The following is a 54,503-nucleotide window of genomic DNA, read 5'->3' as shown; positions in this document are numbered from 1 at the left end:
AGGCCGGACGGGTCACAGAGGTGACTCCGGTAGAGTGATAATGATAGATTTTGAGCTCTAGGTTCAACCGTATAGGGCTATTAGAGGGCCTACGGTTGATTACTTTCTTGCACCTGATATGATTATGTTGATGCATTCATACCTTATTACTGTTGAGATGATGTGGCATGGCATAATTAATATGAGAAATGTTGAGATGACATGGCATGGCATGATTGATAAAGAGATAATGTTGAGATAGTAAAAATGAAGTTTTGAGAATATATATGTATATTTATATTTTACATTTCTGGGAAAGTATACAGGTTTTACGGAGAGGGGTTACAACGTTTTGAGAAATGTTTGGATTTGGAAAAGAATTGTTTTACTGACCCACTCAATTTTGGTTTTGCGCCCCTCCAGGTTCAGGAATCACAAAGGTGTGGTGACTACGAGGAATTCGACGGTGTTCTGACAGATTGGACAAAATTAGGACTCACCTTCGGGTGTATCAATTTAAATTGTATCTTAAAGCTTCCGTACTGTGCAAATGGTTACGTCACTCTCACGTGACGGCCAGCATGCCCTCCTTCGGGACGGGGTGTGTCATTATCCATCTCCTGGGCATTTCATTTTCTTTTTTTTTTCTTTTCTATTATCCCTATATTTATGCATTTATTATCCATCTCTATGCATTTTTTATTGTTTGTTTTAATATTTACTTTTTTTTTTGTGAATATTGTAGAATATTTATAAAAAAAATTGTCAAATTTTATTATTTAGAAGACCCAACACATAGTAAAGATTTGTTTGATTATATAGCTACGTCTAGTTACCTACAACATGGACACATTTAGTTTTATAGTCGATTTGATTTTTTGTATTTCTTGGTACATTTGGAATGTAAATGTACCAAAATGGTTATCTGATAGAGACATTTGGTTTTGTGGTACATTTGAGATTTTTTGTTCATTTGGTCTTTTGGTACAATAGGAATCTAAACGTACCAACAGGATTACCTGACAATGGGCACATTTGGTTTTATGGTACATTTGGTTTCTCTGTATATTTGAAATCTAAACGTACCAAAAAGGTTACATAACAATGGGTACATTTGGATTTTTGGTACATTTGGTTTCTCGGTACATTTGAAATCTAAACGTACCAAAAGTCGATACTTTTGTTCTCAAATGTACCATAAGTTTTAAGTATAGTTTTTATATATCTATACATGAAAAAAAAATATGTATTGAAGACTTTTTATTGATACAATTTTAATAGAAAGAGTATTTTTTTTAAATACTGATAATAAGGAAATGAGGAATTATTTAAATAATTTTTTATTTTATTTTATTAAAAAAATGTCATTTAATGTGCAGAAGGGGATTGAGGAAATTAAATTCCTATATTATAGGCAATTAGTTGCTAAGCTACCTTATGTCTCTATATAAATGCATTTAAATTAATGACATGGAAATTAAATGAATAGAAAATTATTGAGGTGGCAATTGATTGAAGCACCTTAATCAAATCTTTAAAAGGGATGAATGTTTAATCTAACAACTATAGAAAATATGTAGGGCATTAATATTAACATAAGGAAAGTTGGCAGAAAGATGTCTAAAGACTCAGACTCTTTAGACAAAGTGTCTCCCATCTCTGCCTTCGCCAAAGTCTCAAACTCTTTCTGTCTATCCTCTCAAATTCGAAGACCCACCCATCCTCTCACAATCAAACTCCGACCAACTTTCTCCACTCCGGCCACCACCACGCCTCACTGCTTCGTCCCCACCTCTGATTCTCTAGCGATTCTCTATATGTGTGGGTTTCCAAATCAAGGTTAAGGTTTCAAATTGGGGCTTAGGGTTTCGAATTGGGGGCTCGGGTCAGAAGGAAGACGAAGGTCTGACTATCTCTGCACTTTGTCTCTCTCTCTCTCTCTCAACCTTCAATTTTCATCGATTCACCGCAGTCTCTAATTTTAAATTGGGGTTTTAAATTTTATATTTTTAATGCAGGTTCGATTTCGGGAAATCCCGAAATACCGAAAATATTTCGAAAATCCCGAACTTCGGGAATACCGAAATTTTAGTTTGAGATCGGTTGTCAAATTTCCATCCCGAAAATAGTCAGTTTGGGACTTGATATGCTGTTTTTGGTTCGGTATCCCATACCGAACCAACCCTAGGTAGGATTATTGGCCATAGAATTTTTACTTGCAACAAAATGCCCATGTCACTGGTCGCTTGTGTTACCAAAGCCCGCTGAAAGTGTCACGGGCTAAAAGCCTAAAATACATTTTGGTACTCGTCCCACTTGTTTATTCTTGTGTTTGCAATGATCATTCTTTATTTTATTTAAGAAATTTTAACGAAATGTTTCCGGTATTGTTTACTTTAACGAAAAATCAATTTTTACACTAAAAAGTCAATCATGATACTATTCACTTCACTCTTTATTTTGTCATTTTCATTAAAATTCAAAAATTTCAAGAATTTTTCATTAGTTTTTCTTTTATTTAATGGTTTTTCATTTCACCAGAAAAAGTGCATAGTTTGATAAATTTTTGGATTTGAAAGGGAAATCCGGAACCTTGAAGGGGAATTTTTTTAGCAGTAAGCATGGGGCCGCTGAAAATCTTTACTCAGGTGATGTTGAAAAGCTCTTACGTGAATTGAACATGTAGTGAAGAACATGGTCACATGATTAACTAAAATTTCAATGAAGAATTATGTGAAAAAATGAGTAGAAACCCAGAGAACAAAAGAAAGGAACGATTTAAAGTATTTAAATACGTCATGAACATCTGCCTATGATTTGTAAAAGAAAAATTATCAAACTAAATTAGATAATTAAGAGGTAGAAAGTGAACTAAGCGAAGGTAGGTGCTATGGCATGTATAGCAAGGGAAGAACGAAAACCAAATAAAGTATAGTAATGGAGACACAATACGGTACATTAAATGTTTTTTTTTTTTTTAATACATCAATATTTTTATACTAGAACATATGAGAATTCGATTAAACCACGTAATAAACAACTTAATTTAATAACAAATGTTATAATAACTTGAACTTTTAACTTGGGATTTTCTTTTAAGTTTCAAAAGATACTGAGGCTGATTTTTTTCGGTCACCGATGCAAGTGGAATTTGAAAACTAAACGAGGTTACTTTTGGTATTTCACGAACGTTACTATTCTATCAAGAAAAAACTCTTCCAAAAACCCTAATTTCCTCTCTCAGACGCAATTTCATCCCTCGTCGCTACCTCACCCGGAAAACCCTGATGCAAGCGATGAGACAGCAATGGCGTTTGCTGCTCCTCCGAGCTCGCCGCCGCCCTCCGCCGCACGAATTCATAAAACCGTCGTGCTCTCAGGTAAACTCCCAATTCAATCTCCATTCACTTAGCTCTTTCACTTCTCTGTTCCACAATGACACTCTCGACCCAAAGCTTTCACCTTTGCTGCCCATTTTCAATTCCCAATTAGCAAAATCGATAAACTCTAGAAACCCCTTGTCCCGCAGCCTCTCATCTGAGCCGGCACTCGAGCTCAAGGACTCCGATCATGGAGTTGTAGCTGATATTTTCGCTAGTCCTAAGGGTGCGGATGAGATTAGGAAAGAATTGGAGTCGAACAATGTTGTGATTAGCCATGAGTTGGTGTTGAAGGTTTTGAAGAGCCTCGAATCGAGCCCCGATGTGGCGAGGAGGTTTTTCGATTGGGTTTTGTCATGTGAAGGTGAGAGATTGAGCTCCAAGTCGTATAATTCGATGCTGAGTGTTTTCGGGGTTAATGGGTTTGTGAATGAATTTTGGGATTTGGTTGCTGTTATGAAGAAGAAAGGGTATGGTGTGTCGAAATGGGTGCAGGATAAAGCTTTAGAAAAGTTTGAGAAGGATGGGTTGGATGGTGATGTTGAGAAGTTGAGAGCGGTTTTTGCAGCGGGGTCTACTGACAATTCCCCGGATAAGATTTGTTCGAGGGTGTGTAAGATTGTTAGAAATGAGGTGTGGAGTGAGGATGTTGAGAGGCAAATACGGGATTTGAGTGTTGCATTTTCTAGTGACATGGTTAAAATGGCGTTGGAAAGTCTTAGTACAGAGCCAGCAAAAGCACTGATATTTTTTCGGTGGATGGAGGAGAGTGGTCTGTTGAAGCATGATCAACAGACTTATAATGCTATTGCTAGGGTATTGGGCAGGGAAGATTGCATAGATAGGTTTTGGAAAGTTGTTGATGAAATGAGGAGCAATGGGTATGAACTGGAGATGGAGACGTATGTTAAGGCTTTAGGGCGATTTTGTAAGAGGAAAATGATGAAGGATGCTGTGGACTTGTATGAGTTTGCAATGGCTGGCGCAAATAAGCCTTCGGTGCATTGTTGTACCTTTCTGTTGAGGAAAATAGCGGGTGGTAAGCAGCTGGATATGAGTCTATTTTCTAGAGTTGTGAGGATTTTTGCAGATAATGGGAATGTGCTGACAGATTCAATGCTCAATGCAGTCCTTAAGTCTCTGAATGGTGTTGGTAGATATGGACAGTGCAATACGGTTTTCAAAGCAATGGAGGAAGGTGGACTTGTAGCTAGTGGTGGTTTACAGAGTAGGATTGCATTCCGGCTTAGTAGTGCTGGCAAAAAGGGGGCAACAAGTGAATTCATTAGTGATATGGAAGCTTCTGGGCGCAGTTCGGATTACAAGATATGGTCGTCCTTAATTGAGGGTCACTGTGTAGCTGGTGCTCTCGATAAGGCTTCCGATTGTTTTCAAAAGATGCTTGAAAAAGAGGGGGCTGCCTCTGCTGGTTATGCTTTTGATATATTAGTAGATGCATATTGCAGAAAAAACAGGGCGATAGATGCATACAAGTTACTCAATGATTCGGTCAATGAAGGGCAACTCGAGCCATGGCATACCACATACAAGTTGTTGATAAGTAAGTTGTTGGTTCAGGGTGGATTCAAAGATGCTCTGAATATTCTGGGTATGATGAAAAATCATGGATTCCCTCCTTTTATTGATCCATTCGTTGAGTATGTATCAAAGTCTGGAACAGGTGAAGATGCTTTAGCTTTCCTTAAGGCGATGACTTCAAAGAGGTTTCCATCTACCACCGTCTTCCTCAATGTATTTGAAGCTTATTTCAAGGCTGGACGGCACAGTGAAGCACAGAATTTCCTTTCCAAATGTCCAGGCTACATCCGCAACCATGCTGATGTGTTGGATCTATTTTATTCTGCAAAATCTGGAGAACGTGCTGCTCCCACGGCGGTGGCTGCTTAGGCTTTGTTAGACTGTATCTTGTAATGTCTTTCACGAGGATAATGTAGCAAAGCGTTTGTTCGAAAAATTTTGGTTTTGAATATTTCCTTTGCTCCTCTAGTATTGATGATTGTGGTAGTATTTTCAACTTTTTTGGTGCTGGAAAATGAAATCAATTGTATTCAAGTTCCCAAAGGTTCTTTCTTTTTCATTTCTTATCAAATGACCAAGTTGTCGATGTGATCACATCGATCCAATGTGCCTCGCTCGATTAGGCTTCCAAAGACATTACATCTCTGTTGAATGCTACCTCTTGCAAATATCCCTTTTTATTTTCAGCAATGTTTTTGAAATGAAGTTACATTGACAACAGCAACTTCTTGTTCCTTTTCAAGCGGTTGCGGGAGAAGCATCGGTTCACAGTGGCAAATTTTTATCTAGGGTTCTGGGGCAAGATGCCGAACTCGTAAACTTTTGATTCTTCTTTAACGGTACTTGTTTCCTGGAGCTGATGAAAGTTGTTTCCTGGAGCTGGTTATACCTATCATCGGAAATGAAGTAACACATCGAACGTCTTTTCTGTTCTGCTATGAATTGTACTGGTCTTAGCAATAGATTTTGCCAAAACACCTAGCACCAAAGATTGTTGTTAGTACCTTAGTATGTGTTTTCATCAAAGTTTGAACAGATTTACGAAGATTTCCGGAAAAATGTGATCTTGAATTGAAGTTGGGAACTGCATCTTTAGTCTCAGTTGCAGTTCACAGGCATGCATCTTGACATCTTTCTTGTGTTCTTAATCTTTATGTTGTTTTCAAAACACCATGCTAAATTTGCCCTATTTTATCTTCTTTTCTGTTTCGAATTTTGTTTTCGAGCTTGTTAAATCTGCTCCTTTTTTTCCTTTATTCTGCATCCCAAAAGAGATTGATGAGGTGAAGACAGGCATGCCAATCTGGAAACCAAAATGGATGGAATGAGACTTTTCAATGAGCAAAACGCGATGAGTGCGACTGAACATGCCATTACGTACAACATTGCGAGTTTTTTTCCCAATTCACACCAGACATATCAAATTACTACATTTGAGTTTTCCGGGAGGTGCAGGAAAGAAACAAGACAAGTGATACTCTTACAGACAATGTGACAAAAATGTCATCCTCTTTTGATGATAAGTAGCTATTGCTTCCCTGCACAGTTTCCATCTCTGTTTTGACAACAAGTTTTCTGCAGTGGGGGACCAAAATTTGGACCCTTGAAGCAAATGCAATGCATTGAGAGTTTTACACACACACACACATCTCTCAGGTTTTAGGCCTATCAACTCTGCAAGCTACGCATATGCGAGTGAGTTAGGACAGTGTGCTCGTCTCCTTACATCCAAGTTTGATAATTTTCTCCTCATAAACTGTTGTGGTTTATAATACCTATGATCTCGTCAAAGAAAAAAAAAAAAAACCCTAGTGGCTGCAAATTAATGTGATATCCCAACACCTTAAAGGCTTAAACCAATTGTAACCCCATGACGACTTTTTACTTTCTCAGCTACATGTGAGGGAATCAAACCCTGTGCTTGTCCTAATCCTAATCCGTTTACCTAACCTTCCCTCACCGTTCGAGCTAACCCCACGCACTTGCAACAAAGTATACTTTAGCACTGCGTCGGTAGTGCGCAAAAATCATATCCCACGGCTTAAATTAAAGTGACGAGTAACTGTTTAGGAGGCAAATTTTCCCACCCAAAAAGGAAAAAGAAGCCAAAGGTGAGGATGAAACATTATTGTGTAACAGTTTTAAAGAGATAAAAAGTTAAAAGAGAGAGGCGTGAGCAAATCGACAGAATAATTTTGGTAAAAAGAAGAAAAGATGGGGCATCGTGTTCCCTTAACCTTAAGCTTTATCCAAGCAACGTATCTCTGGTACTATGAATGTCTTTCGTCTTGTGAACATGTTAATCAGTTTAGATTTCTTGTGAATGAGCCCTCACGTCACATAACTTCAGGGAATAATGGTCACCTTCTAGAGCCTTAGAGTCGGATTAGAAGAACGTCGTCGTCCTCATGTACGTCCTTGTATATTTATGGTATTAGAAGAACGTCGTCGTCCTCATGTAGGTCCTCATGTACGTCGTCGTCCTCATGTACGTCCTTGTATATTTATGTTACATTTCTATTTATTTTATACTAGAAATGATACAAAAAGTGTTCATACATGATCCTAAGAATAATGTTTTCTTTGTCATAGTGCGGTATCTTATGTTGTCAGACTTTGAATCTAAGATCGTGCATTGGAAAATTTGAATGGCATAATATCATTGATCTCTTTCTTCAATATTAATTAGGAAATTTGAGAAATGTTTTGGCTATCTTGTACACTAAACCATTCCTCACAAGGATTGAAGAGAAAAAAAGAGAGCTTATCACCAAATGAAACCAAATGATGTTCATTCTAATGGGAATCATTATTGCAATGGGGAGGGCCAGAAGCTCACTCTCAGGGCCACAAAAAAGATGCCCATGTCCCTTAAAAAGGCACTTTTGATACCTTCACAACATAATTACTACTAATCTTAATTTTACAGAATAAACACTATTAAGATGTTAATTTGTAACACTTCTCTGATATACATCAACCATTAATTACAAATTTAGAGCTCATCAATATAATACTGCCAATGAACATTGTCATGATTAGTTTTCCCTTTGGATTCCATGCCTTGGAGAATAAAATGGAATTATGGATCCACTTATTTTGTGACCAATGGTAGTGGGCATCAGATTTTTACTGTCATAAGTATAATTTTTGTGACATATGGGGTCAATAATTTCTCAACATTTTAGCTTTGTTTTTGTTGTGTAATGTCACATACTCAATGGCTTAGCCAAAGTAAGAAGCATGTGGGTTTGTACTTGGTTTGATCAAATGGAGGGAGAACTGCAGGAGTGGAGAGGCCTAAGGGGTTCTTTTCTTCCATTGAATATATTCAACTAAGTGGAAACAACAATTATTTCCTACTCATTTGGATGATGCCCTTGTTTCACTCTCCCTTGTTATAATCTACCAAAGCACATAAAAACAAGAAGTAAGTTATTTAAACATTACCATCCAAGTGGTTAGAAATGAAAATTATGAGTAATTTGTTTTTAAAGAAACATTACAGTTTAACGTGTTTAGAAAACATAATAGCAGTGGTCAAATGTGGAACACTATAAATGTGATAAGTGTAACATTTTTAATATCGTTGTTTTAATGAGTTACTTTTGCATGCGTGTCAAATTATGATTTACAGGTAAGTAGAATGACTCCTTAAATATAACGAGCCAAGTAGATTAGCAAGCCGACTAACTTGTTCAAGTTCTTTCAACCTACTCTTGATATAAGATCGTTCACCTTATCGTAAGCAAGCATTAAGAAAGTAAGCTACCTTGCTCAATTAAAAATCTTCAGTAAAAATTGAAAACCTGTTGTAACTCTCTTTTCCCATGGAAATAGCAGATACAATAAACAATGAAAGATGTATTTAGTATTTGGTTAGAAAACAATGATTCATGTTAACTTTCATAATTCATAGTGCTTTAAATTGATGGTTTTGAGAAAAATGGGGTTTGCTGCTGATGATTGTTCTTTGCGAAATCCAAGTATAATTTATAAACAAACCCTTTGCGGAGAGCATAAGCAAACAACTCCTAAGTTTGTCAAATAAGACAACTTGCCCACTATTTAAAAGGGACCCGACAGATCATGTGATATTTTCTTAATCAAGAGAACCTTACTAAATTGATCATTTTGTTAATCTTGTAGATGATAAGAACTATAACAAAGAAAGAAGAGAAAGCTATGACAGAGAAAGAAGAGAGAGAAGTAAAAACTGTATCAACTGTATTTCTTGATCATTAAGCAACACTGTTCAAGAGTATTTATATAACAAACACATCAGACTAAGAACTAACAACTATTCTTAATCCTTTGACACTTGTCATCATCTAACATATTGACTTATCTCTAACATCCTCCCGCAATCTCATGCTTAGATAAACTGAGCATGAGATTGTTACAATGGATACGAAACAAAGTGGAACTTAAACCCTTTGTCAGAATGTCTGCAAACTGCTCCTGAGATGAAACAAACTGCACAGAAAGTTGACGCTTGGCAACGCGCTCTCTGACAAAGTGGACATCAATCTCAATATGTTTGGTACGCTGATGCTGAATAGGATTGAAGGACAGCGCTATAGCAGAGAGATTATCACAAAATAAAGTAGGAGGAGACACCAATGGAATATGCAGAAAAACCAGAAGCTGTTGAATCCAATCGAGCTCAGCAGCAGTGGAGGACAGAGCCCTATACTCAGCTTCAGTAGAAGATCTAGAAACGGTCTGTTGTTTCTTGGAAGACCAAGAAATAGGATTATTACCTAAAAAGACCACCAAACCAGTGGTGGAGCGGCGGTCATTAGGGTCACCAGCCCAATCCGCATCGCTAAAGGCTTTCAAGCTGAGATCACCAGGAGAATAAGTAATGCCAAAGTGCATGGTACCCTTCAAATACCGCAGGATTCGCTTGACAACAGTGAAATGAGCATTCATTGGTGTCTGCATAAACTGACACACTTGATGAACCGAGAAGGCTATGTCAGGCCGAGTGAAAGTAAGGTACTGTAAAGCACCAACAACACTTCTATATAACATGGGATTATTGTAAGGATCACCATCATCCTTGAGCAACCGAGTGTAAGGAAGACAGGGAGTATCACAGGCCTTAGAATCAAGCATCTCAGTCTTGGTCAATAAGTCTTGAACATACTTCTGTTGAGAAAGAAATAAACCAGTAGCAGTTTTGGTAATCTGGATTCCAAGAAAATAATGCAGAGGACCTAAGTCCTTGATATCAAACTCAGTAGTTAAGGCGGAAATCACTTGTGAGATGCCAAGTGAAGTATTGCCAGTTACTATGATGTCATCGACATAAAGTAAAAGAACCACAATATCAGAACCAAGAACTTGCACAAATAGAGATGAATCGGAATATGTATTCTGGAACCCCAATTTGGGAAGAAAGGCAGTGAACTTCTCATTCCAAGCCCTGGGGGCTTGTTTCAAACCATAAAGGGATTTGTGAAGCCGACAGACCAAATGAGGATGTAACGGATCCTCAAAGCCAGGTGGCTGAGCCATATAAACCTCTTCCTGCAAAATGCCATGTAAAAAGGCGTTTTTCACATCCAGTTGCCGTAAAGGCCAATTAAAATGAGCAGCCAATGCCAAAACCAACCGTACTGTTGTAGGCTTAACAACCGGACTAAATGTCTCAGTATAATCAACTCCAGGTTCCTGACTAAAGCCCTTTGCCACCAATCTGGCTTTATGCCGTGCAACAGAACCATCAGCATGTCGTTTTATCTTAAACACCCACTTACAACCCACCAAGTTCCTGTGAACAGGGAGATCCACCAAACTCCAAGTACCCTGTGTATGCAATGCTGCAATTTCATCCTTCATAGCATTGAACCAAATAGGACACTTAAGAGCAGATTTATATGTAGCTGGTTCTGTGAGTGATAAATCAACTGAGGAGGAAGCAGATAATGCAGACAAAAATACTTTCTTCTTATTAATGCCACTCTTACTCCTGGTTTGCATGGGATGAAGATTAAGGGGTGGAATGTCAAGCACCACAGGAAGAACCTCAGGACGATGATCAAGTACCACAGGAGGTTGTGAAGGAGCAGGGACTGAAACAGTAATGGACTGAGAGGAAGTAGGTGTGGTAGGGACTGAAGAAGGTGTAGGGTGGGTTGGAGAATGTGGAGGTTGAATTTGAGATGAGGCAGGGGAATTGGATGAACTCTCGGCAAGCACAGGACCTGTGGAATGTGTATGAGATAAGGAAGAGGACACTATTATATTATTGGGAGTCACAAAAGGAACAGGACAAGTGACAGGATCAAGAGGAGGTAGAAGGAAAGAACCTGGTGATTTTGAAAGAACTAATAAATCTGTATAGGGAAACTCTTGTTCAAAGAAAACTACATGCCGAGAAACATATACTTTCTTGTGAGACACATCATAACAAATATACCCTTTGTAATTTGAGGCATATCCTAGAAACACACATTTAATGGTTTTAGGTTGTAACTTAGAGGTAGTATATGGCTTAAGGAGAGGATAACATGTACAACCAAATATTTTGAGATGAGATATAACAGGCTCTGCACCAAATAAACGCTGAAATGGAGAGGTCTTGGATAGAACATGTGATGGCATTCGATTAATAAGGTAAATGGCTGTTTGACATGCAAAAGACCAAAACTGAGAAGGCAACCGTGCTGTTTGAAGTAAAGTGATGGTGGTTTCAATAATGTGCCTATGTTTCCGTTCGGCTAAACCATTCTGCTCAGGGGTATAAGGACAAGAAATATGATGTGAGATCCCTTTGTGTAAGAGAAACGTTTGAAGTTTGTGAGAAATATACTCACCCCCCCCATCACTTTGTAGAACTTTAATAGTGGTTGAAAACTGATTGAGAACAAAAGAATAAAAGGTAATAAAAGTGGCACAAAGATCAGATTTATTCACAAGGGGAAACAGCCAACAAAATCTGGTACATTCATCAACGAATGTAACATAATATTTGAAGCCATCAACTGACAAACAAGGTGCAGGACCCCAAAGATCACTATGCACCACCTCAAAGGGTTGTACAGACTTATTAACATGAACAGGAAAAGGAAGTTTACAAAACTTTCCTTCTAAACAACTTTGACACAAAACAGGGGAAGAATCCTTAGTACAGGATAGGTTGGCTTTATTCAACATTAAGGTAACAATGGAATTAGACGGGTGACCTAATCTGTGATGCCAAATGGAAGAATTAACCAGCTGTCCAAGAAGTGCCGTAGGTTGGTGAAGAGGTTTGGAAACGCCAAGAGTGGAAGTAGCAAGAGAGGAAATGGGGTAGAGGCCATTACTGCACAGCCCTTTGAACAAGATCCTCCCTGTGGCCTTGTCCTGAATCCAGAAAGCAAATGCATCAAAAATGAGCCAACAATTATTGTCAAGGCAAATTTTGTGCACAGAGAGCAAATTCTGAGTTAATTGTGGAACATATAACACAGAGTTTAATTTAAGAGGCTGAACAGAATTCATCTTAAGGGTAGTGTTGCCAATATGAGATACACGCAAACCTTCACCATTGGCTGTTTGAATGACTTCATTAGAGGGATATGGAGATGCAAGAGCAAGGTTACTCAAATCTGCAGTCATATGATTTGTTGCGCCAGAATCAGTAAGCCATATCTGAGGAGAAGACTGTGTAGAGGATTGAGGCTGCTGAGCCAGAGCAGTATGCATAGCATGCATAGGTTGCTGAGTAAATGGAGGAGAGGCCACTGAAGGCTGAGAACCTTGTACTCCACTGAAAGGAGAAAAAGAAGAAGACCGCGGCTGATAAGCAATTCCAGACCGAGAACCCATATAGTTAGGGCCTTTATCATTATGAAAACAAAACCATGTGGTATGATTCGTTTTACCACAGATTTGACACTGAGTCCTTGTGGATGGTGTAGACACACAAAAAGCTGCAGAATGACCCTCAGTGTTACATAACTGACATATAACCATTTGAGGAGGAGAAGACCTTGAAGAATAACTGCCTGGTGGTTGACCAAGAACACCAGGAGCTGATGTAGGAAAAACATGCATTTGAGGTAAATAAGACTGCCTAGACTGAAAGTGGCGAGGACCTTGAGGGAACTTGCCCTTATTTCGATTCTTATTACCATTAAAGCTTCGGAAATTACCAGGCACAGGCGGAGATTGGCCATTGCCACTAGAAAATACCCCTTGGGAAACTGGAGGAGAAGTATTAGCAACCATAGCAGACAGAAATGGAACCTGAGTATGAGACTCAAGGATAGTCTCTTCAGCAAGCAACTGAGACCGGAACTCCTTCATTGAAATCACATTTTCACGACCCCGAATAACACATCGAAAGGTGTTATACTCAGCAGGTAAACCATTCAGTGCAAGGATAACAATATCTTCATCGGCAAACTGAACACCAGCAGCTGAGAGATAATCTCGGGCCTCCTTAATCTTTTGTAAGTACTGAGCAATTGAGTCAGAACCCTTTTTGATAGTCTGAAGGTTGGACTTCATTTGGAATATGCTTGTCCGAGAAACAGTTGAAAATTGCTCCTTTAAGCGAGTCCACAAATCCTGAGAACAAGTACTACCAATAGCACACGACATGGCTATCGGAGATAAAGTCGCAGTAATCAACTGCATTAGAGCTCTGTCATGCATCATCCATATACGATACTCATCAGATTCACCAGATGTGGAGGAAGTAGAAACGACGCCAGAGTCTCCAGATTGAGGACTAAAACGAGCAGGACATGAAGTCGTACCATCAACAAATCCCATAATCCCATTGCTTTCAAGCAGCAATTGCATTTGAAAATGCCAATTGAGATAATTCGAGTCATCAAGTTTAACACTCACAGATGTAGAAATAGAAGCAATAAGCGCAGTAATGGGAGACTGAAGAAGTTGTAATTGCGAAGCAGTGACCATGATCGCAAATTAAGAAAGAAATTGTGAACAGGAATTATAACAAACACCTGGTAGGCAGACGACAGAGGCTCGAAGAAACGACGAAGAACACAACGGCGAATCGGCCGAACAAACGAACACAGGGCAGAAAGTTGATGAAACCCTAGAATCGCACAGAGAGAACTCAAGATCGAAGCTGCCAAACAACGAAGAGCAGCAACACCGAGCACAGAGACGAAGAAGAAGAACGTGAGACAGTAGCGGAAGCAAAAGAAGGATCGGAGATCAAGCGCGAGCGATGACGGCGATTGATACCATGTTAATCTTGTAGATGATAAGAACTATAACAAAGAAAGAAGAGAAAGCTATGACAGAGAAAGAAGAGAGAGAAGTAAAAACTGTATCAACTGTATTTCTTGATCATTAAGCAACACTGTTCAAGAGTATTTATATAACAAACACATCAGACTAAGAACTAACAACTATTCTTAATCCTTTGACACTTGTCATCATCTAACATATTGACTTATCTCTAACACATTTTACCTAACACAAATTCGTAAATTATAAATTTATGAAAAAGTTCAATCAAATTAGCTTATACACGAACAATTAGATTATGAAGGAAAATATTGCTTAATCTCGATTTTATTGGAGAAATTCATGACTTCAAATTTCATGATATAATCTAAATACGACACGCAATATTCGATTGCTAAAACCCTAATTAAATCACAGACTAAAAGATGTACCAGCTAATTTTCTTTATCATGCAAATGGTAGTGCATGTCTTGTTCGATCAGCATCCCACCTAAATGCTCACGGCATGCCCACATTTTCATTCAAACTACGTCTCTGATCCTTATGAATGTATGCTTTCCTCCTTTATAGAAGTGCCTGCAGCTGCTGATCAATCCCCGTTTCATGCAGGCCAATTAGAAAATGGCACGTGTAAAACCTAAAATCCAAATCACCTTCTCTGTGCACTTGTCTTCTTCCCGCAGGCTGTTCTTTCTTCAGAATCATGCAGCACCCACATTGTATCTTTGCCTCACTGTCAATCTTCTTCGGCCATAAAGGAGAAAGGGGCATGCAATGGGGGACAAAGGGTGGGTTAAAACTTTTTCTTTGGGGTTTATTGGATTCAAAATCTAAGTTCATGGTTCTGAGAATCTGCTAGTGGGAATGCCCTTTTTTGGAGGATTGAGGTGATGTGAATAAAGGACAATAATGCCTTAGCCCCCCACCCCCCCCATATTATTTATTTTCTCTGTTCTCTTCTTCTGTTTGGTCAATTTTCATTTTCTTGTTAGTCATCGTGTATTTGGCCATTTGGTGCATTGGGTCCGAACACATCAAAAACCAATATTAGAAAATGAAACTACAACTAAAAGCTCAAGAATAGAGAAAAGTTGAAGTGTAATCGGTTGTATACAATTAGAGAAATTTTTTGTTCCAATCCTAAGGAGTTGCTTGGCTTAATTAGCTTATCCGATTTAAATTTTGTGTGTATAATTTCTCTTGTCTAGAAAATTATTTTCATTTTGGTGTTATGGATAATCCATGGGTACAAGAACAACAATTATTGTCTGCAGCTTAAAGCATGAGAACGAAATAGTATGATTTGGTCTCAAAATAATTTAGAGGGAGAGGGAGGGAGAGAAAGAAGTGTCGTGGAGAAAAGCGATTTTGGATGGCAGCTTTTGCTTTTCACAGTTTCTGCTTTTGAACAAGTCCTGGGGAATGACTGTCCGCTGAAGGTGAGAAGAGGAGAGCATGTGTGAGATTGTTAGCAGATAGTGCTTTGTGGAATCTTAAAAAGCTTCCAACATTTCCAGCACAAAAGCTACCAAAATTATGATTAACAAAATTATTATTAGTATTTCAAAAATATAGTTGTGCATTTTAAAAATTTTATATTAAAAAATACTCATATAAAGATTGCACAATTAAAATTTTGAAATGTCAATAATAGTTTTCTTAAAGTACCTACATATAGTAATATATTTAAGTATATACATATTGATCGTATTACCAAATGATTTTATGGTGGAATATCAACTTTCTTCATAGTATTAAATCAGTCTGTCATGCATGAAGCGCAATGGCTACACGTGCTCTATATCATCTTTGTGTTGTCCGCATATTCGGTATACTTAAGAGGGCGTGTTGAGATCAGCCTTACATCGGAAAACAAATGACCTTGCATGTGCTTGAAAATAAATAAATTGTTAATTAATTTTTTACATGATGGAAACAAAAAATTCAAAACAAAATTGTAACAAAGATCCTCTCATGGTGGTCATGGTGGTTGGTGACCAAATCCACCATTACTTTCATGTCCTCCTCGAGATTCTCACATTCTCATATTTCTTGAAAAAAGAAGACGACGTTTTTGTAATTTTACTGAATGGCCAAACGCAGGGAATGTTGGATTCCTTATGGTCTCATGCAAAGGCATTTCCCAGTTCCACATACATACTGACCATTTTGTGTCCAATATTTGAGAAAAATTCAATAAATATCACCGGATAAAATTAAAAAAAATTGAAATAACACCCATCTCTAGGTAAATGATATGTATGACTCATAGAAATTTGGTTCTATTTGTCGGAAAGTTTATAATATTATTCAGCATTTTGTTTTTTTGTTTTCTTGATTACCCAATTAACTCTCTTAATCACTGAAGATACAAATTCTTTGTCTTATTTATAATTTTTTAATAATATTTGTCATTCAATGGGGATTATGAGATTATCTTTATAATAGAGAGGTTATGTCATGTATCAATTTCAATCTCATTCTTTGTCTATCTTTTTTATCCCGTAATTAAAGAAGTAAAATAATTACGATAAAGATTTACCCTTACAGTTGCTTGTCTTCCTGCTTTGTGGAAAAAATACGTACATTTTATGAGAGAGAAAGGAGAGAATGATAGTGAAACTGTTACATTCAAGATCTTGCACGCTTACAACAGATTAAACTCTTTAAATACTACTTGAGGTATAAGCTGATTGTTCGTTTTTTATTTTGCGGGTACAAAGCATAGTTCACTAGCTTAACATATTTATGTGTTTTTTTCTTTATTAAAAATGGGACAACTGATGGTAAGCAAGGTCTAAAATATCAATGATATCGGAACTATCGGTAGTCCAAAAACACGAAAATTTCGATGGAAATATCGGGATATTATCGATATCGATAAAAATTGAATAAAAACCACGGAAATTGTAAGAAAAACTTGGAAATTTTTATTGAAACTTTGTAGGATGTTTATTTAGTCAATTATCTATTAGTTTATCACAAAAAATTGGAAGGAAATGCATTGCATGATGGATTTAACTGATTTAAGTTGATTATAAAGCGAGCTGGTAAACATTGTGAGTGTAGAAAATATGTAGTAATTAATGAAATAAGTTTAAACACATCATAATCATTTATATATAATGAATTAGTACAATATTTTACACTTTATACATTGCATGGTAAGATACATGAGTGACTTAGTAGTTAGTACCACATAGAGTTCCTATCAAGGTCTAAAATATCGATGATATCGGAAATATCGGTAGTCCAAAAACACGGAAATTTCGATAGAAATATCGGGATAATATCGATATTTTAGACCTTGATGGTACGTCACAGTTATCCACTATTTTCGGATCAAAAAGGACAAATTGTTCTCACTTTAGGATTAGAATTAGAGCCATTTATATATATATAATTTCCCTCACAGCCTCATGACTCAATGACAGGCATGCTAGTGTCTTTTTTATACCCCCAAAAGAAGTGACTTTTTCTTGGCTCCTCCTGACACACAGTTTCGGTGAATGGGATTCCCGCATGGACAGAGAGAGAGAAGAGAGCAACGAGAAAAGTGGTTGCAATTTGAAGATCATACAACTTAAACAAAACAAACCCAATTGAGATTTTGTCATCCCAAAAGCACTCTCAGTCACCATAAGCAGCTTTCAGCTTCTGGGTTATGCTTGTGCCATTTGAAGCAATGGGAATGGGGATGGGAATGGGAATGGGAGGAACAAAAGCTGCTCTCTGTTTTCTGGCATTTCTGTGGTCTTTCACATGTGGGAATGGATTGCTTTCTCCCAAAGGTGTAAACTTTGAAGGTAAGTTGCAAAATTTTCTGCAAAAAATGGATTTCTTTCTTCGAAAGCTGTAACTTTGGAGGTAACTTGCAGAATCCTCAACTGGGTTTTTTTCATCTCAGTGCAAGCTTTAATGGGCATCAAAGGCTCTCTGGTGGATCCTCATGGAGTTTTAGATAACTGGGATGATGATTCTGTTGATCCATGTAGCTGGACTATGGTCACTTGCTCCCCTGAAAGCCTAGTTATTGGCCTGTGAGTATTTTTTTAGGAAAATTTAAATTTTATGATAGCTACATGTTTAATTAGTAGAACATCATAAATTTAATGAGTGGATTACGAAGTAATTGGAATTTGAAATGGTGTTTTTGCAGAGGGACTCCAAGCCAAAGTTTATCAGGCACTCTTTCTCCGAGCATAGGCAACTTAACAAATCTTCAGATTGTGTAAGTTCTTAAAAAAAAATGCCAAATCTCAATGCTTTTTTTGTTCTCATGGAATTAATTAAGTTATGGTGTTTTATTTTTCTGAATTTCTGCTACTTTACAGGCTATTACAGAACAACAACATAACGGGAGCGATCCCTTCGGAGATTGAGAAGCTCTCAAAGCTTCATACACTTGATATTTCCAATAACATGTTTACTGGGGCAATTCCTTCCTCTTTAGGTCACCTGAGAAGCCTCCAATACTTGTAAGCATTTTGTCATCCATGCACATGAATTCAAGTATATTTTCTACTTGTTTTATAAGGCTAATGTAGATTATTTCAACTGGGTTTAGGAGGCTCAACAATAACAGTCTCAGTGGAGCATTTCCGGTTTCGTTGGCTAACATGAGCCAGCTTGCCTTTCTGTAAATCTCTCCCCCCTATCTATCTTATTCTTTTATACGTATATATGTATATATGTATCTATACACCCACATATATAGTTTTAAAATTGTGTTTCTGAAGTGAGATTTTGTTATTCTGTGGTTTGTGCAACCCAGAGATCTGTCCTACAATAACCTGAGTGGCCCTGTACCTAGATTTGCTGCTAAAACATTCAAGTAATCTCTCTCTCTCTCTCTCTCTCTCTCTCTCTCTCTCATAACAGAGAATTGATTGCTAAACTCTCTCCACCCCCTCTCTTTGCTGGTGTTGCAGCATAATTGGAAATCCTCTGATCTGCGCAACGGGGTCTGAAGCAGAATGCAATGGGACGACACTGTTGCCAATGTCGATGAACTTGAATACTACACAAAGTATGGAGTTTGCATTAATTCATTATGCAGAGACTATGCATAAACTACTTCCGGCTTCCACAAAGTTCACAATTTCAATTTTTTGTGCGATACTTGTTCTGATGCTAACTTCATTTTGATTTTTTCTTTTCAAGCTGCTTTTCCCAGGGGACCTAAAAGTCACAAAAGAGCACTTGCATTTGGTTTGAGCCTAGGGTGCCTCTGCCTGATTGTTCTTGGATTTGGAGCAGTTATATGGTGGAGGCAAAGGCGCAACCAGCAGGCATTCTTCGGTGTTAAAGGTACTTTTTGGATGAAAAAATCTGTGTTCTGAGAAAGTAATTGGATAACCAACCCTCTACCTAATGACGTGTATTATGAAATTTCAGACCGGCATCACGAGGAAATTTCCCTTGGGAACCTGAAGAGATTCCACTTCAGAGAACTTCAGATTGCAACACACAACTTCAGCAGCAAGAACATACTAGGAAAAGGTGGATTTGGACATGTGTACAAAGGAACTCTCCAAGATGGGACTTTTGTAGCGGTCAAGCGGCTTAAAGATGGCAGTGCACTTGGTGGAGAGATTCAATTCCAGACTGAAGTTGAAATGATCAGCCTAGCAGTTCACCGCAACCTTCTCAGGCTATACGGCTTTTGCATCACACCAACCGAAAGACTTCTAGTTTATCCATACATGTCCAATGGCAGCGTTGCTTCCCGTCTCAAAGGTAAGATATCAACAGCTCAAACTAACTGTAATCGGTCCATTTAGAATCCCTATGATGTGTAGCTAATTGCAAATCTTATCGATCTTTTTTCAGGGAAACCGGTCTTGGATTGGGGCACTAGGAAGCGCATTGCCTTGGGAGCTGGAAGAGGATTGTTGTACCTTCATGAGCAGTGTGATCCGAAAATAATCCATAGGGATGTGAAGGCTGCAAATATACTTCTTGATGACTACTGTGAAGCTGTGGTGGGAGATTTCGGGTTGGCAAAGCTTCTGGATCACCAAGACTCACATGTCACCACAGCTGTTAGGGGTACTGTGGGGCATATAGCCCCTGAGTACCTCTCCACCGGCCAGTCCTCTGAGAAAACTGATGTTTTTGGATTTGGTATCCTTCTACTTGAACTAATCACAGGCCAGAGAGCACTGGAATTTGGCAAGGCAGCTAACCAGAAAGGAGCAATACTTGATTGGGTGAGCACACAAATCTCATTTGCTTCTTACTATTGCATAAAGCTCGTTTGGTGGCTGGGACTGGAAATAATTGGTATCAAGTCCATGCTAGTACTGTAGAGTCCCACCGCTCTAGATCGAACTTGAAAGACGTAATATGTTGGACTGTTGTCTAATTTAATAAGTCCAGACCTGAGATTTTACTTCATTTATCTGACGTTTATCGTTTATTTGATCACAGGTTAAAAGGATTCATCACGAAAAGAAGCTTGAGATGCTTGTGGACAAGGATCTGAAAACCAACTATGACAGGATTGAGCTTGAGGAAATGGTTCAAGTGGCACTCTTGTGCACACAGTACCTTCCCAGCCACAGACCGAAAATGTCTGAAGTGGTAAGGATGCTTGAAGGTGACGGACTTGTGGAAAGATGGGAAGCCTCTCAGAAAGCAGAATCAGCAAAGTCCAAAGCCCCCGAGTTCTCGTCCTCAGACAGATACTCCGATCTCACTGACGACTCCTCGCTACTCGTACAAGCAATGGAACTCTCCGGTCCACGGTGATTTCCAACTTGAGAATTTTCTGCTTCAAAAGAAAGCATATCATAGCAAGAAGTTATAGTTGAAGGCTTGAAGCTATTAGGTTACATGAAGATTATAAGTTTATGTTGTATATTAGCAGTTCACCAGAGCTCTGAAAATTTTGATGTTTTCTTTCAAATTGTACAGATTCGTCTTCAATAAATTGACATTCTTAGATTCATAGTTCTTCGAAATCTTGATTCCTGAGGCGCAAAAAGAAAGTAATTTCCGGGAGACCGTTTCAGCGGTTGCTCCTCTCCAACCGTTTCAGCCGGTAGCTGCTCTTCAAAAGTGTTTAATAATGTAATCAAACCAATAAATAAGGGATTAAAGAGCTCGTTATATGCTAAAGAAAGGTACCAAATTGAAGTCAAACCACAAAAACACAGGAATGTCTCGATGAGATGAGATTTATACGCATAAGTTGAAGATTTCAACATCCTTTGAAGCCGGCACAGATTGCTCCAGCGCTTCTGTTGGAAGAAATCTGCTTCCATAATGTACAATGGTCATTCTTTTCAGCAGGGGCGAATGAGCGAGTAAGAGCTGGATGAATATCGTCTCATTTTGAACATTTTGTACCGCTCTTATCTTCGCTACTTTAAGTTTTTCGAAGTAATGGTTTGACAACTTAGTGATGAGGAAGTCAGCAGCAGGTCTGGAATACTCAGTTGTATCAGCAACCTGTAAGTCCAAAAACGAAAAACAAATCAAAAACCAAAGTCATCTTGTAATTCAAAGTCCTAGAGCAGATGAAAAATGCTTGAACTAAATTGCTAGTTGTTCAGAGAAACTTACTGAAAGGTGTAGTTCCTCTAAATTTGGAGCACTTCGAAAAATGCAGACACAAACCAACACTTCTATCAAAGAATCCAACCGTACGTCCTTGAGTTCGAGAACTGACAGATGCCGAAGCAGAGTAGGAAGTTTGTCTGGTATGTCATTATTGCCCAGAAACTAGAAAGTAAAAACAAATGAAAGCAACGATCATATCAGACATAAACAAACGTTATGCCAACCAAATAGCGAAAGAGGCTAAACAAAACCGTGAAAAAAAGAAGAGAAACATTACCGCTAGCATGGCACTGGATAGGGTCAGTTTCTTGATAGCATGTAGACAGCCTATAACCCTGTTTAGATTCCCTTCTTCGGACCCAAAATATAGCGGTATGACCCTCACCCTCAAGCCAATGTCAACGCTAGCCAGAGATGGACTATTTTCAAGATATATGTCACCAAAGTTGGAATCTACTTTCAGATACTTGAGATTCGCGTTGCCAATTCTAAGAACAATTTGATGATCAATGTTTAACAGTGTCAATCTTTCAAGAACCGGGGAGTTTAGAACCAAACATTCTAGCATGCCACCAGTTACACAAACTTCATTAAGATGGAGGTTCGCAAGGCTCTTGAATCCGATAGCTTCAGAAGATGGCTTGATTCTACAACCGAAAAGCTCCAAGCGATTCAAAAGTGGACATGAGAATAGACAAAAAGGCAAGTTAAAACGTTTTATAGTATCAAACTCCTGCAGGATGAACTCCTTGAGACCTTTGTCAGTTAAATAATGAATCCACTGGTCTAAATCAGAATGGTCTGGCCGGCAATAAGCAGCAAGCTTAAACTTTTCTATAGGACCGGTGTGATGCAATTGAACTTGATGAAGAATTTCCATGATCGATTCCCATCTTGCGACTTTGTCTGATATCCGGCGTGGTATGCATTTGTCATCAATAACAAACTGTGAAATGCCAGTCCATTTATGTCTCCACCTGCTAGATAAGATGCTAGTCCTCACAACTTCTTTCAAAGGCAAGCGAACGAGGATCCCGTCCAATACATCCCAAGGCAGATTGCTAATTCTATCTTTTTTTGTAACGCTTTCCATCTCAGTAATCTCATTACCAGAAGACTGATCAATTCTTTTTGTATTCCTCTTCAATACTTTCCCAAGCAGCTCTCTCAGACCATAACTGCAGTTGGAAGCTGGCATTTATCTGAGTACAAGACCAAAATTTGAAACTACCCGTTATCCATTTAAAACCGAAGATTTTCACCAAGGTATCATGATCTGCTGCCATGACGAATAAGCAAAATAAGGAGTATAAAACAAAACTGCATACAATTTAGTGCTTGAAGACATCCCCAAGCAAAAAGGGAAGTGTGTTCAATGATACCACAAAGCAGACAACTTTTTTTGCTGAAAAACAATCAAATACATTTTGTAAAATGTACATAAATCTAGCACATATAGAAAAAATACAACAACAAAACCTTATCCCACTAAGTGGAGTTGGCTGCATGAATCCATTGCGCTCGGTTTTGCAACATATAGAAACAATAAATTTGAAAAATTTACTTAGGTAATCCAATTATAGGCACATCCCAGATGCCATAATTCTGAAAAAAATTAAAGAAAATCAAAGAAAATTTGAAAATTAAACACACGGGTCTCACTTCTCAAACATTTCAAGTCCTAAAAATGGGGAAAAAAGATTCCATTTCTTTGTTATCAATTCTGATCTGATAAAAAAGATAGAAAATTTAAGGTATGATTTTTCAGTAGATCATCCAAATTTGATTCATCGTTATGTCGTTGATATTTAATTTTGATCAGTTCAGCAATTGAAACTTATGATAATTTTAGCCAAATTCCCAAACTTTTACTAACCAACTAAGCATATGAAGAAGATCAAATCCAAAATCATACTGAGAAAAACCCAGCAGTAAAAAATTCTCAAACTTCCACATCAATCTTGGTATTTTATACAAAGAAACCACCACAAGTATTTATTGTTTATTCAAACAAACATACATAGAGGACGGAGGAAGGAGGAAGAAGGTTACCGGAGAAACAGAGTGCGTGATCGGCGGTGGCGGCAGCAACAAAGTTGAGACTTATGTGAATTTGAACGCCTATGAAACAGAAGATTCTGATCACTGCACTGGCATGGCATCAGGTCTTTTGCTCCTCAATCCAATAAAGTCCATTTTACAGTCCATTACTTTTAACAATTAATGCTCGTTTAGATGTGTTTTTAAAATGATTGAAAACATTTAAGTGATTTTTTTAAATTTACTTGAATTTTTACTAAGAATTGGTTCTAAAAATATTTTCGTAAAAAACGCTTTATTTTAAAAAGGGGTGTGATATCCACACACCCTATTTTACTTCTCACACACCTTTTTAATTTTCGGCCGTCAGATCGAATGAATTGAAGAAGATCAATCGACAAAAATTATCAAGAGATGTGTGAGAAGTAAAATGAGGTGTGTAGATAGCACACCCCTTTAAAAATACATCCAAACGAGATTTAACACTCGTAATAACTAAGAAATGTTTTTCCGCGCTACACTTTTTATCTTTTTATTTTTATTTAAAGGGACGACAACTGATGATAAGTTACGGTTATTCATTCTTTTCGGATTCGGAGAGAGTATTGGAAACAAGACGACTAGGCAAAAAATGAAAATCATCAAGAAAGGGAGACGGACATTTGGGCCGAGATGCCCAAAAATTCGTATGCAGAAAAGGGAGAGGGTCCGAGAGTGGAGCTGCATGTCAACAAGGCAAGGCAAGACGAGCAATCCTGAATTGGCTAACTTGACAGCGACCTCATTTTTTTTATTGAAAAAACGACTCAAGGGATAGCACACAAAGATGTATATCAAGACTGACTATTGTTTTTCTTTTGTCTTTTTAGCGAGATTGGAGTTCATCAGGTATTCTTATACTCGACCTTCGAGTTAACATCTCTTGTATTTTATGTTACAACAAATTATAGTGTGACACGTAACGTAACGCATTTAACTTTACAATTGAGATTATACTACTATGGGTGTCAATTTCACCTCATGTGTAGAATTAGTTTGGAAATATGCACCAATGGAACCTTTCACAAATCTTCAATAAACACTAGACTCTTTTCACTTAAGGACACTAAATGAATAACAAATGTGTATTGAGACGTGCTTTATTGTTTGTTTAGTGCTCCTTTTAACTCATGGAAACACAACTTACCTAATATGCTAGAAATGAAGTTTTATAAACTGAAATAAGAAACTACATACTATTATCAAGGCCCATGGTCGGTACTCAAGGTCCAAATGGTGAACAATCTCTAGCCATTTTCCGGTTTTCCAAGGTCCTTGGGCCTAACCTCACAAAAAGAAAAGCGCCCCCCCTCCCCCCCCCCCCCCCGGGTTTCACGATAATGGATATTTAAAGATTTAATTAGGTCGATGATGGGAATAGCACAGCGAGTTATGTTAGTTGATTAAGATAATATGTTGAATTCGTCGAGCATGAGTTCAAAGCTCTACTCACATAAAGTAGAGTAGTTCAGATAGTCGCCTTGTAAAAAACAAGATTTGATACAAAAATAATGAGTTTGTAGCTTAGTTAGTTCAGAATTTTATCTTGTTCTTGTGTTCGGTTCCGTATTTTTCCAATACCACTAGTTTGTAAATATTAAGAAAAATTTGGATACAAAAGTATTGATTTTGAGCTTTGATAACAGGTTGTTGATCAAGACAAGAAGGTGCAGATGAGCAATTGAATGCAAACACTACTGAACCAACACTGCATGGAATGGTTAGGGAAAAAGAACCTGAGCTGGGCAAAGCAGTAAATATGTCCAGCTGAAAGTGATAGAGACATGTATACATACAACTTGTGGTAGAGGTGCATCCTAATCTAGTCTCTTAAGTGGCAGTATCCTATTGACTGCAGGAATTTGGCCCATATGGATTGTCTGACTCAGCATCTGTGCTGCTATAGATGTATCGTACTGGAGGAGTTGAGATCCCTGTCTAGATCTCACTGATCGGAGTTCACATATTAAGAAATTCGGACCATTCAAATTGAATTATGCAGTTTTCATTAACCTATTCCAATAGTTCTCATCACACAAAACAAAGGCGTGCACCTCTCTCTTTCTCTTAAAAAGGTCTGGTTGGCTCCGGATAGTAAGATCAAGAGAGAATCCTAATTCGTACTGAAGTACTCAATTGGTTCCATGTCACCACTGAATACTAACAGGGGAGTGAGAGTGTTGCTGACGAAGTTATACAACTCAACATCCAACTCAGTATTACACATGTTCGATCCAGAACTGCCAATTCTCTCTCTTGAGAGAGAGATACTTACTATTTCCGCGATTAATTGTAATATCACAAATCAATAACGCACTTGTGCCTGTAGCAAAATCCCATGCATACATTCTCAATTTAGCAACACATTTGATATGTTGGTCTATGCTTCTGGGTTTTTTTTTTTTTTTGCAAGGTGGAGTGTAAGACTTTTATTGGGCTTACATCTATTTAGGAGTCCTAATTGATTAAGATACAAGATAGGAAGTAATATTTATCTTGATTACTTGACGGTGAAATAAAACAATAATCAATGGGAATATCTATCCTATTAGATCATGGATTCTGGATATGCTAAAAATATGTATTAAGGTTTTCTTTATGGGCAAGAAATCTAATACTCTCACCTATAATTAAATATAAGGCTTAGGTTCCCATTTCCATACACATTATTCTAGCACAAAAACCTACCCCATATAGGAGTGCATAAGGCGTGGAGAGATAGGAAGATCTTTGCTTGTTCATTGGTGCTCGTGGTTCAATCTTGTTCAAATCAATCATTTCTCAGAGTTAGTACTTTTAATGTCATATTATAGATGGATTTACATGGAGTAATCATATGTGGTTTCCAGTCTATAATTTCACCAATACAAGGTGATCAAGCACTACCTTTCATTAGTTATGAACTTCTTTAATTCTACAAACTCATTTTCGTTATTTATAAGATCAAGGCAATATATAAATTATAACGTCGTTTAGTTGTAAGGTGAAATTAGGATTTAATTAATCTAAAATTTATGTTTGACCTAAGTTCAAATTATTCCATTCCGTTAACAAAAAAACATATATCCAAATGATATTATTAAAGTTGATGAACATAAAAAATTAGTGAGTTTTATATCAAATAAAATCTTTCTTTTAACATAACTTCGAATTGATTAATCCTTAAAGTAGTATTAAAAGGAGACACCATGCAATTTGAAGCTTGTCAAATGCCACATCGTAGGGGAAAACACACCATATTTATTCACCTTTCTTGTGGTCGGCAAATTATAGTGAACTTTTTTCTTTAGTAATGTGACAACAACACGAAATTTGCTTTATAGTTTGTTGGGACACTTCGGATGCAGTCTCTAACTACCAATGTTCTTTGATTTAAATCCTTGTGTTTTTTAGTTTTTGATCGAAGTCCCTGACATTAATGTAATAATGTATTTCTATGTAGGTTATTATATTTTTAAATTAAAAATGAAATTTGTAGTTATTTATAATGATGAAATTTTAAATAAAACTTATAATTTATGGGATTAAAAATATTAAAGATGAATTATAATTTCCAATATATTGGGTGTGTGTGTGTACATTCATAAAAACTAACGAAAAAATGATTGTACCAAAACATAGGTACGTTATTCAAAGACAAAAACATAAGATATTAGACTTAATAACATTATTAAATTTCTTCTATTGAACTAGACATGGATACATTCTCAATTCAACGAAATAGAATGTACCTATATAAGTTTAAAAATGGATTAGAGAAAAGATTGAATGAATTTTATATAAAAAACAGGTACATTTTATATTAAAAATGGTACATTTTTCATATAACAAATTGGTATATTTAAGAATGGGTACACATAAGATTAAAATTTTGAATTTTTGTTTATAAAAATTTAGTGGCTACAAACTTATTCTAATTTTATTTTTTATTTTTTGGAAATATTTGAATTGAAAATTAATTAGGAGTTTAATAAGGGTGTAAGTATTAAAACTCTAAATCAGTTACTAATTTTTATTATAAAATTATGTAACTTACATGTAATTCATTAATATATTAATGCTAGGGACTTTGATCAAAATTTAAAAGCTAATAAGATTTTAATCAATGAACATTAGAAAATAAGGACCGGATACTAATTTTTCCTAGTTTGTTTTAGGGAATTGGTGTAGCTTTCATGGGGATTCATCTCTACCCTGTGATTGATCTTGATATGTGATAAATTATGTGGTTCTATGTGACAGGCTTGACAACTCCCCACCAGCCAAGCAAATTGGCATTGTAGATGCATGTCTATATCATTCTTACTTTACTAACCATATGTCAAACTAATTACCACATCAATATTATACTAGAGTACTCAGTATCGATACATGCCATATCGACGAGAGAAACTTATATGAATTGGGGACGTAAGGATGGAAAGTGTTCCAAACTTATTATGCGTCAGCACATGTTTAATTTTTTCATATAGCAATGCATAATTGATTACAAATATCACAGTCTTAGCGCCCACAATATATCCAAATGATCACAGTATATAGTTGAACTATTTGCTACAAGAATCCGAGTTTTTCCTTTTCTCCATTTTGCCCTGTTGTAGTCTGATGAATCCCATCCATACATCTCGTGTCATTTCTTCGTTACATTATCCAAGCAAGCAGAAAACACGAGTCTTTTCTTTTTCTTGGTAGTGAGATTGAACTACTGTTCCATCCAACTGGCGGCAAAACCACCCAAGCCTTCTCCACCACATCTTCTACTGCATTTGCCACATGTACTCCCCGAATCTAAGCTGCTCAGGGTGGGCCAGCGCAAAAGCTCTAGTATCCCTAGTAGCCAGCCATGGACCCCACAAGAACCTCCGACTTGACAGGGGAACCCACACCCCACGAAGCATAGCCAACCGAATGAGGATTTGTGAGGATCTCGAAAATCTTCCAATCACGTTCGTTCATCGTATATTGTATGATCATAAATTATTATAAAATTTTTATTTAAAAGTGAATATATGAAAACTAATCGTACAATTTACAATAAATAAATATAATTAAAAGATTTCTCGAATTCTCACAAAACAAAAAGAATCCGGAGAGAATTCTCATTCACAGCCAACCACAAGATAACGTAACTTTTCTAGACCACTTATTATTTTCCACGTGTCGCTTCCTGATTCCTTCCCGCCCCATTGTTCCTTTGGCACTCTGCCTACTGTTAGACCCCCAGGCTGCCTCTCCCTCCGCACTCACAAGTCACAGGACTCACAACTCAATTATTACGCAAAATTTTAGAGTCTGAGAAGTCGAGAGAGAGATGTTGAAGGAAGATCAGAGCAATGGGACTGCTGCCAACAACAACTGCGCACGTGTTTGCGACACGTGCCGGGCAGCAGCTTGCACGGTGTTCTGTCGTGCAGACTCGGCGTACCTGTGCTCGGGCTGCGACGCCACCATTCATGCGGTCAATTGTGTGGCGTCGCACCATGAGCGTGTGAGGGTATGCGAGGCGTGCGAGCGTGCCCCAGCCGCTTTTCTGTGCAAAGCGGATTCGGCCTCGCTCTGCACGGCCTGCGACGCGGACATCCACTCTGCCAATCCTCTGGCGAGGCGCCACCAGCGCGTGCCCATCCTGCCTATTTCTGGTTGCCTGTACGGCCCTCAGGCAATTGAACATGGCAGGATGAAGTTGGGGAGGTCCGCCACGGCGGAGATGGAGGATGGGTTTATGAACCAGGAAGGAGATGAAACCATTGATGAGGAAGATGAGGATGAGGCAGCATCATGGTTGTTGCTCAACCCAGTGAAAAACAATAACAACAACAACACAAAGAACAATGGGCTTTTCTTTGGAGTGGACGTTGATGAGTATTTGGATCTTGTGGAGTACAACTCATGTGCTGATCAGAATAATCAGTTCACTGATCATCATCAGCAAGAACAGCAGCAGGAACAACATTATGGGGTCGCACACAAGAATTATGGAGGAGATAGTGTTGTGCCAGTTCATCAGTATGGAGAAGTAGCGAAAGCCCACCAGATGCAGCAGCTGCAGAAGCAAAGTTTTCATCAGTTGGGTTTGGAGTATGAGTCCTCAAAAGCTGCATACAGTTACAATGGTTCTCTAAGTCACAGTGTAAGCTTCTTAGTTCTCTTTACTCTACTGTCTAATCATGGTTACTGTTAATTAATTAACTACTCCAGTTAATGTTGATAATTTGTTAAACTGTGATTATCAGAAGTCAAAACCCTAGATAATTTGAAAAACATGTTTTAATCAGCGTATCCGGTGGTTTATCTTGGAAACCCTAATTGTGCTCCTCCTAATAATCTAATCAAGTCTAATTTCTGTGCTCCACTACACTATCACACTTTTTTCATTTTTCTTTTTAATTTGTACACCTTCTGAGCTTTGATAGATTGCCATGTAATTCTATCCACATAAACTTTTCTTTCTACAATGGTACACAAATATTAAGTTTTTGCACATAAATACAATTTATAGAGTGTGACTTCAATGCTATGTAATACTAAGTGCTAAGGGTGTTTTAGCTGGTAGATTTGATTTTCACAACTATTACCTCTTCTATTTTCAACTTCAACCATTTATTTTTCGTATCAGTCAATGCTACTCACTAATGAATAAAAATTGCAATTTGTCAGCACTTTTGTAAGCTCTTCTTCTTTGCTTTTGTTGTTCAAAGGGTGGAATCGAACAGCACGAATGTTTGCATTCCCTTTCTTTTGCCTTCCCCTTTTTAACTCCAAGTCGGAGAAAATAGAATCAGGTCCAAATGAGCTGCACCAAATTGTCATGATTTGCTTAGAAAATTTGCCTTTTCAAGTTTATCCATAGATAATTGTTACTTAACAGGATTTATGCTCTCATTTTGCTTTGAGTAACTCAGTTAGCTCATCGCACATGATGTCATTGTGGATTATCCAAAAAAATTTCGCTATAAAGAGGTTTTACTGTACCTTATATTTCCACATATTTTCATTTTCAAAGCCATTTGAGCTAGCAATTAAATATGCTGCTGTTTTCCTTTGGTCATGTAATAGGTTTCTGTTTCATCCATGGATGTTGGAGTTGTACCGAATTCAACAATGAGCGATATCTCAATTTCACACCCGAGAACTCCCACAGGAACTATTGACCTTTTCAGTGGATCTTCCATTCAAATGCCAACCCAACTAAGTCCAATGGACAGGGAGGCCAGGGTTCTCAGGTACAGAGAGAAGAAAAAGACGAGGAAGTTTGAGAAAACAATCCGGTATGCCTCAAGGAAGGCCTACGCCGAGACCAGACCCCGAATCAAGGGCCGATTTGCAAAGCGAACTGAAATGGAAGTTGAAGTCGACCAAATGTTCTCCACAACGCTGATGGCGGAAAATGGATATGGCATTGTTCCATCATTCTAGTTACGACATTCAAAAGATGAAAGATGACCCTATCTCTTCAAATAACACTTGTGCTGGTTTTTAGTCATATTACTTAAGTCTGCTACTGATATTTAGTGTATCTTTTTCCAGTTTAGTTGGTCTAAATTATTGAGATGTGTGAAGTGTGATTGGTAATTCTGTATATTGTTCTCAATCTCCTTGCAAATTCTGTGTTGTAAATGCATTTACATGTTTTTAACTAAAAATTTAACATTCTCAGAAATTTCAACTTCAATGTTTAGAAGTAATTATCCATGAATTTACAATTCTGCAACAGTTGCTTGTTTTCTTGAAGCACATGGAGCTTTCTTTGCTTTTGTTTTGGAGCTTGATTCTTCTAGAGTCTTGCTCTTTCCACACGGGATATACATTTCAGTAGTGCCAACTTACTGGACTCACTTGTCTACCCTCAAGAACTTTGCTAGAGGCATATTTTTACTGAACCCAACTTATACCGCAAAAAGGTCCACCAGCTCGATTACGGTCTATGATCTACTAATTGCAGCTTTTAACGAAATGAAAAAATGGCATCCAAGAAGCAGTTTTCCATGTATATCCGATTCGGAGGTTGATCTAAATTTCTTAACCGCTGAACGATGGTGAAAGAAGTGAAAGGTGATTGAATGCCATTGTTAACTCTAACCATGACATTCCGTCGATAGGATATTCGAGTTCCTTATAGGGAATATGATGGAGGTCCTGTCTGCTTTATTTGCTAGTGGCATTGTGATTGTGCTGTCTACAAGTTAAAATGCTACTTAATTTATGCAAGCAATCACAGCTCATATTTCATCAGAAAAACCTATGACCTCCAATCTTTACACGGCCTTATTTTCATCAACGTTCGTCCTCAATTTTCTCAAAAATTAAAACATTGCTAGCTACACTTCATTCTGTTTTGTGCGAAAGGATTATGTATTGAATATTGGACTACTGTATTGACTACTTATTTTCGAAGTTTAGCTGCGACTCATATTAATAGCTACTAGAGGCTCAAGGATATCTGAAAGTGAAACTTAAGACAAATAGACACATTGGCTCAATGATATGTGAAAGTGAAACCAATTAAAGTTCAGCCGCTGAAAGTAGCTTGACGCATATGGAGCTTATAGAAAATTTAAAGCTGGATGTGTGTTGGTTGCTCCGAATTTTGTCCAATCAAACTCAAGAAGATACCAGAATCTGTGATGTACTGGGTTGAGCATCTGCATCTCTGATTTCCCTTCACTCCTTTAGACAGATTCTAACTTCATCATCACCTGCAAACACTCATAGCAACTCAAACGAATGTCCAGATGCATGCATTAATATGTGCACCCTTTTTAACCAAGGATGAAGATTACTTTCTGTGCAAGAATGGCCTTGCAAGGGTGAAGTAGCTCCGGCGGTGTACGGTGTGGATTGACTTAGGACATGGTCCTTAAGTGCATCCACACAAGACATTCATGGGATGTAATCTGTCACGAATATCTTATCTCAGTATTCGAAAGGAACGCCTCTGATTTGAACATGCAGCAGAATCTGCAAATTAATCATACGATTTGGTGGTTTTTACTTTTTTCATTCCAAATTGCCATCCATTAACCATGAGTGCATAGAACAAAATGAATAGTGAGTTTCCATGGGTAGGATCTACATCAACAAGGACATACTGCATTTTCTTCACCCTTTTCAAAAGATATGTGCACATGATCAGCACATGGGAGAACAAAGTTGCACCAAAATCATAGATATATGTAGATTTTATCGTATTAAGGATTCTTGACTTCATTGTGGTGTGTTGATAATTGCACCAAATCGGTAATTAGTTGACAAAGAAAAATCCTCAATATGATGAACGCCTAAGTTTTGTATGTACATCGATTTTGTTGAAAATACATCGGTAACATGCTATATTTGTTAGCAACAATAATACTGACATATTACCAGTTGCATATAGACAATCTGTAAAATCTTTTACATAGCGAGACTATGCTAAAACACTCCAAGTTTATGTTAACTTGTGCGTGCTTGGATATTTGATCACGAAGAAGCAAAAAGTGCACAGCAAATTGTATGCAGTTGTGTGAGAAAAGTTCACTCCACTTTTCACTTTGCAGTATGCACAAAGGCAAAAAAATTAAGGGAATGAAATAATATGCAAAATGCCAAGTTGCCGACTTTTATTATAAAAGCTAGATAGTGTTGGATGATGATTTTGGATAGCCCAGAAGGTCTTATTCTCTTGTCTCATCAATAAAACAATTTAAGCATGGCCAAGTGCCCGCGCATATTTACCTTTATCTCTTCTTCTTTCTTCTGGCTGGTTGGGCAAAGATGACTAGTCGTTGTGCCTCACTTTTCTACATGATCATGCATCATGAACCATGTACTAATCATATAGTCATTGCGAGGAAATTCTTCTGTCCAGACGTTAGTATCATGTCATCGTCCAGACAAAAATATAAAACACCTCATACACAATACATCATCATTGATCATCAAACATTAAACATAATTAAGATAATACTGAACTCTTCTCATATGTAAAGGGTTATTCTTTTTTCAACGAAGACATAACATTATTTGATCATACAATGTTATAATACATCACTATATTGTTATTTGTAAAAACTTCATTCAATTTAGAGTCCACTTAGTCACACGTATGTGCATGAACAAATTGAGGATTTTGTTTGTAACATCCCACATCACCAAGGGGACCTTGCCTAGCATGAGGCATTTTGGGAGCTCACTATCTTCGGGTTCCATCGAAACTCCGAAGTTAAGCGAGTAGCACGCAAGAGCAATCTCATGATGGGTGACCCACTGGAAAGTTGCTCGTGAGTTCCCAAAAACAAAATCGTGAGGGAATGGTAAGCCCAAAGCGGACAATATCGTGCCACGGTGGTGGAACGGGCTCGGGATGTAGTGTGATCCTTAAATGTATATTCCCATCTTTACCTAGCACAAGGCCTTTTGGGAGCTCACTGGCTTCGGGTTCCATCGGAACTCCGAAGTTAAGTGAGTAGCGCGCAAGAGCAATCCCATGATGGGTGACCCATTGGGAAGTTCTCGTGTGAGTTCCCAGAAATAAAACCGTGAGGGCGTAGTCGGGACCCAAAGCGGACAATATCGTGCTACAGTGGTGGAGAGGGCCCGGGATGTGGTGGACTCCAGGCCGGGATGTGACAAAATGGTATCAGAGCCAATCCCGGGCCGGAAGTGTACCGACGAAGACGTCGGACCCTTAAGGGGGGTGGATTGTAACATCCCACATCACCAGGAGAGTGATCCTTAAATGTATATTCCCATCATTACCTAGCACGAGGCCTTTTGGGAGCTCACTGGCTTCGGGTTCCATCGGAACTCCGAAGCTAAGCGAGTAGCGCGCAAGAGCAATCCTATGATGGGTGACCCACTGGGAAGTTCTCGTGTAAGTTCCTAGAAACAAAATCGTGAGGGCGTAGTCGGGGCCCAAAGCGGACAATATCGTGCTATGGTGGTGGAGCGGGCCCGGGATGTGGTGTACCCCGGGCCGGGATGTGACTGAATGGTATCAGAGCCAATCCCTGGCCGGAAGTGTGCCGACGAGGACATCGGGCACCTAAAGGGGGTGGATTGTAACATCCCACATCACCCAGGGGAGTGATCCTTAAATGTATATTCCCATTCTTACCTAGCACGAGGTATTTTGGGAGCTCACTAGCTTCGGGTTCCATCGGAACTTCGAAGTTAAGCGAGTAGCGCGCAAGAGCAATCCCATGATGGGTGACCTACTGGGAAGTTCTCGTGTGAGTTCCCAGAAACAAAATCGTGATGGCATAGTCGAGGCCCAAAGTGGACAATATCGTGCTATGGTGGTGGAGTGGGCCCGAGATGTGGTGGACCCTGGACCAGGATGTGACAATGTTTAGAAGTAAAATCATGATAAAAAACCGTTAATTTATTTAATTCATACAAAGAAAATGGTCTATAAATTAGATGAGTTTTTCTAGGGTTGATCTTTAAATGATAATAAACAAAATTACTTAATGATTTTGATTATAATGCTTTTACAATAAATGAAGTCACATTTCAGTTGAATCAACTGGGAAATGCAGTTAGTAATCAGTGTGCGCTAGCTTCTGGGAATCTTAGGCTTCCACATTTCAGTTATGAAGATTGAAAGTCGAGAGAGAGAGAGAGAGAGAGAGAGAGAGTGGGATTTTCAGCGGAAAATATTTGGGTCAGGTAATTAAGGTCGAAATGTTGTTCTTCTTCCTCCAGAATCCAGAAAAAGGAAAAAGCATAATGATGAATGATTCAGTTGTCTCATTTTTGTCAGCATAAAAAGAAGAGAAAAAACAAGGAAGGAGGAATCGGGGGTATAAATATAACGGGCTGCTCAAGAATGTTCAGGACCTACAGAAACTCCCCAATTGGGGGAGGCCCAAGTTTAGATTTTGTGTTTTGCACTTGTAAAACAACTAAAACACACTGCCACTTAAGTAACGAGACAAAATTACTGATGACTTGATCAACTAAAAATCAATTAGAACATGATAAGTAAATAGCTGAATGGCTTATTTTTCTTCTTCGATTCAGCTTTTTAACTGTTAATTTGATTTGTCACAAAAAAATAGTTTGTATTTTTAAGATGCGTATCCATTGATTCTAAATCCGTCCCTGTCTACATATAACTGCAAACTAATTTCAATTACGTCTCACAAACATGAGTCCCAAATCTTGTAATTGCTAGCTAACTTCAATTGCATCTTACAAATGTAATCTCCAAACGCCATCTCTTCTCATCCTTCTTTCTTCCATTCTAGATTTAACTTTTCAGCCAAATTAATTAACGAAAGCTTAATGTTATTCACACATTTATTTTTACCTACCACACATTATTAAAAAAAATTTGCTATTAATCTTCTTCAATTCATTCGATCGACAGTAAAAAATTGACAGTGTGTGAGAAGTAAAAATAATTATATGGATAACACTATTTTTAATGGGATTAAGTCTACTCGGATATTTTTCTAACACAATTAATTATAGCTAGATTTGGAATCACGTGCATCAGTAAAACCTTCCAAATAAAGCCATACCCATAATGTCATCATTCTATCACCTAACACCTGGTGATACAGTAAAATATGCCCAATTGATGTTGCAGAATTTAATTACTCAGACGCTTTTGGCTGAAAATCAAAGTACGTACATCGCAATCATTTTGTGTAAAACCGATCCCATATATCTTTGTAAATGTCCTAAATTTATACATCAATCAAACTTTCCTGTTGTCATCAGATCACTTATACGAGTGTGATAGATCGGAAATTGAACTGGAGAGCAAAGCATTAGATGGCTATCTAGCTAGACAGTGTGATATGGCAATGTGGACTGCAAATTCCACCACCGCGCCTCGCCTGGCGGTTTCGTTGGGCTCGTACGGAATCCAGCGACGCCTGCCACCGCCATAGCCTTCATTATTGGCTTCGACGGTAGTCCTGATTCTAGTTTGCCTCTTACATTATTTTCTTAAAATTTGGCCCAACTCAAGAAGAAGTGATGCAAGAAGTGATGCAGGTGATTATTATGAGCCAAAGATTCTTGTTGTTACACCCACCACCACATTTTAAGTATATTTCTATTTCCTCCCTGAAATCTATTTAAATCTATCAATTTAATCCCCTATCTCATTTAATCCTAGCCGTTGATCTAGATTCCCCATCTCTCCTAAACTGCCAAGTGGCAGGTTCTCAGCTCTCTTCTCTTCCCTCTCTTCCCGAGTGTTCCCTCGCATATCTCTCTCTCTCTCTCTCTCTCTCTCTCTCTCTCTCTCTCTCTATCACGGGAACTCTCATCTATCCCTTTCTCTCCCTGCACCGTGACTAACCCAGCAAACCTGCATGCAGCTCCTGTTGTAGACCATTATCATCATCATCTTCCTTGCGCCATCTCTCTCTCTCTCTCTCTCTCTCTCTCCGTCGCAATGAGGTTGGGGAACCCAAAGAAAGAACCTCTGACGGATCTCTCCATTCCTTCCAGCTAGGTAAGTTTGAATACCTTTTTAAATTACCATTGTTGTTGTGGGGCGTTGTGTGTTGAATTTTATGTTGTTCTTCCAAGGTTTTGAGGACGGGAACGGCACGGGGGAAACTCACCCACATTTTTCGACGAAACCGTGACCTTCAAGGATTCTTCCCGAACACTCACGGCCGTTCACGGCGAAACTAGGGTATGAAAATACTCCACTCCTTTCCCTCTGCATTTTAGTACTTGGTTTGGGTAGTGGTTTGTATGTTCGCCGTCGGCCGGAGCTATAACAGCTCCGGTGTTCTTCCCCGACACCCCACAGGCCACCAGGATTCTCAAAACACCCACGGGCCTTAGCCCTTACTTGAACCGGCCCAGTTCCCTTTTGGTTATTTGGCCTGCGGGCCGTGTCATGCATGGACTGAGTGTGTGTGTATTGGGCTCAATGAGTGTGTGTGTGTGTGTGTGTTTTGGACCGTGCATATGTGTGGTGTGTGTGTTATGTTGTGCGTGTGTGTGTTGTGTATGTGTGTCCGTGTGTGTGTGTGTGTGTGTGTGTGTGTGTGTGTACTGACGTTTGTGTGAGTATTGTGTGGGTTTGGGCTCAAGCCCAAACCACCACCCCTTTTTATTCCTAAACCTATCCAAAACCAAAACCCAATAGGTCCTAACCTTATTTAACCTAAACCTAAACCCTAATCCGGATCCAAACCCAAGACCCATTTTCCATTTCTTGAAATTCTATAATTGGGTAGTTTGATAAACTGTACATTTTTATGCTTAGGTGAAGTTGTTAGTGGGGATTTCCTTAATCCTTTTCCGCACAATTCTGCTACTACGGAATATCTGTGAGTGGATCCTTTCTAAAATTTGCATAATTTCATAGTTTAATTGCATAAATTAAATGCATGCCTTACGAGTTTATGAACTGATTTTATGTTAAGCATGTTTATTGGAATATGTTGTTTATCGTCTTGTTTTGGGGAAGAATTAATATATTGTAATTTCTGTAAAAACCATGAACTGGTAGACTATCTGATGGATGACGATAGGATGCTAGAACATGTTTTAGAAACCCCTCTTTATAGTATAGACGATGGATGACTTTATAGTATGAAGTGGTTATTTATGAGATGAGTAATTTTTTGTGCGTATCTAGTGGACACTATACTGCCTGAGGCGAGGATCTGGTGTTGGCAGATAGGCCGGGAGAAATAATCCCTAGCTACGGGCTGAGGGATATGGAGCATGCATTGGGCCGGGAGTTGGTAATCTTTGGCTACGGGCATAGAGACCACGGTGTTGGCATAGGGCAGAGAGTTATATTTATTTCAGTGATCTTACTAGCAGTACATCGCGCTACGAAACGATCTATGATACGTTTGATATTTTGTGTTCCACGATATGTCTTTTGAGATATTTTTTTTGGCATGCTAGGTTTTCAGTAAATCTATCACTTATTATGCTAGTAGCTTTTTTTATATAAACTGTGGGGGTTAGTATCTTGATAACTGTTTTATTATTATTGTATATATGAACTTGGTCCACTCACCTTTGTTTTGCGCCCCCATTCAGGTCTTAGAAACGAGGACTACGACACGAGGCATTTCCCTACCAGTAGCAATCTATCACTCACTTGTGTGATATCTTGTAATGATCTTTCTTTTGTGATCTTGTTTTAAAACGTGTTCTGTGCACTCTAGATATTTCCTTAAACTTTGTTTATTACATTTAGATTCTAATGATTATTCATGAATATTTCCTCCTAATTATTACTCTCCTATTCAATAAATGACTTTCGTCACCCTCATGTGTCGGCCAGCACGTGCCTATCCGGGTATTCGGGGAATATCGGGGTTGGGACGTGTCACTTGTGATAATGCCTTGAGAGCAAACACCCACATACTTGGCAAAGCCCCTCCCTAGTACCACTCACCAGACTCAAAATGCATGACATGTCTTTGCTTCTTGTTCCACATGCATGATTACGTATATTTACATTTTTTACTGATATTGTTGGCAAATTGTTTTGATGGCTGTTGGTTTTGTATATAATAAGTTATTTCACGATGATGTTGTGATCTCTACAATGGGAGAGCTCTTAAATAGGCATGCTGTACCCGGTATATCAGATCTGCTCATCATTTTCATTTTCTTCGTTGATAAAACGCTTCCGTTTTCTTTCCAGCAGATTTTGTACTGTGGATGTGGTTTCATTTGTCATAAGAATGCTCTGATTCGATCCAAAAAAAGAGAAAAGTATGCTAATGGACATTCACGAAACTTCGATACCAGATGGAATTTAGGTCTAGAACAAAATCATCAAGTCGCCACAACGAAGGTCTTCCTATTTGGTTAGCTACAGCATCCGAGAAGCAAACTACCCTTTAATCATCCAGATCTAGTAGGAATATTCACCAAATTAAACCGGCCTGTACTAGTTAAAACAACGGAGATTTTGACGTTGGTAGGGTGCTAAACCTGCGGGGGAAAGTTCTAGTAAACCAATTTTAACCTCCCAAAGAGAGCGTCTTTCAGTGTTAGCGACCGTATCAAGAATAATTTCTTGCAAAGCTCTTCCATGTTTAAGCAGAAACCTCGCGAAGTCGATCACACCCTCATGATTTTCACCACCTTTAGGTGACGGAGGAAGGGACTCAACTTTTTTTATGGTATCAGAGTAGGTTGTCCCACGTGTAAAGCCAAACGACTACACCCGCTCCAAGTCACCCCGTTGTGTTATCCACGTATTAAGCTTGAAAATTTGCTGCACGTGAGGAAGCGTGTTGAGAATGAATCCTACATTTATGAGGTTATAAATAAGTTGGGGTACTCCTTATATTGTAAATTGATTTTATGATGGAACCTCTCAACTTCTTCAAAGTCCCCAATTGGTGAGGAGCCAAACCATTCAAAAGCTTATAAGAGGTTGAACTATTTCCCATATTGTGAACTTTCTTCACCGAATACTAATTTTTCGTAGAAATTTTTTAGGGGAGCACAGCCTGCTAATGCATATTCTTGTATGAACACAAATTCAAGGAAAGAAAAAACAGTTCCGCCAATCAACAACAGCTAGCTCCGTGAAGATCATTTTCCTTAGCATTTGTGATAAATACGTAAGAAACAAATATTGGATTCGAATATAATTCCGAAATAGAGAGAAAGAGATGCATGTGAAAACAAGAAAACTTCTATAACAATCCATGACCAGGTGGCCAAGCAAAGTCCAAAAAAAAAAAAAATCACTATCACTATTCATGTACAACAAAGGCAATAATTGTAAATTTAAAGCTTAGATGATAAAATTTCCTTTCTTCTTATCAGGTCACTGTGGAACTTTAAAGCTTATGCCAGCTTATAAAACCAAAGCATAGTTCATTCATTTGTCACATTTGCATTGTAAAAAAACCAGAGAGACAGCAATGAGGCCTTCAGCTGCAAACTCCACCACCGCGGCTACTGGTCACGACGCCATATTCAGAAACTGGAATTCTCCGATGCCATACCTATTTGGAGGCCTAGCACTCATGTTGGGGCTCGTTGCGGCAGCGTTGCTGATTCTTGCTTGCTCCCTTCACAAGAGCTCAAGCAGCAGCAGTAGTGATCAAGATCAGAAACCAACTAGACCAGTGGACATAGAGGCTGGAGATTCTGAATCCAAAATTCTTGTCATAATGGCTGGAGAGAAAACACCAACATACTTGGCAAACCCCATCACATGTTCTACTACTCTCTCTCATGCACCAATCTGATCATCAAAACGTCTGAGTTGAGCTTTGGTTTGGTTTTTCTAGTTTAATTCTAGTTTGTCTCCTCCTCCTCCTACTACTACTGCAGGCTTGTCAGATCTTGCGGAAATTTATGTAAATTGAAGAGAGCATTATAATTGTTATACAAACAATTTTCTTCCCTTGATTTCTGTTTTATTATGAGTGTTATGATCATGGTCTCTCCTTTAGTTTTGGGATCAATCTGAAAGTGCGTTCAATTTGTTAGGCTTTAAATTTTAGCACAATTGCATGGCACCTAGGTTTGAAATTAAACTTTTCAGGCTTTTTAGCTAAAAAAATGGTCTCTAAGATTGACATAACTCCTCACTTTGGTTAATCACAATAAAAATCGATCAATATGGTCTCTAATTTTGTCCACTGTAAATCCTTTTGGTCCTTCAGTAAAAAACCGACTCTTAATTTTCTGCTGGGTTTTCTTCTTCTTTTTCATGGTATGGCATATTTGTTGAGCATGGTATATGATGATAATCATGATATGATGATGTTCAGATCTGAAAGGCAAGCAAACTAAAAGTTTGGCATATCTTGGGAAGCAATTAAACTTGAAAGTTCAGTAAAGAAAAGTTCAACCTTCCATACACAGGTGGTGATTTAACCAACTCAAATTTCCTCCAAAATTACACCCTTTTAGTAGCTATTCCAACATTCACATTTGCGCAAATGAGAAGAAATTGCACATCAATTAATGTTTACGCTTCTTAATCGTACACGGCGGTGGCCAAACTATAACACTGTGGTATCTAAATTTTGATGTATATGTAGATTACTAAAGAAGAGTGTTAAAGTCTGAGGATTATTATGTGATACTAAAACACTATCACGTGATATAACCAATCTATTATGTGCTTTAGTACCACATATTAACGCTTCTTAATCGTACGCTTTATTTTCATTTTTTAGTTTTTTATACTACTTTTGTGAGAGCTGATAAAAATTGTAATATATATATATTATTTTTTTTAGTACATTGATATTTTTACATTAAGAGGGAGTTCAGCTAAGTCACACAATGGACAACTTAATTTGATATCGAATTCGTCATTCATGAGATTCGAACCTAAGACCTCTCATTTCCAAATGAAGTAATACTATCAAACCGTAGTACTTAATGACATAATTTGAATTATATATGATTAGTAACAGAAGTGTGTCAATTAGGTATTATGTGATATTGAAACTACAACTGTGATATAATAAAATGCGTTACGTTCTCAAATACCATATAATTTCGCAGCCCATGGAATTATACCTTCCACCATTTAGACTTCTAATTACAAGCTTTTCACTGTTACAGCTTTGCCAATGAATTCTAACTACCATCACTTTTTTTTTTTTTTGAGCAAAACTATCACTTAAGTGATAACTATGAAGATTATGTAATTAATTAAAGCTAATTGCAAGGGTCTTATTTAATTAATTGATCAATAAGCTGACTTAATTGGAAGAAGTGTCCTACTTTGAGACCCTGCCGTCTGCAAGAGTCTTTCACCAAATCCAGCAACAACCGACTACGGTCTTTTAGTAGGCTACTTTTTCACATCATTAAACCAACTAAGTTTGACAGAAACGCAAAAGCCAAAAGGTTACTAATGGATTAGATTAACAGAGACGTGGCTTCTCGGAGTATGTAGGTCTTTTAGTAGGCTCATTTCCCTTTTAGTAGATGAGTTCATTTTTCTACTTGTAAATAAAACATCTTTATTGTAAAAATTTTAAAATTAGAATCGTTTAATGGTTTATTTTTATTTGACAATCATCTCTATAAAAAATCATTCGAATCGGATACTATTTGGACATCTAAATGTATCAAATAAATCAAGGATTCATCATGAATATATGACTTGATACTTACATCATTGGTTTATTTATTTGAAACATTTGGATGAATAAATGATGTCTGTTTTGAATGATTTTTTTGTAGAAGTGATCTTCAAATGAACATTAAAAGATTGGACAGTTTCGATTATAAAATTTTACAATAAAAATACATTATAAGTAAGTAGAGGAATGAACTCATCCCAATGAAAAATGCAAGCATTATCCTTTGACAAATTAGTCAAAGAGGAATACAATTCCATTTTCTACGTCAACTCTAGTGGGGAGCATAGGAAATGATGAGATCCACTGGGTTTTTATATTTATAGTCACATTTCTATGAAGTTTCTTGTGAAAGTTGATAGAAATTGACCAAATCTCTCTCTCAACCAATGTTCATGGACAACATCAAAGAAAAACCAATGCTCATGGATATTATAATATCAATTTCTTTTGATAGCGCGACAAAGTGTATGTGTAGTTGGTGTAAGAATATGAGTATGAGTATGAATCTATGAACTGGGTCATAGGATTAGAGATTGAATAGGAAGTCTTGTTGAGAATGGATTTGTGAATCCATATTGTAACTGAACTACTATTTAGAAGGAATTGATTTTCTATATAGATTTTAATAGAGAAATCCTTATAGAATTAGGCTAGGATTATGTAGTATATATATGGTGGCCTCTGCTCTCGCAGTGTGTGTGCTCTATTCAAAACTAATATCTATTATTAGTTGAGAACCTTGAACACTGAAGAGAGGAGAAGGTGCACTGCAGAATTCTTGCAGAGATCAGGCATAGCTTCTGGTTCGAGTTCATCTGCAGGTATGGTTCTTCTCTGTGCTTTGATTGATGAATTATGGTTTAGTGTTTTGATTATAGTAATTCGTATTACTTCATCTTGGTTTTATGTTTAATCTAACATGTATTATCAAAGCTTAGATTATAAGTTTATGAGTTATGTGATTAAAACCGATAGGTTCAAAAAGCATAAATAATATTTAAGAAAATATACCTTTGTTGCGGGATTGGGGAGTCGAACACGGGTTCTGGCATAATGGTTTCGCAAATAATGACAAAATTTGTAGAAAATATAGCCGTTGGGTTTTAAAAGCATGTTACCGTTAGTTTTCTGCAAACCCATAGGTAAGGGGTTTCTCTCTGAATTGGGGCTTTTCGATTAAGATTATCACTCATCAAAATATGCTTTTGGGTTATGAATTCATCAACCTTGCGATTGATATGATCGATTTGAATGTTTTTTCCGCTGCGCTGTTTTAAATATGGGATTTGTGTAAGGTATGTTTAATAAAATTGCAAAGCTTTATCCTGTCTGCTTAATGTTTCGATGCATAGATTGGGTCGAAGATTTCTGCTGGGTTTTAGATATCGATAACAAAATCTATATAGATCAAATCTAATTGAAACTATTAATCAGTAATCCCAGACCATAATTGCTTGATCATGCTCGAATCTGCAAATATTTTGCGATCTGCAAATTCTAATGCATCTTTGTGTTTTCTGATTGAACAATGGATGATGGAAACCATGCATGAGACTTCTATGATGTCTGTTGTTGCATATCTTGGTATTGATAAGTCAGTTTTTCTATGTATGCTTATCAACTATACGTTGTTAAGTCTATATGTATGAATTATTGATGCAAGTTATGATGTGCAAACTGCAAAAGGAAATCAGGAACCTAACTGGTTTATGCTTGTGATTTCATCTGCAACATCTGCAATATCTCTCAAGACCTTGTACTTGGCTTATATTCCAATTCTCACTAGAGGGAGTAATTACAAGAAATGGAGGAGAGAAATCGGATTACTGTTGACAATCAATGAGTTTGATATAGCCATTGATACTCCAAGAGCAGAAAAAAAAGAGATTATCAGAAGTGGACAAGGGCAAACAAAGTTGAACTTTCAATTCCTGAAAGTGGGATGACTAATACAGTTCGAGGAGGCATCAAAAGACATGAGTTGGCTGCAGACTACTTGAAGGCGATTGAGAAAAAGTTCAACGAGACATAAAAAGCAAAGATCAGTCAATACATGTCACTTTTGACAACCTATAAGATTGACAATGCTGGTTCAATTAGGGATCACACTATGAAGATGATTAAAGTTAAACTCTATGGATGTCAACATTGGTGAAAAACAATTGGTCTTCATGATTCTGCAAGCTCTCCCAAACAAGTATTCTCAATTGAAGGTGTCCTATAACACACAAGACATGAGTTGGGATGTTGATAAGCTCATTGCATAGTGTGTTCAAGAAGAAACTCGACAAAAACAATAGATGGGCAAAGACATTGAAATGGTTAATTTTATGCAATGAGGGAAATGAAGGAAGTTCAACAATGCTGGAAATAATCCAAGTAAGAACTTTAAGCACCCGAAACCTTCTGATAAGACTGGTGTTTCTGCTAAAATATTTGAAACTTCTAAAGGATCTAACAATCTTAAACCAAAGGTTAAAAATGTTGCTAAACTTAAGTGTTTTTTTTTTTTTTTGCAAAACTCGAAGTCATTTAAGAAACCAATGTGAACTTTTTAAGGACTATTTGAAAGCCAATGGAAAAGATATAGTTAATGTCTGTGTGTAAAATTTGGTTGGAGTTCCAATTGATCCATGGTGGTTTGACACTGGTTGAATAGTGCACACAACTAATTCACTACATGGTTTTGAAAAACAAAAGGATTCAAGTTTTAACTGTTATAATGTTTTTGTGGGGGAAGGAACAAAAGTGGCAGTTAAGGCTATTAGGACAGTCAAGCTAAAATTGTCTTCTGGTTTTGTTCTACAATTGCATGATGTTCTCTATGTGCTAAAGATGAGGAGAAATCTAATTTCAGGCTCTAAACTTGTGAAACATGGCATTTCCTTCTTGGGTGATAATGATTGTTTGAAAGTTTTTCAAAAGGGTTGTCTTGAGTCACTTTTAGGAACTGCCACTTTGGTTGAAAATTTATGGCAATTAGAATGTAGTGTGATTTTGAATGACCATCATGCATTGAACACAAACACTAAGAGAATGCTAAGCACTGATAGTTCTTATATACTTTGGCACAAGAGATTAGGCCACATTTCAAAGAAAGAATTACTAAGCTATTAAAGGAAAATTTGATTCCATCACTTGATTTATCAACTGAAATTGATTGTGTCGATTGTGTCAAAGGAAAACTCACTAATTTTTGAATTCTTGAAGCCAAAAGGAGTAAAAGTTTGCTTGAGATAATTCATACATATGTTTGTGGTCCTTTTCCAACTAAAATAATTTGTGGAAATAATTATTTTGTTAACTTTATTGATGATTTTTCAAGATTAGGTTACATTTTTCTCATAAATGAAAAGTCAACAATCCTCAAATGTTTTACAATCTTTAAGATTGTTAGATCATATAGGGGTAGAGAGTATTTTGGTAGGTACACAGAGTCTGGCCAACAAAATGGACATTTTGCCATATATCTTGAAGAACAAGGCATCGTGGCTCAGTATACAACACATGGCCCACCACAGCAGAATGGTGTATCAGAACAACTCTAATAGGCATGGTGAGAAGCTTGATGTCAAGGTGAAGACTACCTGGATTCCTTTGGGGTGAAGCTCTTAAGACTGCAAATTACATACTCAACAGAGTTCCTAGTAAATCAGCTTTAACTACTTCTTTTGAAATCTGGTATGGAAGAAAGCCAAGTTTTAGGCATTTTCATATTTGGGGATGTAAGGCAGAGGCTAGGTTTTATAATCCAGAGGAAAGAAAGTTGGACCCGAGGACTGAATCATGTTATTTCATAGGCTATTCTGAGAAACCAAAAGGCTTTAAGTTCTATTGTGCACAAGCACACACCATAATTAAAGAGGCTGACAATGCAAGGTTTTTTTTAGGATCAAGATGTTTCACACTTCACAATTGAGAGTTTCATTGAAGAAATTGAACAACATCAATCTGAAGAACCTTCAATAGAATATTGTCCAGTTTTGGTGTTACCTCAGTCCAAGGATCAAATCACGAATCATGAATGTTCTGAAGAGCTTGATCAATTAGAAAAGCATCAAGAGACCACTGAAATGGAATTTATTGATATGGAAATTGAACCAAGTCAACTTGTCACAGATCAAACTGAAATTGTGCAAATTCGACCTAAGACTAGGAAATCTACAAGGGTAAGAAAACCTGCAATTTCGAAGGATTTTCTTTGTTATCTTTAAGAAAATGGTTATAACATTAGAGATATTGATGATCTAGTGACTTATGCACAAGCTATGAAAGGTCCACAGTCAACCTTATGGCGAACTGCAATAAAGGAGGAGCTGGAATCAATGTACAAAAATCAAGTTTGGTTGTTCGTGGAACCAAGGTCTGATATAAAACCTATAGGGTGCAAATGGGTATATAAGACTAAGAAGGATGCACATGGATAAATTGAAAGGTATAAAGCTCAACTATTTACCAAAGGGTTCACTTATAGAGGAGGAATTGACTATAATGATACCTTCTCACCCGTGTCTTCCAAACATTCAATGAGACCTATTATGGCAATAACTGCACACTTTGATCTAGAGTTGCATCAAATGGATGTTAAAACAGCTTTCCTCAATGGTGATCTTTAAGAAGACATTTACATGGTCCAACCCCCTGGATTTATTGAAAGGAGGAAGGAGAATATGGTTTGCAAATTGAAAAAGTCAATCTATGGTCTCAAGCAAGCTTCCAGACAATGGTACTTAAAGTTTGATCAAGTGGTCATATCTAATGGTTTTGTTGAGAACAAACTCGATGATTGCATCTATCTCAGGTTCAAAGGGGGCATAATTTATAGTCCTAGTCATGTATGTTGATGATATATTACTTGCTAGTTTATGTATTTAGTTGTTAAAAGAGACAGAGGCATTGCTTAGTGCAAATTTCGAAATGAAGGACCTTGGTGAGGCACATTTTGTTCTGAGGATCAAGATTGCCAAAGACAAGAAAAGAAAGTTGTTGGGACTTTCTTAGAAAGGTTATATTGAAAGAATCTTGACCAGGTTCAACACGGAAAACTACAATGGCTGCCATGTACCAGTAAACAAAGGGGATTGGTTGTTAAAGGAATAATGCCCTAGAATCGATGTTGAAGTCAAGAAGATGTCTGACAAGCCATATGCTTGACTAGTTGGAAGCTTGATGTATGCAAATGTTTGTACAATGCCTGACATTGCATATATTGATGCACAAAACCAGAGGTCTTGGAACAACGTAAATCCGACCGTGAATCTGCATGAAAGTAAATAACACAAGATGTATCGTGGTTCACCCCAAGGTTTGGGCTACATCCACACTGATTGTATTTCTCTGAGAGTCTTTGTGAGGGAGATAGTGTGAGAGCTTTGCTTTAGATAGGAGAGGCTTAGGGTTTGTGAGGGTGATGATGCCTTTTTTTATCATAAGGGCTCCTCCCCTAATTACATATTTTCCCATTCCTTTATTACATAATTACATTTAAGTCCCCCGAGTATTTATACGAGGTTTAAATACGAGGCCCTAAATATGGTATAAACAGTAGTCCCCCAAGTCTTCAGTCAAGAGAGTCTTTTGGCTGGAGACTTGAAATTCAGTCCATGTGTGGGCCGAAGTAACTAGATGCTGTCTTGAACTGATGCTCGATATGAGGCAGTGCTCAATCTAAAATGACGCTCAACTAGAAGTAGCACACACTGCGAGGCTGCTCGGCTCGTGGCTTATGTTGCCTTGGTTGGCTCGGCTTGCGGCGTTTGAAGGTGAGAGAGTCCCTTTTATAGAATAAGGGCTCGCTCCTTAATACATGAATGATGGGCTAGAGTTGATGCTCTCTAATGATGGTGAGGGAGTCCCTTTTATAGAATAAGGGCTCGTTTCTCAATACATAAATGATGGACTAGAGTTGATGCTCACGGCGAGGCGGTTGCTCAGTAGGCGGCGATGCTCTCTAATGGTGATGAAAGAGTCCCTTTTATAGAATAAGGGCTCGCTTCTCAATACATAAGTAATGAGCTAAGTCCCCCAAGTATTTTTCATGAGGCCCAGTTGAGGCCTAATATATGGTACATAATGTAGTCCCCCAAATCTTCGGTCAATAGAGTCTGTTGGCTGGAGACTTCAAATTGAATCCATGTATGGACAGAAGTGGTGGTTGTTCAGAGGCGGTATTTGTATACCCTGCACTGAAGCTTTGTGGGTGAAGCTTTGCAAGTGAAGCTTTGAAGCTAGAGCTCTGTAAATGAAGTTTTCGAAGTTGGAGCTTTTGTAAACGAAGCTTTTGAAGCTAGAGCTCTATAAATGAAGCTTTTGAAGCTAGAGCTTTTGTAAATGAAGCTTTTGAAGCTACAACTTTTGTAAATGAAGCTTTTGAAGCTAAAGCTCTGTAAATGAAGCTTTTGAAGCTGTTTGACATGAGTGATGCTCATGGATGTTGTCATGAGTGATGCTTATGAATGTTAACATGAGTGATGCTCATGAATGTTGACATGAATGATGGTCATGAATGTTTATATATGATTGTCATGAGTGATGCTCATGAATATTTATGTATGAATGACATAAGTAATGCTCATGTATAATTTGGAGTACTGGGCGTACTTTTGATCACCTGGTTGGTGGCATGAAGGAGAGTACGGGTTGTACATTTCGTCACCTGGTTGGTGGTAATAGCGGCAGGTTGCCGAATAATTGTGGAGTACTGGGCGTACTTTTGGTCACTTGGTTGGTGATAATAAAGGGTCTGGCTCTTTTGGGCATATGGGCCTTCGCCCTCCATATGACATTGCAGCCCATTATTTTGGGCTTTGCCTTTTTTTTTCATTTTTTTATTTTATGATTACCCTCTAATGGGGTTTATACATATTACCCTCTGATGGGGTTTATACAGTAAGATTAACTTGTCCTTATTGTTGAGATCTGAAATAGGAAGAGGAGCCGGAAGCGCCTTGAAGCCATTAGTCAGAGGTTCTGGTTGCCGCCGCCACGTTCGCTTTGAGAGCCCTCCTTTGCGCAATCAAACCCCGCAATAATCTCATCCCTGATCCTCTCATTCTCCAGCTGGAGCTCGATCATCTCGTCGTGGACGGACCTCGGGTTATGGAGCGGGTCCAGGTTCAATCCCATATCCAGAGATGCATCGGCTTAGCTCGATAGGGAGAGAGAACGAGATCCAAGAAGCAAGCAGCATTTTTTAAATCATGGAGCTTCAAGACCTAGAGGTGGTGACTCAGTTGCAATGAAAACTGAATCGATAAGGTTGTCATTTTCTTATCCAGATGGGTTATATGGATCCTAGGAAGTCAAAAAGCAGCTCTCAGAACGATGGAAGATGACTAATAAGCTGGAAGAAGTAAGAATGGCTTGTAAAGGCGCTACCCTTGGGAATTCATTTGCCATGTCTGAAAGACCTAGACCTTAGTAGGTGGCTTGGAGGATATAGGCGACCTGGTTAGAGTCAGAGTACTTGGGGAGAGCGAACCCGTCTTTGTCCAGAACGAGCTTAGCGGCGCCGATGTTACCTTCATGGAGCATGGGAAGCTCTGACGGGGACCAGGCAAAGTAGGACCCGCCATCGCCGCTGTACACCTTCTTGGCCAACTTGGGTGAAAAATCAAGCTTCATTCTTTGTGATTTTTTTTCACGAACCTAGAAAAACCCAAAACCCAAAATCGAGAGCGAAATGATTGATTGATAGGATGCGATCGAGCAGTGAGGAAGGCGTATGTTGGGGAGTGTATATATAGAGGAGTTGAGCGGGTTTGGAGGTCCGACATCCTGTTGGAGAGAGATTAGAGAGGGATGAGGAATGAGGTAGAATCTGATGAGGAAATGAAGAGATAGAGGACGAAGGGAGGGCGAGAGAATGAACTTGGTGTCTCTGTGTGGGTTTTTTTTGTGATTTTGCAGATTTACGGTGGAGGTGAAAAAATGAAAGAGAACCGACACAACTTTTCTTATCGATTCCCACAGACGGCGCCAAATGTTGATGCACAAAACCGGATGTCTTGGAACAACGTAAATCTGACCGTGAATCTGCATGAAAGTAAATAACACAAGATGTATCGTGGTTCACCCCAAGGTTTGGGCTACGTCCACACTGATTGTATTTCTCTGAGAGTATTTGTGAGGGAGAGAGTGTGAGAGCTTTGCTCTAGATAGGAAAGGCTTAGGGTTTGTGAGGGTGAGGAGGCCCTTTTATAGAATAAGGGCTCCTCCCCTAATTACATATTTGCCCTTTCCTTTATTACATAATTACATTTAAGTCTCCCGAGTATTTATACAAGGTCTAAATACGAGGCCCTAAATATGGTATAAACAACATACATAGTAGGAATTTTATGTAGATTTCAATCTAATACAGGGGAAGCTCATTTGAGTGCTGCTAAGAAAATTCTAAGGTATCTGCAACAAACCAATGGCTACATGCTTATGTATGGCAGAGAAGAAGAACTTGAATTGAAAGGGTACACCGATTCAGACTTGGCATGTGATTTAGATGACAAAAAATCAACTGGTGGATATATTTTTCTGTTTGGTGAAGGTGTAGTGTCTTGGAAGAGTGCCAAGCAAACTGTCATTGCAACTTCCACTATGGAGGCAGAATTCATGGCATGCTTTGAAGGAATGAAGCATGGAGTTTGGTTAAAAAAATTTGTGGTAGAATTAAAGATTGTGAGATCAATTCAAAAGCCTTTGATTATTTATTGTGACAACAGCTCTGCAGTTTTCTTTGCAAAGAACAACAAGAGGACTTCTGCTTCAAGGTTGATGGATGTTAAGTTTCTCAAGGTAAGGGAAAATGTCAAGCAAGGAACCATTGATGTGCAGCATATCAATACAAGTTTAATGGTTGCTGATCCTTTGACCAAAGCTTACATGTTGGGATATTTAAGATACAAGTCTCTAGAATGGGTGTGCTCAAGTCTTTTGATCAGTGGGAGTAATGTTTGTTCATTAGAGACAGTTGCAATAATAAAGATGAGGAGTGCTGCTATTGTGAAGTTAGAAGAGCTGGTGTAGTAGTGAAGTTCTTCTCTGAAGTTAAGTTTTCTGGTTTAGCTAGTTTCATTGACAGCTAGTATAATTATGAGCTAGTTTTATTATATTCAGAGATTCGGTTTTGTAATTGATTGATTTGATATATATATTTGTGATTGTGAATTCAGTTTGATGCTTTGGGAATCTTTGTGTTTTGACTTAAGCATTGTTTGAATTCGTATGAATTACAATAAGACAGTTTTGATGTCTGTGACGAACTTGATTGTTTGAATTAAGTTGAGAAATAGTGGGAGTGGATATTTAGATCCACTAATATTGGTTTGATCATAATGTTATGAAGTGTAGATTGAACATAAGTAATATGTAAGCATCAGTTACATGTTGGTTGTGATTGTAAGCTTTTAGATTCTGTGTTTTGAAATGCACAAATAGATTGTTTATGATGTTGCCCAAAAGGCTTAGTGATCACCCTATTATAATCTTAGCCGAACTAGTTTTCTTGGTTCATACTTGCTCAAGTGGGAGAATGTAAGAATATGAGCATGAGTATGTGAACTTGGTTATAGGATTAGAGATTGAATAGGAAGTCTTGTTGAGAATGGATTTGTGAATCCATATTGTAACTGAACTACTATTTAGAAGGAATTGGTTTTCTATATGGATTTTAATAGGGAAATCCTTATAGAATTAGGCTAGGATTATGTAGCATATATATGGTGGCCTCTGCTCTCGCAGTATGTGTGCTCTATTCAAACTAAGACCTATTATTAGTTGAGAACCTTGAACATTGAAAAAAGGAGAAGGTGCACTACAGAATTCTTGTAGAGATCAGGCATGGCTTCTAGTTCAAGTTCATCTGCAGGTATGGTTCTTCTCTGTGCTTTGATTGATGAATTATGATTTAATGTTTTTAATTGTAGTAATTCGTATTACTTGATCTTGGTTTCATGTTTAATCTAACAATTGGTTTTTGGGGGGTGGGGGGGGGGGTTTAAGGTTATTCCAATAATAAGGAGGGATAAAGTAATGGATAGGCATATCACGTATGCCATTTGAATCAGTTCAGAATAATTCCATATTATTATTTGGCATTTTAGTTAAAATGATCATTGAGATTGACACAACTCCTCACTTTGGTCTATGAGATTTAGAATCGATAAAAGTGGTCTCTAAATTTGTTTACCATCAATCATTTTGGTCATTCTGTAAAAAAATTTGTTAAATAAGGATCAAAATGACTAAAATACCCTCAATTTAATAAACTACGGGCCAAAATGATTTGACAAAAATTGGGCAATTTTGTCAATTTGGTCTTATTTAACGGAGCTTTCACGGAATGACTAAAATGATTGACGTCAGACAAACTCATGAACCACTTCTGTCGATTTTAAATATCAGGAACTATTTAGCTAAAAAGCCTTATTAATTTGCCCCAAAATTTTATTCCTAGATGGGATTAGAAAGAGGTTGATTTTCAAGCACCCTTATAGCCTCTCTCAGACCCCTCAAATAATCATAGTTAAATAGGAATATGTAAAAAACAAAATAGGGTGTGTGCTTATTATCTTTCATTTATCCAGAAAATTTGGGCGCAGGAATAGATATGATGACTGAAAATTCACTAACGTTAGTTATTGGAGAAACACCTAATCATAGAATAAGTTACCATATTTTCTCTATAGCTCAATCCCTTGGCGTACGGTTAGACCCAAGAGTCTTCCACCACCGGTTGCCCTAGTAAATTACTTATTTTATACTATATTAGTCTCGTATTAGAGCATTAGTTTATAATTTATTCAACTAATAAAGTTGAGCTTGTGGAGGTTTGGCAGAACACATGGATCATGGTGTTTTTATCCTAAGAGAAGTGGCGTCTGGGAACTGTGTTTTAGTTACTGTTACTAATGGACGAAGTAGAAATTTATACCCATAGAATATTAACAGTAAATGGAGAAAAAGGTGGTGGTTTTCTTTCTTAGTAGAATTATCTTGGATATGGCTAATTAGTCTAAAGGGAAGTGCATTTCCACATCAACATTTCTATAGTGGAAAACATCGGGCATGCGAAATGCTAATTTCCCACTAGGTTTTGTATTTTATTTATATTTTTCACTATTAAAAAAAAAATTTCTCATGCAGATCTACAAGTTAATTAATCAGCTTTATTTTCCTTGCTATATCGTATGATAACGGACATGCGTATGTGAACGATTTTATTATATTTGTTCGTTACGTTAAACATATCATAAATCTTATTAACTATGCAAATCAGCAATATTTTTTTTAATATTAGATTAAAACTTCAACGTTGAATCTAGCTTACTTCTACTTATTATCTCACTCATCCTCACCACTAGACTAACTCGATCCAATGGCTTAGCTAAGAATCGATGTTGATCTTTCTTTCAGTCTTCCTCTTGGCGTAGAAAATATGTTAAAAGAAATTATTAGCTACTAAGCCGTGTTTGATTAGGCGTCTGCCATTATCATAAGGACGATCATAACCTGGACCAGGAAAAGGAAAATGTTTTATGCTGTAGGGTTTATGTGTCTGTGCATGAATATATGCGACGGCTCGAACACGCAGGTTTACAATACCATACATGTGGATGATATGAATCAAACGGAAAATTGGAAGCTAATAGTCATGTGGAAACAAATTTGTTGGGTTGGGAGAGGTTGAAAA

The 54,503-nt window shown here is 37.8% G+C and overlaps 5 protein-coding genes across 6 annotated transcripts; 4 read left to right on the top strand and 1 right to left on the bottom strand.

Moving 5' to 3' along the window:
* The first annotated feature begins 3,195 nt into the window (after positions 1-3,195).
* LOC126582994 (pentatricopeptide repeat-containing protein At3g02490, mitochondrial-like) lies at positions 3,196-5,441 on the top strand. The gene has a single exon (XM_050247285.1). It carries the CDS (start codon positions 3,267-3,269, stop codon positions 5,265-5,267), a length of 2,001 nt encoding a protein of 666 aa, XP_050103242.1. The 5' UTR covers positions 3,196-3,266; the 3' UTR covers positions 5,268-5,441.
* A 12,102-nt stretch (positions 5,442-17,543) lies between these two features.
* LOC126582992 (protein NSP-INTERACTING KINASE 1-like) lies at positions 17,544-21,068 on the top strand. The gene is made up of 11 exons (XM_050247282.1): positions 17,544-17,926; positions 18,028-18,160; positions 18,280-18,351; positions 18,455-18,598; positions 18,688-18,759; positions 18,895-18,954; positions 19,052-19,149; positions 19,284-19,430; positions 19,518-19,859; positions 19,953-20,332; positions 20,553-21,068. Exons 1-11 carry the CDS (start codon positions 17,785-17,787, stop codon positions 20,871-20,873), a joined length of 1,911 nt encoding a protein of 636 aa, XP_050103239.1. The 5' UTR covers positions 17,544-17,784; the 3' UTR covers positions 20,874-21,068.
* Positions 21,069-21,211: 143 nt separating this feature from the next.
* On the bottom strand, positions 21,212-23,905 carry LOC126582993 (F-box/FBD/LRR-repeat protein At1g13570-like). 2 transcript variants are annotated; one of them, XM_050247283.1, is made up of 4 exons: positions 23,739-23,905; positions 21,964-22,965; positions 21,690-21,848; positions 21,212-21,575 (listed from the first exon to the last, which is right to left on the bottom strand). In XM_050247283.1, exons 2-4 carry the CDS (start codon positions 22,882-22,884, stop codon positions 21,303-21,305), a joined length of 1,353 nt encoding a protein of 450 aa, XP_050103240.1. In that variant the 5' UTR covers positions 22,885-22,965; positions 23,739-23,905; the 3' UTR covers positions 21,212-21,302. The 2 variants fall into 2 exon arrangements, with proteins under 2 accessions (XP_050103240.1, XP_050103241.1); XM_050247284.1 differs by having other exon boundaries at positions 21,964-22,962; positions 23,739-23,902.
* A 5,088-nt stretch (positions 23,906-28,993) lies between these two features.
* Positions 28,994-31,425, top strand: LOC126582991 (zinc finger protein CONSTANS-LIKE 2-like). The gene is made up of 2 exons (XM_050247281.1): positions 28,994-29,895; positions 30,822-31,425. The coding sequence occupies exons 1-2, from the start codon at positions 29,077-29,079 to the stop codon at positions 31,179-31,181; spliced, it is 1,179 nt and encodes a 392-aa protein (XP_050103238.1). The 5' UTR covers positions 28,994-29,076; the 3' UTR covers positions 31,182-31,425.
* Positions 31,426-40,574: 9,149 nt separating this feature from the next.
* On the top strand, positions 40,575-41,120 carry LOC126582990 (protein GLUTAMINE DUMPER 1-like). Its single transcript, XM_050247280.1, has one exon. It carries the CDS (start codon positions 40,628-40,630, stop codon positions 40,955-40,957), a length of 330 nt encoding a protein of 109 aa, XP_050103237.1. The 5' UTR covers positions 40,575-40,627; the 3' UTR covers positions 40,958-41,120.
* The last annotated feature ends 13,383 nt before the right edge of the window (positions 41,121-54,503 follow it).

The sequence above is a fragment of the Malus sylvestris genome, chromosome 9 (genome assembly GCF_916048215.2).
Source record: "Malus sylvestris chromosome 9, drMalSylv7.2, whole genome shotgun sequence".
In the NCBI taxonomy this organism is placed as follows: Eukaryota; Viridiplantae; Streptophyta; class Magnoliopsida; order Rosales; family Rosaceae; genus Malus; species Malus sylvestris.
This window is presented reverse-complemented; position numbering and strand designations above follow the sequence as displayed.

Bases quoted from the DNA above. Each gene is read 5' to 3' on its own strand.
- LOC126582994 (XM_050247285.1), top strand. From the start codon at position 3,267: ATGCAAGCGATGAGACAGCAATGGCGTTTGCTGCTCCTCCGAGCTCGC.
- LOC126582990 (XM_050247280.1), top strand. From the start codon at position 40,628: ATGAGGCCTTCAGCTGCAAACTCCACCACCGCGGCTACTGGTCACGAC.
- LOC126582991 (XM_050247281.1), top strand. From the start codon at position 29,077: ATGTTGAAGGAAGATCAGAGCAATGGGACTGCTGCCAACAACAACTGC. The intron at 29,896-30,821 runs GTAAGCTTCTTA...GTCATGTAATAG, and splicing joins ATGGTTCTCTAAGTCACAGT to GTTTCTGTTTCATCCATGGA.
- LOC126582992 (XM_050247282.1), top strand. From the start codon at position 17,785: ATGCTTGTGCCATTTGAAGCAATGGGAATGGGGATGGGAATGGGAATG. The intron at 18,760-18,894 runs GTAAATCTCTCC...TGTGCAACCCAG, and splicing joins ATGAGCCAGCTTGCCTTTCT to AGATCTGTCCTACAATAACC. The intron at 19,431-19,517 runs GTACTTTTTGGA...ATGAAATTTCAG, and splicing joins GGCATTCTTCGGTGTTAAAG to ACCGGCATCACGAGGAAATT.
- LOC126582993 (XM_050247283.1), bottom strand. From the start codon at position 22,884: ATGCCAGCTTCCAACTGCAGTTATGGTCTGAGAGAGCTGCTTGGGAAA. The intron at 21,849-21,963 runs GTAATGTTTCTC...TTTACTTTCTAG, and splicing joins TATCCAGTGCCATGCTAGCG to TTTCTGGGCAATAATGACAT. The intron at 21,576-21,689 runs GTAAGTTTCTCT...TTGGACTTACAG, and splicing joins TAGAGGAACTACACCTTTCA to GTTGCTGATACAACTGAGTA.